At 46.0% G+C, this 52,622-nt stretch overlaps 1 protein-coding gene and 1 pseudogene across 1 annotated transcript; both read left to right on the top strand.

Annotated features, from left to right (window-relative positions):
* The first annotated feature begins 13,734 nt into the window (after positions 1 to 13,734).
* On the top strand, positions 13,735 to 37,251 carry LOC108385547 (uncharacterized). Its single transcript, XM_073222684.1, has 21 exons — positions 13,735 to 13,908; positions 17,669 to 17,736; positions 18,165 to 18,189; positions 22,628 to 22,698; positions 23,102 to 23,126; positions 23,683 to 23,781; positions 24,080 to 24,133; positions 25,044 to 25,120; positions 25,960 to 25,984; positions 27,224 to 27,277; positions 28,233 to 28,309; positions 29,135 to 29,159; positions 30,001 to 30,099; positions 30,397 to 30,450; positions 32,389 to 32,442; positions 33,843 to 33,901; positions 33,986 to 34,084; positions 34,373 to 34,425; positions 35,387 to 35,463; positions 36,288 to 36,312; positions 37,154 to 37,251. The coding sequence occupies exons 1-16, from the start codon at positions 13,884 to 13,886 to the stop codon at positions 33,881 to 33,883; spliced, it is 873 nt and encodes a 290-aa protein (XP_073078785.1). The 5' UTR covers positions 13,735 to 13,883; the 3' UTR covers positions 33,884 to 33,901; positions 33,986 to 34,084; positions 34,373 to 34,425; positions 35,387 to 35,463; positions 36,288 to 36,312; positions 37,154 to 37,251.
* A 2,293-nt stretch (positions 37,252 to 39,544) lies between these two features.
* LOC108384391 (dual specificity calcium/calmodulin-dependent 3',5'-cyclic nucleotide phosphodiesterase 1A-like) lies at positions 39,545 to 47,638 on the top strand (annotated as a pseudogene).
* Positions 47,639 to 52,622: the final 4,984 nt, after the last annotated feature.

Below are 52,622 nucleotides of genomic sequence, written 5' to 3'. Positions count from 1 at the left end.
CTTACCTCATTAAACTTGGGATTCAAGGTTTTCTTCTTAATTTGAGTCTTGTGTTTGTCTTTCTTTCCCATGTCTGGTTTCAGCCACCTGAGAGAAACAGGAAAGGCTATTACGGATGAAGTTAAATGAATAAGAGCAGCTCCTTGATGACCCCCATGTGAGCATGATGACTGGCACATAATAGGTGCTAATAAAACAATTCTGGCCAAATAAATAAAATGGGCTAAAAACTCTTAAGAGTTGGAACATTTGGGATCTGAGTCAAACTGCCTCTAGCTGTGTGACTTTGAACAACATGAGTGTAACTTTGGCGTGCCTCACTCTTCCAATCTGCAAAGAGGGCAAACATTTCTTCCTCATCCACAGAACTGCTTTTGAGGATAATTTTAAGGAAGGGGCCCAACAGGGGAATTGGAAGGTACCAAGTCCTGAGAAAAGAGAAAACGCAATTTTGACTTTCAAAATCTTTATTTGATCTTAAACTGATTAATGGTTTCCTGTTTCCTTCTCCACCACATCCGCCAGGGCAGCTCTTAGGTTGGCAACCACAATAACTCTTCTTCTGGAGATACTGGGTGGGTGGGAGAAGGCGTGGTGGGGAGAATTATTTAAGAAAAACCATTTGCACGTGGCTGGGATTTGATGCAGTGCAGGACAGCAGCCCATGAGCTGATTTCTCCAGTGGACCGTATGAGAAAACAAAACCAAATTGCTCCTAGAAATCACACTCATCCCTGACGTGTGTGTTCTTCTGTCCACTAACTCCTCATTCAAAGAAAATCTGAAGCAAAGCCCTGACTGGCCTGATTTTTAGCCATGATCTTAAGAGAAGCATTGCTTTCTCTTAGCAGTGGTAGTGGAGGGAGGGAGTATCTCACAGGCTGCAGAGAAGATTACTAACACTCTTTGCCATGAGTAAGCATAGTGATGGTAGTTATTTATAACCATAATGGCAGTATTTATTGAGCACTTACTGTGCATGAGACTCCATGACATAGCACCTCCCAGATCTCCAACTGCAGGGGTGAAATTGACTGACAGGCTGCCGGGCTCTGAATGCACCACTATGTTCTTACCTGGCCATGCTCCCCATGGGCCGCTCTCAGCCATCCTGAGCCAGCAGAGACAGTGTGCAGCACAATTTCTGGGACACGCATGGCTCCTTTGACGCTCTATTTCATCCTCAAGGATTCCCCAACGCCCCGCCTGCAACTTCCTCAGAACTGCACCACAACCTAAGACCCCTGCGCCCTAACCGCCCTCCCTCCCGCTCTCCTCCAGGGGGGTCAGACCTGCTCCAAGGCCTGCTGTCCCTGCGGTTCTCCTCAGGCTCCCTTCCGATTTTGCTTCACAGGCATTCTCCCCAACAAAGCTTTTGTATATCTCATCTAGTCATTGTGTGTGATTGGGACTAATGACCAATCTTACTCATCCCACTTTACAGATGAGGACACTGAGGCCCAGTGATGTTAAGGCACAAACCCAAGGTCACACAGCTAGAGAATACTGATGACAGTTGGATTTGGGATCCAAACCTAAGCACAATTCTAATTGTTTTTTATATGATGGCTCATGTGAGCCTTATGCCCATTTTTGGAAATGAGTGGAACTATGGTTGCAGTTTTACCAATGAGGAATCTAAGGCTCAGAGGGGTTAAATAACTTGCTTATAGTGATACAGCTGGAAGGTGGAAGAGATGGATGTTGGGCTCCGGGTCTGCTTCAGTGGCGGCCACAAAAATGTGCCTGGTGGGCCTCCAGCTACAGGAGCAGAGCCGACCAAGGCCCCAGCCGCTGTGGGTGGGAATCCATGCCATGCTGGTACCAAGGCCATGCTCCCAGCTGATGACTGGATGTGGCAGGCCTACTATGGCAGGCCCACTCCTAGGAGACATGGGACCTGTCTGATGGCCACTTTTGGCCAGAGGACTCCCTGATGGCTTTGCTGACCTTGTGTCCAGGGTGCTTCCACCCCCACCCCTCAGGGCCAGACTTGGGTTGTGGTCTCTCAGCTCCCCCACTTCCCCAGCTCTCTCCCTACTTTCCCTCACACAGGCATTTCCCCAATAAAACCCTTGTCTCTTTAAAATCTTCTCACAGGCTCCAGAATAATACAAAACAAAGTCTTTCTTATTCACCTTGATGAGATTACTGGAATAACCCCAAGGTCTAAGGCCTTTGCACATCTCCAGGCTGAATCTGGAAACAGCTGCCTGGGTGGTGGGGCTCTGGACTGTTGAATGGGGTGTACTGCTGATTTCATCACATACTCACCACAGATCCACACTATGATGATCGGCCTTCCTTGGGCAAGAAGAAGGGGTTAAGATCCACATACCTTCCTACGAGACTGTCAACACAGCTAATATTCCAGAACAATGTGATGCTATAAACTAGCATGAATTGACTGTTTCAGTACTAGAAAATTATATTGCACACTCCAGAATATTACATGACTTTTCACCTGCACGCACATCAGGAATAGGAAAGGGAGGCATCCTGTGGGTGCTGACGGGGGCTACACAGATGCCTCCTATGAGAAGCTTCTGCAAAGGACTGGGTGTGCCACATACACAGTGATCTCTGTAAATACCACAGATACGCCAAGCTTGTTACGTAGCACCAGCCTCTCAGGTTAGCTCAACACTAAGGCCAAGCGGGAGGGAAAGCCCCCCCCGCCCTGCCTTTCACCCTGACAAACCCACGTGGCTGCTGCCAGACTCCAGCAGGCTCTGCTGGACAGCAAACTGCATTATCTCCGATTCTCCATCTTGCAACTGCACGTTTCTGCCATTGTCTTGAAGGTGGTAAGATTCGGGAATTTCAAACACAGACTGACCTACCTCCAAGTCTGTGACGGGGGAAGCTGAGACCCAGACGGTGGCAGTTCAGTTACTCAAGTCAGTAAAGTAATTTCCACTTCAAATACAGCATTTAAAATTTATAAAAACATTTTAAGTTAAAAAAAATGATTAATGAATAGTCTAAATTCACAATTTAGACTGGAAAAAGAAGAACAAATGAAGCCCAAAGTCAGCAGAAGGAGGGACAAAATAAAGATTAGAGAAGAAATAACTAAAATTGAGAAGAATAAAACAATAGAAAAATTAATGAAACTAAGAGCTGGTTCTTTGAGAAAATAAACAAAATAGACAAATCCCTAGCCAAAGAAAAAAAGAGAATCTACACACACACATATACAGAATCAGAAATGAGAAAGGAAAAATCATGACGGACACCACAGAAATATAAGGAATAATTAGAGAATACTATGAAAACTATATGCTAACAAACTGGATAACCTAGAAGAAATGGACAACTTTCTAGAAAAATACAACCTTCCAAGACTGACCCAGGAAGAAGCAGAAAATCTAAACAGACTAATTACCAGCAATGAAATTGAATCGGTAATCAAAAAACTACCCAAGAAGAAAACTCCCAGACCAGACGGATTCGCCGGTGTATTTTATCAGACATTTAAAGACACAATGCCCATCCTCCTTAAAGTTTTCCAAAAAATAGGAGGGAATACTTCCAAATTCATTCTATGAAGCCAGCATCACTCTAATACCAAAACCAAGCAAAGACTCCACAAAAAAAGAAAACTACAGACCAATATACCTGATGAACATAGATGCAAAAATACTCAACAAAATATTAGCAAACTGAATTCAAAAATACGTCAAGAGGATCATACCCCATGATCAAGTGGGATTCATTCCAGGGATGCAAGGATGGTACAACATTCAAAAATCCATCAACATCATCCACCACATCAACAAAAAGAAGGACAAACACCACATGATCATCTCCATAGATACTGAAAAAGCATTCGACAAAATTCAACATCCATTCATGATAAAAACTCTCAACAAAATGGGTATAGAGGGCAAGTACCTCAACATAATAAAGGCCATATATGATAAACCCACAGCCAATGTCATACTTAACAGTGAGAAGCTGAAAGCTTTTCCTCTAAGATTGGGTATAATACAAGGATGCCCACTCCCCACTTTCATGCAGCATAGTTCTGGAGGTCCTAGCCACGGCAATCAGACAACACAAAGAAATACAAGGCATCCAAATGGCAAGGAAGAAGTTAAAACTGCCACTATTTGTAGATGACATGATATTGTACATAAAAAACCCTAAAGACTCCACTCCAAAACTACTACAACTAATATCAGAATTCAGCAAAGTTGCAGGATACAAAATTAATACACAGAAATCTGTTGCATTCCTATACATTAACGATGAACTAGCAGAAAGAGAAATCAGGAAAACAATTCTGTTCACAATTGCATCAAAAAGAATAAAATACCTAGGAATAAACCTAACCAAGGAAAAGACCTATACCCTGAAAGCTATAAGACACTCTGAAGAGAAATTAAAGAGGAAACTAACAAACGGAAATTCATCCCATGCTCTTGGGTAGGAAGAATTAATATTGTCAAAATGGCCATCCTGCCTCAAGCAATCTACAGATTCCATGCAATCCCTATCAAAATACCAACAGCATTCTTCAATGAACTGGAACAAATAGTTCTAAAACTCATATGGAACCACAGAAGACCCCAAATAGCCAAAGCAATCCAGAGAAGGAAAAAAAAGCAGGGGGGATCCTGCTTCCCAACTTCAAGCTCTACTACAAAGCCACACTGATCAAGCAATTTGGTACTGGCACAAGAACAGACCCATAGACCAGTGGAACAGAATAGAGAGTTCAGATATTAACTCAAGCATATATGGTCAATTAATAGATGATAAAGGAGCCATGGATATACAATGGGGAAATGACAGCCTCTTCAATAGCTGGTGCTGGCAAAGCTGGACAGCTACATGTAAGAGAATGAAACTGGATTACTGTCTAATTTCACACACAAAAGTAAACTCAAAATGGATCAAAGACCTGAATGTAAGTAATGAAACCATAAAACTCTTAGAAGAAAACATAGGCAAAACTCTATTGAATATAAACATAAGCAACTTCTTCATGAACATATCTCCCTGGGCAAGGGAAACAAAAGCAAAAATGAACAAATGGGACTATATCAAGCTGAAAAGCTTCTGTACAGCAAAGGACAGCATCAGTAGAACAAATAGACATCCTACAGTAAGGGAGAATATATTCATAAATAACATATCCAATAAGGGGTTGACATCCAAAATATACAAAGAGCTCACGTACCTCAACAAACAAAAAGCAAATGATCCAATTAAAAAATGGGCAGAGGATGTGAACAGAACAGACTCTTCTCCAAAGAAGAAATTCAGATGGTCAACAGGCACATGAAAAGATGCTCCACATTGCTTATCATCAGAGAAATACAAATTAAAACCACAATGAGATATAACCTCACACCAGTTAGGATGGCCAACATCCAAAAGACAACAACAAATGTTGACGAGGTTGTGGAGGAAGGGGAACCCTCCTACACTGCTGGTGGGGATGTAAATTAGTTCAACCATTGTGGAAAGCAGTATGGAGGTTCCTCAAAATGCTCAAAATAGAAATACCATTTGACCCAGGAATTCTACTTCTAGGAATTTACCCTAAGAATGCAGCAGTCCAGTTTGAAAAAGACAGATGCACCCCTATGTTTATCGCAGCACTATTTACAATAGCCAAGAAATGGAAGCAACCTAAGTGCCTATCAGTAGATGAATGGATAAAGAAGATGTACATATACACAATGGAACACTATTCAGCCATAAGAAGAAAAGAAAAACCCTACCGTTTGCAACATGAATGGTCCTAGAGGGTATTATGCTCAGGGAAATAAGCCAGGCAGAGAAAGGCAAGTATCCAATGATTTCACTCCTCTGTGGAGTATAAGATCAAAGCAAAAACTGAAGGAACAGCAGGGTGCCCTGGGCGGTGCTGCCGGGCCCTGGCGCCTCTGCCCGCGGGGCCCTGCCGGGTGCCGCCGCTGCGCCGCCTCGGGCGGGAGCTGCGCTGCCGCTGCGACCCCCGCGCCCGCGGCGGCCGCCGCCGCCCCGTCCGGCCGCGCGAGCTGGCGGCGCACGTGCCGCGCTGCGCCCTCCGCGCTGTCCGCCGCCGGGGCTGCAGGAGCGGCTCGCACGAGGCGCGACCCGCGCCCGCCGCGGCGCCCTGGACCCGGATGGAGAATACAAGCCACTCACCATTGTGTTAGGAAGAGAAAATGACACATTGGGATTCAATATTAGAGGAGGTCAACCAAATCAGAATAAGGAGGAAGAAACATTACCAAAAGGAATTTATGTGTCAAAAATTTTGGAAAATGGACCTGCTGACAGACCAGATGGCTTGGAGATTCACGACAAAATCATTGAGAACAAGAATAGAGATGCATCCATGTGGAAGAAATGATAGATTCCATGCAAAACTCATTCATTTGTTCAGTGAGTCAGAAAGATGAAAATATTGTGTGCATATCATAATTAGAGTATAAAAACTAAATAAATGCAGTGGGAGAGTAACATTTTGAGTGAGAAGGACTCTTTCCTAAAGTGTTCTCATATCTGTGTTTAGATTTAGTGACAATATTGTATTTAAAAACAGGAAAGTAAAGTAAAATTGACCATTAAAAGGTCAAAGCCTTTTTAGTTATTACAGGTTGAAATTATTATTTTAGAAATCTGAAATATAAAGTCTATATAGCATTACACGTAGTTTCCCAGTCATTCTCTTGACTTAATAGAATTTGTTTTTATATCATTTTCCTCCTGTATTCTATGTTACTTATTCCTCAAGGTGTAAGATATAATCTTACCTCTTCAGATTAAAATAATATAGCTATTTGCACTTGAATGACTATATTTAGTGATTTTTTTAAAAAAAGCTGATTTAAAAACCCACACCCCTCCAACAAGCAGTAAACAGAGAAAGGATACATTAAATATCTTCCAAGTTTATTGTTTTATGACTATCTGATCCTCATTATACTTAGCAGCTTTCCCTTGGGTACAGAAAATATGGGTAATGCTGTATTTTCATGGCCATATTAAATCACAACTACAGGTAACCTTTTTAAGTATCCATGGCATTGTTTTAAAGATACCTTTTACATAAATGTGGTTTTTGAAAACAAACAAACAGACAAAACTGAAGGAACAAACAGCAGCAGACTCACAGAACCCAAGAATGGACTAACAGTTACCAAAGGGAAAGAGACTGGGGAGGATGGGTGGGAAGGGAGGGATAAGGGGAAAAAGGGGCATTACGATTAGCACACATAATGTGAGGGGGTGGGGCACGGGGAAGACAGTGTAGCACAGAGAAGACAAGTAGTAATTCTACAGCATCTTACTACACTGACGGACAGTGACTGTAATGGGGTATGTGGTGGGGACTTGATAATGGGAGTTACCTGGTAAACATAATGTTGTTCATGTAAGTGTATATTCATGATACCAAAAAATAAATAAATTAAAAAATAAATAAATAAATATACCACTGTTAAAAAAAAGAGAGAATTCAGGGCTTCGGGTCAGACTGTCTGGGTTTCCATCTACATTTACAGGCTACATGACCTTACACAAAATTATATAATCTGCTTGTCTCCTCCTCTATACAAGTGCAGAAAAAAATACCTACTGGAGTGTTTCCTCCTCTTTAAAAATGAAGACAAAAATACCCACTGTAGTGTTTTTCAAACTGTGGTAAAGGGCTAGTTTTTGTAACTTTTAATCTGTCCCAGGCCACTAAATAGTCCTACTGTGCATGACTAATAAGCAGCTCTGTGTACCTGCAAAGCATTCCAGTTCAGGGACACCTGTAGCTATCTACTTGATTGGATGTTGCAACAATGTCAAACTGTTAAATTTCTAAACATTTCATCTCAGTTTCTGTGGTCACCTCTTTGCAGGTAACAAACCACTCTTTGAACAGTATTTCTACAGCAGCAGTGGTTCTCAACCAGAGGGATTTTGCCCCAGTGGACATCTGGAGATGTCGGGAAATATTTTAATCACCTGGAGTGGGAGTGTGGTGCGCTCCTGCCATCTAGTGGGTAAAGGCTGAAATGCTGCTAAATATCTTAAGAGCTCTTAAGATAGAACGTCTCCCCTCTCCCAAAAGAATCACCTGGTCCAGAACAACAGTATTACCCAGGTTGAGAAACCCATTTCTAAAGGATTAAACAGGATGTGTGGAAAAGACTTAGCAAAATAGTAGGTACAAAGTGGTCAATATATGGTGGACAATGAATTCACGTAGAGTCAAGATAACCCAAAAGTGACCCTGGATGACAAGCTGGTAGAGATACAGATGTACCCATGCGGTATAAGGGAAAGGAAGGGCTTCCATGGAAGGAACAAGAGGCAGTTACAGTGCAGTTGGGCAAGCTTTCATCTCCAGGGTTCCTCCCGAAGCTGTGCACACCCGTGTGTATGTATGTATGTGCATGTGTATATATGTGTGCTTTAGGGATCCTCCCAAAAGGTCGGTTTCAAGCCCCACAAAAACTAGGTTCTAGTTCCGGTTTCTCCCGATACCTGAAAGTAGAGTGTATGTATGAATCCTTCTGTAAGCCAAAATGATGTGAAGCAGAATTCAATTACCATTCATTCATATGGAAATTTTTTGAGCATTTGCAGACCCCCAAAAGAACCTAAGGCTTTTCTGATACCTTAGGGTGCATCTTCTTAACGGATGCACAAAATAAATGCAGGTGAAGCACAGATGCTCACAGACACATCTCAAAACTATGGCAGCCTGATGCTGATGCAGAGCCAAGGGAAGGGGCCTTGCGGTGCCACTCTCCCTGCTCTGGCTGTGGGCTCACTGTTTCCAGTTTGAGCCCCAGGGGTCACGTGACGATCTATGTGAAAATGTGTAAAGCGCAGCCGTCAAGGAGGCTGGGGGTGGCGGCGGTCGCACCGCACCTGAGGCGGCAGCCAGGCCATTGGCCCGGGCCCTCTCCTGTCCTCTCTGAAAGGCTGATGGAGGCCAGGGGCACATGGCCAGTGCACACATGTACATGCAAGCAACCAGACACACGCACATGCACATGCCATCGTGCAGAGAGTTGTAGGTAGATACTGTGTCTATATCTCTGGCCACGTTAGCGTCCACAGCACTGTCACACCTGCCCCCGTGAAACCCAGAGCCCTTCTGTGTATATAAGCTGTGCTCAGAAATAAAACTGTATCATTTGTCTGCCACCGGTGGTCAGTGAGCGATCATCCTAACTTTGGTTTCTGTGTCTTTCTTGTATCTCTCTCTGCGTTTTTCTTGAATCTCCTATCCACCCCTCTCAGGTTCAGCGGGATTATTGTCGAGATGGCCTCTGCAACAATGTACACATTTAATCTTGTGGTTTGGGGGCTATTCAAAATTTTTCATTTAGAAAAGCATTAAGTATAAGTTTTTCACTTAATCAGCCTCAAAGAAATGCAGTGGTGAAAAATACAGAGATTTCCCCCTTCATTATTTAGTGAAGGGTCACCTTTTCACAGACAAAATGACCAAGCAATTGCTCAGTAAATTCACAAGATTAAGAGATCTAAGTACATAGTCTTGGCTCACACAGAGAAAAAGTAGGTAGGATACAGATATGATGAGAGGAAAAACATATATTTTGATGAATATATGCTTTAGAGAAATAAAACTTTCTAAACTGAATTTCGATTAATGCTCTTTATTTCATCTGGAACTGACTTTAAATCATTCGAGAAATGTCTGGTGACTCAGGATGCTAGAAATAAGAAGGGATGGTATTTCACAGAAAAAATGGACTCCTATTTATTCTCAAAATGCTCTGTCTTTCCACTTACCCCTGAAATTTTGGTTATTGACTGTATCTGGGGGCTGGTCATTTCCCCTTTAGTAATGTGTTTGGGAAATGGAGAATAATGTGTGAGACTAGGGTTCAGTTCTCGAAACAGAACTTCCTTTTAAGTGCCACACTTGTCCACTGAATACACACTTGTCTTGACAGAGGTAGTGGGACCTGAGGTGGGCAGGGCTAAATCCACTCTCAGGCTTCTGTGATGCGCTGTGGCCACGGTAACGTGGTGATGCCCACCTTGGGTTCTGTTTCATCGGCCACACTGTGAGCTGAGTAGTTCACTCTGGTGAGAGGTGAGAAACTCTCAGCTTCATACCCAGAGCCTTTTGAGATGGGAAACCTCAATTGTTGTACAGGTATGTTCACAAAGATGTTCTCAGAATACTGTTGTTACTAATGGACTTGTCAGCTTTTTCTCAAAATATTTTTCTCTTCTTTAAAAAATTTCTTTCTCTAATTTTGTCTGTATACAGAGTTATAAATATGTTGTATAGTTTTGTTTATTCCTCAATTTCTATTTTTGGTTTTTCTATCAAGTTGGTTGCCTTACGTTTTCTCCATTTAGAAAAACATACCACTTCCTCTTACACTCTGCACCTCTCACTTCCCACCTCTGGGGGACACATGGCAGTTTTTTTTGCCTCATCAGTTAAAATCAACTTCAGAAATGTGGAACGGTTGAGACGAGTCCGGAGGCATTTCCCACAAGGAAGGGAATCTATCACCATCGCAAACCTTCCCTGCGCTCCTGACACTGAGTGTGTCCGCACACGGTCGGTCCTGTTACTCCTGTTCATACATAGTTGACCCCTGGACAATGCAGGGCTGGGGCCGCTGACCCCCACCCAGTGCAGCTGAAACTCAAATACCTTTTTTTAAAATTGAAGTATAGATGATGTACAATCTTATATTAGTTTCAAATGTACAACACAGTGGTTCACATTATCAAATTCTGACCCCAACTAGCGCAGTTACTGTCTGGCAACAGAAAGACGTGAGAGAATCATTGGCTATATTCTCCATGCTGTGTTACCAGTCCCACGAGCAACTAGTATTATGACTAAGAACTTTCGTGCCCCTTTATCCCCTTCCTGCTCACCACCCACTATCCCAACCCCTCTCCCAAGGTAACCACCAGTCACTGCTCAATGTCTTTGCATCTACTGCTATTTTGTACACTTTGTTTTGTCTTTAGATTCCACAAATAAGTGAAATCATATAGCACTTGTCTTTCTCTGCCTGGATTATTGGACTTAGCATGATACCCTCTAGGCCCATCCATGTTGTCACAAATGGCAGGCTTTCCTTCTTTCTATGGCTGAGTAATATTCCATTGTGTATATGTACCACCCCTTCTTTATCCATATATTTATTGATGGATACTTTGGTTGCTTCCATATCATGGCTATTGTAAATAATGCAGCAATAAACACAGGGATGCATATACCTTTACAAATCAGGGATTTTATTATCCTCAGGTAAATTTCTAGAAGTGGAATTACTGGGTTGTGTATTTCTATTTCAATTGTTTGAGGAACCTCCACCCTGCTTTCCATAGGGGCGGCACCGATTTATATTCCCACCGAGAGTGTCGGAGGGTTCCCATTTCTCCACATGCTTGGCAGCACTTGTTATTTCTTGCCCTTTGGATAATGGCCATTCGAATCTTCCCCCATCCAGCACACCACCCCAAGGTCAGCCACCTTCTGTTGTCCCGAGGGGCCCACATGCTCCCCTCCACACCCAGGGCCCAACCCTGTACCTTCTCTAGGGACTCTCATCCTCTGAGCTCATGGCTCTGCTGCCTTCAGCCTGAGATTCACCACATCCACCCCTGGGGGCCTCACCACCCCGGGCTGACAACCCCACAAGTCCAGGATTCACACAAATTTGGGGGCCTCCTTGGCCCTGCTGCACCCATGTTGGTGACAAAAAGACCTGAGCCCTCTTGTCCCCAATGAATCCTGTCCCCTGGATGCTCATGCCTGGGGTCATGCTAGACATGCAGCCCCTGAAGAGTGGGACATCTCTGGGTCCCCTCCCCCAGGTGGACTCAGCCCAGGGGAGCCTCCCCAGCTTTGGTTGGAAGCCTGGGGCAGCGTGTCCTCCTCAAAATGTGGGCTGGGATGGCCCACACCATGCGCTAGACTGACCTCATCCACGTGTTCACTCACCTGAGCCCTTACACATCCCAGATCACCCTAGTGTCCCAGGGAAAGGTGTGGCTCTGAATACCTGGTGGGCAGTAATGGGGGGCCTCTGCCTCGGTATTGGGGAAGGGTGCTGGCAGAAACAGAAGCGCGGTTGGGAGGACCTGCGGCTCCTGGAGCAAACCCCATCCGTGCCTGACAGTCGGTGCCTTCCAGAAGCAGCGGGAGCCTGGCAGGGGCACTGCTGCTGGGAGGGGGGCTCAGCTCTGCAGGGCCGCTGGCCACTGGTGCCCCCTCTTGGGGCCTCCCACGGGGCAGCTTGCCCCGTTAATGCACCACCACCCCTCGCTCTCGCACACAGCCCCCTCTTGGGATAGGCACATCCCTAAATCTAGGCAAGCCAGCACCCTGAAAATCAGCAATAGGTTACCCATCATGGATCACAAGCTGCCCATTCTCCAAGCAACAAATTGGTCCTCTGGCCCAATAGGTCTCCTTTCGTGGGGCCTGGCCTTCCTCCTCCAGGGGGCCAGGCTCGCACCTGGGCAGACACACAAGGACATAGGTTCAGGCCTTGGGGAGCTGTCCCATGGAAACATGCATGTCATGGAGGCGGTTTGGGGAGCTTGAGAAGCCAGTGGGGATGGCAGTGGCCTCGTGACCTGCTGGTGTTTCAGGTGTGACCTTGAGGCAGGTGAATTTTCAGGGGTTGCCATTCTGCTCTTAGCCTGAGGCCTGAGAATGATGGGGACCCAGCCTTCTGAGTGGGGGGCAGGGGGATATGTTGTCAGAGGAGGAGCCCAAGGGAGGGGAGGCAAGTGCGCATCCAGGTCCCAGGGTCCTCGGGCTGCAGGGAACTTGTGTCAAGAGCCTCTGGGAGACCCGTGCACTGCTGGCCAGCCGCCCCGAGGTCACCTGCCCTGCTCAGTGTGGCAGGAAGAGGTTGTGTGCACAAGCTGTGCTCAGAAACAAAACCGCGTCACTAGTCTGCCACCAGTGGTCAGTGAATATCCTGATCCCAGCCTTGGCTTCTGTGTCTTTCTTGTATCTCTCTCTGTGTTTTTCTTGAATCTCCCATCCACCCCTCTCAGGTTCAGCTGGATTATTGCAGAGAAGGCCTCTGCAACCAGGCACACATTTAATCCTATGGTTTGGGGGCTATTCAAAGTACTTCATTTAGGAAAGCATTCAGTATAAGTTTTTCACTTAACTCGGTGAGCCTCAAAGAAATGCAGTGGTGAAAGCACAGTGATTTTTTTCCCCATTCATTATTTAGTGAAGTTACCTTTTCACACACACAATGACCAAGAAATTGCTCAGCAAATTCACAAAGATTAAGAGATCTAAGTACATAGTCTTGGCTCACACAGAGAAAAAATAGGTAGGATACATATATGATGAGAGAAAGACATATATTTTGATGAATATGTGCTTAGAGAAATATGACTTTCTAAACTGAATTTTGATTAGTGCTCTTTATTTCATCTGGAACTGACTTTAAATCATTCTAGAAATGTCTGGTGACTCAGGATTCTAGAAATGGGTAGGGATGGTATTTCACACAAAAAATGAGACTCCTATTTATTTTCAAAATGCTCTGTCTTTCCCACTTACCCCTGAAATTTTGGTTATTGACTGTATCTGGGGGGCTGGTCATTTCCCCTTTAGTAATGTGTTTAAGAAATGGAGAATAATGTGTGAGACTAGGGTTCAGTTCTCGAAACAGAACTTCCTTTTAAGTGCCACACTTGTCCACTGAATACACACTTGTCTTGACAGAGGTAGTGGGACCTGAGGTGGGCGGGGCTAAATCCACTCTCAGGCTTCTATGATGCGCTGTGGCCATGGTAACATGGTGATGCCCACCTTGGGTTCTGTTTCATCGGCTACACTGTGAGCTGAGTAGTTCACTCTGGTGAGAGGTGAGGAACTCTCAGCTTCATACCCAGAGCCTTTTGAGATGGGAAACCTCAATTGTTGTACAGGTATGTTCACAAAGATGTTCTCAGAATACTGTTGCTACTAATGGACTTGTCAGCTTGTTCTCAAAATACTTTTCTCATCTTTTTAAATTTCCTTTCTCTAATTTGTCTTACCGAGTTCACTGGAAACCTCCATTGTTGTTGTGAAGGTATGTTCATAAAAATCGTCTCAGAATGCTGTTGTTACTAATGGACTTGTCAGTTTTTTCTCAAAATATTTTTCTCTTCTTTTAAAAATTTCCTTTCTCTAATTTCGTCTGTATACACAGTTATAAATATGTTGTATAGTTTTGTTTATTCCTCAATTTCTATTTTTGGTTATTCTATCAAGTTGGTTGCCTTATCTTTTCTCCATTTAGAAAAACATACCACTTCCTCTTACACTCTGCACCTCTCACTTCCCACCTCTGGGGAACACATGGCAGTTTTTTTTGCCTCATCAGTTAAAATTAACTTCAGAAATGTGGAACGGTTGAGACGAGTCCGGAGGCATTTCCCACAAGGAAGGGAATCTATCACCATCGCAAACCTTCCCTGCGCTCCTGACACTGAGTGTGTGTTGAGGTCCGCACACGGTCGGTCCTGTTACTCCTGTTCATACATAGTTGACCCCTGGACAACGCAGGGCTGGGGCCGCTGACCCCCACCCAGTGCAGCTGAAACTCAAATACCTTTTTCTTTAATTGAAGTATGGATGATATACAATCTTATATTAGTTTCAGATGTACAACACTGTGGTTCACATTATTAAATACTGACCTCAACTAGCGCAGTTACTGTCTGGCTACATAGAAAGATGTGAGAGAATCATTGGCTATATTCTCCATGCTGTGTTACCAGTCCCAGGAACAACTCATATTATGACTGAGAACTTTCGTGCCCCTTTATCCCCTTCCTGCTCACCACCCACTAATCCCAACCCCTCTCCCAAAGTAACCACCAGTCACTGCTCAATGTCTTTGCATCTACTGCTATTTTGTTCACTTTGTTTTGTCTTTAGATTCCACAAATAAGTGAAATCATATGGTACTTGTCTTTCTCTGCCTGGATTATTGGACTTAGCATGATACCCTCTAGGCCCATCCATGTTGTCACAAATGGCAGGCTTTCCTTCTTTCTATGGCTGAGTAATATTCCATTGTGTATATGTACCACCACCTCTTCTTTATCCATGTATTTATTGATGGACACTTTGGTTGCTTCCGTGTCTTGGCTATTGTAAATAATGCAGCAATAAACACAGGGATGCATATACCTTTACAAATCAGGGATTTTATTATCCTCAGGTAAATTTCTAGAAGTGGAATTACTGGGTTGTGTATTTCTATTTCAATTGTTTGAGGAACCTCCACCCTGCTTTCCATAGGGGCTGCACCGATTTATATTCCCACCAAGAGTGTCGGAGGGTTCCCATTTCTCCACATCCTTGTCAGCACTTGTTATTTCTTGTCCTTTGAACAATGGCCATTCTGAATGGTGTGAGGTGGTACCGCCTTGTGGTTTTGATTTGCATTTTCTTGGTGATGTGAAATATCTTTTCTTGTGCCTGTTGGCCATCTGTATTTCTTCTCTGGGGAAATGTCTGTTCAGTTCCCCTGCCCACTTTTTAATCAGGTTATTTTTTCTTTTCGGTGTGGAGTTATATGAGTTCTTTATATATTTCAGATGTTAACCCCTTATCAGATAAATCATTTATGAATATATCCTCCCACAATGTAGGCTGCCTTTTTGTTCTGTTGGTGTCCTTTGCTGTAGAGAAACTTTTTAGTTTGATGTTGTCCCACCTATTCATTTTTGCTTTTGTTTTTCTTGCATGACGTGTCCAGAAGAAATTTGCTTATACTTTTGTTCAAGAGATTTTTGCCTAAGTTGTCTTCTAAGAGATTTATGGTCTCATATCTTACTTTTAAATAGTTTATCCACTTCAAGTTTACTTTTGTGTATGGAATTAGACAGTAATCCAGTTTCATTCTCTTTCATTTAGCTGCCCAGTTTTCGCAACGCCAGTTACTGAAGAGACTGACTTGTCATCACTGTATATTCTTGGCTCCTTTGTCATATTGGACATACAGATGCATGGGTTTATATCTGGGTGATAACTGACTTCCCCCAAATTTAACTACTATTAGCCTATGGTTGATCTGAAGTCTTACTAATAACATTGTCTATTAGCATATATTTTGTATGTTAAATGTATTATATATTGTATTCTTTCAATAAAGTAAGCTAGAGAAAAGAAAATATTAAGAAAACGTTAAGAGAAAATCTGTTTCCTTTACTATAGTGTATTTGCTGAAAAACAATCCACTTATAAGTGGACCCCCACAGTTCACGCCCATGTTGTTCAAGGGTCAACTGGAAATAGTTTTCCAAAAGAGATCATTAGAATGTGAGAGCCCATTTGTGGAGTATAACAATGAAGCAAACTGAAGGAATAAAACAGCAGCAGACTCACAGACTCCAAGAAGGGTCTAGTGGTTACCAAAGGGGGGTAAGGGGAGAGGGTGTGAGGGGAGAGGGAGGGGTCGGGGAGGAGAAGTGGATTGAGGGGCACTATGACTGGCACACATGCCATAATGCCACTGGTGTCAAGGGGAAGACAGTATAGCACAGAGAAGACAGGTAGTGACTCTGTGGCATCTTACTATGCTTATGGACAGTGCCTGCAGTGGGATGTGAGGGGGGCTTGATAATATGGGTGAATGTAGTAAGCACAATGTTTTTCATGTGAAACCTTCCTAAGAATGTATTTCAATGATACCTTAATAATAAGAAAAGGAATGTGAGTGTCTAGGTTTCAATTTACTTTTATGTTGCAGGTATTATCCAAAATTACATCTTACAGAGAAATCAATTATATGCTACCACCCAACTCATTCAGCACCCCACATGTAAGCATGGTGAAATAGAGTGATTTTTTCCTCAAAGAATAGCCAGTCTTTCAACATACAATGAAAGAGACAATTGGTTAATGAATTAATTTAGTGACTGATAGATAACCAAGTACACTGATTGTTAGTAACACACAAAGAAAAATAGATAATGTACGTAGATGAGAGCAATGAAATTTTAGGTAACTAGACAATTGCATACATTTGCAGGGAGAATTATAGCTTTAAAAAAGAATGAGTATCTGTTAAAGTGGTTTCAGTGTAATGTGTTCCTCAGTTCCTTGACCTTTCGTCCAGATCTCTTTGTGAAAGCTAAGCTATGGTCTTTTCTATGACTTGCTTTTCTACGCCTTGGCAAGTATCTCAGGAATTTATGTTCTGTTTGGAAGCACTTGTATTTGTGAGGAATAAATAATGCGGGATGACATTGTTTCCCATATTTGAGAACACAGGACTTTCTACTAGCCGGCGACCTTCCCTTCCTGTGAGCTGGATGGAGTTCATCTCGCCTGAACACACTGTCTGCCCACCGGGAATCTGGCCCCTGGATTGTTCTGGAGAACAATGATGCATATGTTTAGTCTGGGGCCACAGGGTGTGGGTCCAGAGTCACCTGATATCACTGACTCGTGTAGACTGACTGTTTCACCAGGCCTCGGGGGGTCTTTACCTGGAAAGCCACAGGCTTTGATTCTCATGTCTCTCCTGCTCACTCTGCCATCCTTCTTCCAACAAGGGGACGGCCCAGCAACAGCTCGGTCCGTGCTTGTCAACCACCCACACCCGAGTCCCTCCTTTGTCCAATCACTCTCAGTTCCCTGAGGAATGCCCGAGCACCGCCACTGTACTGACTCAATTCCGCATCTCCCTAGTTGGCCCTGAGGACGTGGTGGAGCCCTGTGGAAGCAAGGCGGAGCAGCAGGTCCGGTCAGGAGCCACGGTAAGGCTGCCTTCCTCCAAGACAGAAACAGGGATTGCTTTCTCGGCTTCCTTTCCAATCAAGTTTAGATAGGAAAGCTGATCACATACAGACAGAAGATATCAGGTAGAGCTTATTTGGGAGAGAGGGATGGAGAAGAATCTTAGCCACTGATACTTGATTTAAAAGGACATCCAATTTTCCTCAGCAATTTTTCCTTTTTTTATTAAGGATTTTGTAATTGCCACACAAGCCAGACTGGAGAGCTACACTCTCCAGGAAAAGCTTTTGTCTTTTTCATATGTGCCCTGGATGCTTGTTTGAGGGACCTTTGCCTCCACCATGGCATCTCATCTGGTTTTCTACAGTCACCAAGAGAACAAAATTCCTGTGCAAACAGGACACAAAGTGGTCTCATTCTCACAGTGATTTCTCCTCTGTCATTGCAGGTGGCATCAGGAGCCAGAGAAAACCGTAAGTCTTTCAGAATTGCTCACTCGCAAAGGAAATAATCTAGATAAGTAATGCGGGGCTTGCTTGCTGACTTTAGTCTCTGGAGCCACCCTCCTTCCAGGTACCTGGTGGGGATGGGGGTTGGGGGTACAGTAAGAAATGAGTTTTCCAGGTAAGGAATTATGGCCAGTTCCACAATCCCTGGGTGCAGCTGCCTTCCTTTTATCTAAGCCTTATCCTGGGCTGCTCAGACTGGGCTCAGAGCAGGAGTGGGACATGGAGGGACCCAGACGTAATTCATGAAACCACTGAAGCACCAGCCCAAATGGCTGCTTCCCGGCTAATTCACTCTAGCTGTTCATGCAGGGCTGGTCAGCTGAAGGGAAGCTAATTCCTGGCAGACCCTTCATGGGGTGAGAAAGGGACAGAGCTGGGTAAGCAGACGAAGGCCTGAACTAGCTTGACTAGCCAGAGAGGGGGGCAACTGGAAGAGGGGTCCAAGACTGATAAACAAGATGTGGTGGAAACTGACTGGAACTAGATCTAGCCAGGATGATATCTGGTTTGATGGGGAACACATCTCTGACTTCATTAAAATCTTATTTACATAGTAAACATCATGCCCATCAGTGCCATGACAGTTTCTAATTGTCATGACAACCCCTGGAAGAGACTTAATAAGAAAACACCCCCTCTTTCTAAGGCTCTCCCCAGAGAAGTCACGACTGTTCCACCCTGTCCTTCAGCTGCTTGTTGTACTTCCAGTAACAGAGCTGACAGACCACCCGGGAGGGGCTCCTCTGCCTGGGGAGCACCCTCTCTGCTTTACTGCATGCCCTGCAACCCCTCTTAATAAATCTGCCTTCTGCTGCACCATTTGATTTCCATCCTGCACATGGCCCAGCACTCACCTCCCACATTCTCCTGTAATGGTCTCTTGGCACTTTGGAATGTCCCAGGTTCTGAGTCTGCTTGGGAGCCAAACAGAGCACTGGTGCCTCAGGATGGTCACCTGGCCATCAGGTGGCTCAGTGTGAGACAGCTGACAGTGTGCAGAGGCTGGGGCGGGTGCCCACAAGGACGTCCCCTGCCCCTTCAGAGGCGCTCCCTTTAAGGGAAACTGCTTTTGTTAGGATCGGAGATTGAAACAGAGAGAAAAGGCCTGGGTTAGGATCTGGGCTCTTCTCTGGGCCCAGTCACCTCCTCCAGGGCTTCCACTGTCTCCTGCAGGAGGATTTGAGAAATGGAGCAAGGGGAGACATTGGGCTCCAGGGCTGGATCTCAGGTGTCCTGGGCAGGTCTCAGGGCTTCAGGGATCTCTGTCCCCATGGGACCAACCCGTTCCTGTCCCAGATCCACCATATGTCAGTGTTGTGACTCTGGGCAAATCTTTTAAGATCTGATTTGCCATGCCATGAACCACATGCTATGGGTCCCAGACCCTGTTCTGCCCACCCCACAGGGCTAACATGGGGATCACAGGAGATGCTAACAGATATTCTCCATGAGCTGCAAAGCATCAGAGCTATGGAAAGAGATGAAAAGTAACCTCTCACCATCCCCCCTCCCGTAGCCATCCAAGTCCCCTGTCTGGATGCAGCCACTACCAAGCATCAACCTTATTTGTGCAGCCATTTAATGACAAAACACTTACAGTGTACTTCTGAATCACCAGTCTGTTTTCTGAAGACTTCTGCTACATTTAATCATTTTGAGCCTCATGCCATGATCCCAGGAAGTAGGCTCTAGTAACTTTTTCACAGGACAGTGCAGAGAGACCTGAGGCCCAGGTCAGCAGGCACTGGCCCCATTCTCTCAGCCCCTGTGCTCTGCCACTCTTCTATATTGTCCCACCAAAAATAAGATACTTTCTCACATAATTTGTCTCTTGGATTTTTTTTCTTTCATGATATTGGCACTCAACATAAAATCATATGATTCTTAGCAAATTTTTAAACACAAAATACAGTGTCTTTAATCATAGGCCCGATGTTGTACTTATTATACAAATGTATTATATACATTTACTTACAAGTAAAAAATGTATGCATTTGTAAAACAAACTCTGAGCCCTTGCGCAACATTTCCCTCCACACATACCCTGACAACCACCATTCAACTCTCTGCTTCTATGTGCTTGACTATTTTAGACTCCACACAGAGCTGATATCGTGAAGTATTGTCTTTCTATGTCTGGCTTATTTCACTTAGCATAACGTCCTCCAGGGCCATCTGTGTCATCAGAGATGCCAGGATCTCCTTTTTTAAGGCCAAACAATATCCCGGTGTAGATATATACCACATTTTCTGTCCCCATTTCACTGTCCACGGATACTTAGATTGTCCCCATATTTGGCGACTGTGACTAGTGCTGCAGTGTGCGAGGGAGGGCAGGGGTCATTGTGAGATCCAGATTCCAATGCTTTTGGGTATCTACCCTAAAGTGAAATTGAAGGATCAAATGGCAGTTTTATGAATATTTTGAGAAATTTCCCATATTGTTTTCCATAGTAGCTCTATTTGGTAATTAATAGGGCTGGACACCAGGGAGAGGTGAGCACTCTGGGAGGCTGAGACTCTTGTTGCTTCTGGGACACGCATGCTCCATTGGTCCCATGGGGACCCAACACAGAGGTGGCTGTTTGAAAGATGTCCCAGCAGCAGGAAGGGTGCCAGAGGGGCGGGGCTGGGGGGAGCTCTCTCCCAAGGAGAAAGGGCAGGTGGATGATGCTCCCCTAGCCCTGCTCAGCCCAAGTGTTTGGGGACCTACAGGAGCCAGCTCCAAATGTGCTCTGCCCTTCTGGGGGCACAGCCCTGCAGAGCACTCCCTTTCCTGCACGCAGTACCTGCCCCTCTGGCCCAGCAGTGGCTGCCATTTCCAACCGGTAGACATAGCATGGCTCCAACCACAACAAACCCCAGCAGAAGTGCCTCCAGGCACACAGAGGTGTGTAGAGGGTCGCTGACAGTCTCTGCCACTGCACACATATAGGCAGGAAGGCAGTTCCACCCACAGCCCACTAACAGCAACCGTGACCCCACCACAGAGGAGAACCAGGCACTGGTGAGCAGAGTCTTATGCTTCTGGACACCACAGGACACCTTATTCATAAAGGCATTACTTTCTAGGCCAGGTGGCAAAGCAGATCTCTCTGATACAAAGGAAGAAACACAGAAACCCACACAAAACGAGGAGAGAGAGAAATATGTTCCAAACGAAAGAACAAGATAAGACACCAGAAAAGGGGTTAAATAAAGCAGACCACCAATCTTCTTCATAAAGATTTCAAAGTAACAGTCATAACAGTACTCAGTGACCTGAGGGAAAGAATCAATCATCTCAGTAAGAACTTCAGCATAGAGATAGATTTGAAAAAGAGCCACTCCGAGCTGAAGAATATAGTAACTGAAATGAAAAATATAATGGAGAGAATGAATAGCAGACTGCTGGGAGTAGAAGGAAGAATCAGTGAGATGAAAGATAGAGACCAGGAAAGCAACAAGCTCAGGACCAGAGAGAAAGAAGAATTTCTAAAAACGAGAGGATACTTAGAGAGCTGGGTGACAACAAACAAAACAACATTCTCATCATAGGGGCCCCAGAAGGAGAAGAGAGAGACAAAGCAGTAGAATTCTCTTTGAAGAAATAATAACTGAAAACATCTGCAGTCTGGGGAAGGAAACAGATACCAGGTCCTGGAAGCACAGAGAGCCCCTAACAAGATGAACCCCAGGAAGACAACACCAAGACATACAGTAATTAAAATGGCAAAGATGAAAGATAAAGAGGGAATCTTATAGGCAGATAGTTACCTAGACGGGAACCTCCAGAAGGCTATAAGCAGACTTCTAAGCAGAAACTCTACAGGCCAGAAAGGAGCGGCATGACAATTCAATGAAATAAAAGGGAAGAACCTACAACCAAGAATCCACTACCCAGCAAGGATATCGTTCATAAATCCAGGTTCACCTACTCATCCTCTTCCCTTTCTCTATAAAATCCTAGCAACCACTGATCTTTTCCATCATCTCTATAGTTTTTCTTTCTCCAGAATGTCAAATACTTGGAATCATAAACTATGGACTTTTTCACACTGACTTTCTCACTTATCTCTATTTAACATTCATCCTTGTCTTTGTGTGTGTGTGTGTGTGTGTGTGTGTGTGTGTGTGTGTGTGTGGCTTGGTAGCTGAGTTATATTAATTACAGAATAATGTGTCATCGTGTGGATGTATCACTTTGTTTATCCAGTCACCTGTTGAAGGACAGCTTGGTTGCTTCTAGTTTTGGTGGTTACAAATAGAGTTGTTATAGGCTGACTTCCTGTTGTCCACCAAGGAAGGTGGCCCAGCAGCAGATGACTGCCATACACTCTCTCCCCATGTCTGTATCACTAAAGATCCCCAAGTAATTCCTGAGCAACACCACCAAGGGGCTGACATTTTCTCTGGGTCCTAGATCTCCCTGAGAGCCTGGATGAGGAGCTTCCTGCAGACGGGGCAGAGGGAAAGTCTCCATTTACTTCCAAGGTAAGCTTGCCTGTCTTTGCCTAAGATAGAAATGCTGCTTTCTTGGTTCCTCTCTGTTTGAGTTGAGTTCAGATATGAAAAAATGACAGCGTACATTCTAGATGTTAGATACTATTTTCTTGGTGTGGTGGAAGGGGAGGATGTGAACTGTGTGGTAGGGACCCTTTTACTCAAAAAACAATTTTTTTCTCCATGGATTAAGAGTTTTTCAATTGCTCCCTTGATGGACTGGACAGATACATTCCCCAGGAAAAGCTCATGCCCTTTCCCATTGGAGGACTCTATGCTTGTTTTGGGGGCCTTTGACTTACTACTGTTTCTCATTTCATTTGCAATAGTTGCCAAACCACCAAGGACACAGTACACACATAATGTGATGCAACAGTGTTTCCTCTCATTGCAGGTGGCCTCCAGACGGGGCAGAAACAGTAAGTATTTGGGGATTGCTCACGTGCTAATACAGGTGGTACACTCTTGCTATCTCCAATATGAAGATTTATACTGATTCCAATTTCCTGCAGAGAATAAGAATATGAAGTGTGGGGTGGGGAAATGGATTTCCCAAGGGAAAAACCATGTCCTTCTTTCTAAGTCACATGGGAACAATGGTGTTCCTATCCCCACCGAGGAAAGTGTTCACAAGACTGTCAAAGGAAAACAAATTGTGTTTTGGAGTCACCATGACTCAGCCAATAACAACTGCTGTTAATAATAAACCTCACCTCTGAGTAGGCTGTGGAATTCTCCTCAAGCTGTTTGTGCGATGGCGGTTAAAGACTAGCAGCCATAATGGTATATAACTGGCCTGTGAGAAAAGATGAAATAGAGTCTTGGTTTCTTCTGAAGGCCTTTGCCAGGAAATAAGCTGAGAAGAGTGCTGTAAGACAGAAATGAAAACAAGGTCATTTAAGATTTCGCTTCCTTTTGAATCATGACTCCTCTGTGGAGTACACTGTAGTTTAGTAGAATCTCATTGTTCCATAGATGTTGGCCACACAGACAGAACATCTCCATCGTTCCTCAGTGGTCATTGGGCATTTCTTGTGAAGGAGCCTTGGGGTCTGATCACTGCACCCATGGAAGGTAACCCTCCCCCAAAAGTTGGAACTTCAGGGTGATGGTTCTGCAGGTGAGAGCGAGAATGGCCCGGTGGAAACGGGCCGAGTGACAAGGTGAAGGGGGTTCCTCACTCTCATCTGTAGCTTTCCATCTGTGATCAATGTCTTGTTGAAGGGCTCTGATCCCACGGAGCCCAGGGAAGGTCTGAGGACCCAGGGAGAGAGCAGAGCGATGCTGTGAGCCGGCATGGCAGGAACAGGAGGAGGAACAGTGGGAGCCCCTTTCTCTCATAACCTTCCTGTTCGCGTTTGTGTCTTTAAAGACTGCGATTGGGAGAGCTTCCTCAGCAGCAGCAGTGGTGAGGAGGACTGTCCAGGTAGGGAGCTACCTCGGGCCAGAGCCAAGGGGAGTGGGGTTACACCTGCTGTTCTGCAGACTGGGGATGGGAAGCGTGGTATCAGAAAGGCAGCAGCAGAGGTACTTTGCCTTTGTGTTTTGAGAGTGCTGTGCGTATAATCAGCTTTTCTTGCTTTCTTACTTAAAGATGGTCTTTCCTAGGCCAGGGCTTGTTGGCTTCCCCTCTGCAGAGCACCAAAGCCTTTGGTCCTAGGGTAGCATGTGGTGGGAGCAGAGCAGGAGGCTGCTGGGTTGGGTGTTCTTCTGTGATGGGGGCTCTCTGGTGGGACACAGCTCTGTCACCTGCCCTTGAGCCTGCAGGCAAGTTCTCCCATGGGCACGAGGAAGGTGGGGAGCAGATCCTCCCCTATGCTGGCAGCATCCAGTGGGCAGCTTCCTGTCCTGTTCTCAAGTTCCTGATCAAAAGGTTGCTCCCAGGGCAGGCGGCAGAGACATTTCCCCTCAGCCCCTGCACGCACTCCGGGATTGGGTTCCTTTTACGTGGTGTCGGGTTTTGTGCACAAGGCTTGAGGGTGTTTGGGGTGACTTTACAGAGTGTGATTGTGAATGAGTGGGGGTGTGTGTGAGAGAGAGAAAGAGAGACAGACAGTGGGATGAGGTTGTATGTTTCCCCAGGGGATGTGTCCCACTTACACTAAACTTGCCAGGATCAACTTTCTTAAAAAAAAAAGTGCCTTCGTGCTGCACATTTTTCAGCCATATTGTCAAGGATGGCCCACAGCAGTGGTTCAGTCATGCTTGGTAACCACCTGCTTCTGTACTTTCTGGCCCCATGTCCATATCAAGCATCCCTCCCTGAGTCATTCTTGAGCACCACCACCAATGGACTGACAGCTACTCTGTGTCTTTCTTCTTATCCCTTAACGCAGTAACTGAGGTGCTTCTTGTGGACCAGGCAGAGGAGACCGTGCCTGTTGCCGAGGAAGAGACTGCTGCTCTCTCTGAGGTAGAAATGTTACTTTTTTGATATCTTTCCTTTTGTTAAAAACAAAATTCACCCAAGTAAATTTGGAGATCTAATTGGCTTCATTAAGCGATCCATGAATTGGGCAGCATCCCTTGTAGCAACTGCAGAGATGCTCCCAAGGGCTATGGATAGGGAGAGGTTTTCACAGGCCAGAAAAGGAAGTCATAAAAAGTAAAAACGGACTATTTCAGGTGAGGACATCTTCATTTGGAGACAAAAGTGTTCTATTGGGTGGATTCCTTTGGGGGATGGAGAGGGCACATGGGACATTGTCTTATCAGTGCTGACCAGAAAATTCCTGAGTGATTACATTTTGGGGGAGGTTCAAATTGCCATTGAGTTAGGTGAAGAGCTCTGGTTTGGTGACTTGACCTGGCAGAAGTCTCACCACACTTGGCCTGTGTCTTTTTAACATTTTCCAATCAAATTCACTGGAAAATTTGACAATGTACATTACAGTTGATACATATAATTTCTCTGGCAGGGAGAGTGTTGGGGCATCGTCTCTGGCCAAGTGACCCCTGATTCAAGAGGGCACTTGCCGCAGGCCACACCAAACCTGCATAGAAATAGTGTGGTTGGGGAGCCTCTTCCTCAGCAGCAATTTCTCCTCCTTGGATTGAGAGTTTTGTCATTGCCAATCTCAGTGGACTTGACAGACAGCCTTCAGGAAAATCAGCTTTCCACCTACTTCGGGGGACATTGATGCAGCCTCAGTGTCCTATCTGGTTTGCTAAAGTCACCTAGAGAATTAAAGACCTGTGCATACTCTGTGTAGGGTGAAGTGATTCTCATGGTTTTCTTTTCTGTAATTGCAGATGGCTTCAGGAACAAGTGAAAGTGGTACGTATTCTGAAGTCACTCACTTGTTGGGGAAAACGCTTGCTGTCCTTAGTTAGAGGAGCCATTTAACTCTGGGCTCCCACTGGAATGAGGATTAGAGGTGAAGTGAAACAAAAAATAGGATTTTCCAGGCAGAGAACTATGGTCACATTTCTAGAAGCAGTCACATAGTCTCCAGGTGGTGGTTCGGGTGCCGGGAGATGAGCTGTGTCTGTATGTCAGTCGATAAGGTGGGATTCTGAGTGTGCATGTGTGTGTGCTTCTGCTTCCCTAGATTTATATCCCCCTGAGCAGCACAGCTGCCAGTATGAAATTTCCCAGTAAGAAAAAATCCCATCACCTTGCTTCCTCAGTAGTTATGTATGTCAACATGTATAAAATTGTACAATTTCAATATGTGTAATTCATTATATGCCAGATACACCTCAAGTAATCTGAAAAAGAAACAGAACACAAATAAACAGAAAACCCCATCCCCACCCAGGAAAGTGTTCTCAGGGCTCTCAAAGAAAACAAATATGGAGTCACCATGGCTCAGCCAATAACAACTTCATTTCATAATGAACCTCACCTCTGAGTAGGCTGTTGAATTGTCCTCAAGGGTGTTTGTGCGAAGGCAGTTAAACACAAGCAGCCATCATGGTATTTAACTGGCCTGTGGGAAAAGGCAAAATAGGGCCTTGGTTTCCTCTGAAGGCCTTTGCCAGGAAGGAAGCCGAGAGGAGGTCTCTAAGTGAGTAGAAATGTAAAACAAGGTCACTTACGGTTTTGGCTTCCCTTTGAATCGCGACTCCGCTGTGGAGAACATTGTAGTTTAGTAGAATCTCATCGTCCCACAGATGTAGGCCACACGGAGAGAACATCTCCATCGTTCCCGAGTGGTTATTGCCCATTTCATTGAAAGCGGCCTAGGGTTCTGACATGTCAAAATGTCAAAGATACCCCCCACCCCGCCGCAGTTGGAACTTCAGGGTGATGTTTCTGCAGGTGAGAGCGAGAACGGCCCAGTGGAAACGGGCCGAGTGACAAGGTGAAGTGGGATCCTTGCTCTCATCTGAAGGTTTGCATCTGTGATCAATGTCTTGTTGAAGGTTTCTGACCCCACAGAGCCCAGGGAAGGTCTGAGGACCCAGGGAGAGAGCAGGGCGATGCTGTGAGCCGGCGTGGCCCCAACAGGAGGAGGAAGAGTGGGAGCCCCTTTCTCTCATACTCTTACTGTTTGTGTTTGTGTCTTTAAAGACTGCGTTGTGGAGAGCTTCCTCAGCAGCGGCAGTGATGAGGAGGACTGTCCAGGTAGGGAGCTACCTCGGGCCAGAGCCAACGGCAGCGGGGTTCCACCTGCAGCTCTGGAGACTGGGGTTGGGAAGCGTGGTGTCAGAAAGGCAAAGGAAACGTGTGGAGGAGCATTTTCTTCTCATATTTTAAATGCCCAATAGCAGAGGTACTGTGCCTTTGTGTTTAGAGAGTGCTGTGCATATAATAAGCTTTTCTTGCTTTCTTACTTAAAGACGATCTTTCCTAGGCCAGGGCTTGTTGGCTTTACCTCTGCGGAGCACCAAAGCCTCTGTTTCTGGGGTATCAGGTGGTGGGAAGAGAGCAGGAGGCTGCTGGGTTGGGTGTTCTTCTGTGATGGGGGCACCCTGGCGGGACACAGCTCTGTCACCTGTCCTTGAGCCTGCAGGCAAGTTGTCCTATGAGCACGAGGTGGGTGGGGAGCAGATCCTCCTCTGCACTGGCTGCCCCGAGTGGGCAGCTACCTGTCCTGTCCTCATGTTCCTGATCAAAAGGGTGCTCCCAGGGTGGGCGGCAGAGACAACATTTCCCCTCAGCCCCTGCACGCGCTCCGGGATTGGGTTCCCTTTATGTGGTGTTGGGTTTTGTGCACAAGGCTTGGGGGTGTTTGGGGTGACTTTACAGAGTGTGATTGTGAATAAGTGGGGGTGTGTGTGAGAGAGAGAGAGACAGACAGTGGGATGAGGTTGTATGTTTCCCCAGAGGATGTGTCCCACTTACACTAAACGTGCCAGGATCAACTTTCTTAAAAAAAAAGTGCCTTCGTGCTGCACATTTTTCAGCCATATTGTCAAGGGTGGCCCACAGCAGTGGTTCAGTCATGCTTGGTAACCACCTGCTTCTGTACTTTCTGGCCCCATGTCCATATCAAGCATCCCTCCCTGAGTCATTCTTGAGCATCACCACCAATGGACTGACAGCTACTCTGTGTCTTTCTTCTTATCCCTTAACGCAGTAACTGAGGTCCTTCTTGTGGACCAGGCAGAGGAGACCGTGCCTGTTGCCGAGGAAGAGACTGCTGCTCTCTCCGAGGTAGAAATGTTACTTTCTTGATATCTTTCCTTTTGTTAAAAACAAAATTCACCCAAGTAAATTTGGAGATCTAATTGGCTTCATTAAGCGATTCATGAATTGGGCAGCATCCCTTGTAGCAACTACAGAGATGCTCCCAAGGGCTATGGATAGGGAGAGGTTTTTACAGGCCAGAAAAGGAAGTCATAAAAAGTAAAAACGGACTATTTCAGGTGAGGACATCTTCATCTGGAGACAAAAGTGTTCTATTGTGTGGATTCCTTTGGGGGATGGAGAGGGCACATGGGACATTGTCTTATCAGTGCTGACCAGAAAATTCCTGAGTGACTGCATTTTGGGGGAGGTTCAAACTGCCATCGAGTTTGGTGAAGAGCTCTGGTTTGGTGACTTGACCTGGCAGAAGTCTCACCACACTTGGCCTGTGTCTTTTTAACATTTTCCAATCAAATTCACTGGAAAATTTGACAGAGTACATTCTGGATTATACATATAATTTCTCTGGTGGGGAGAGTGTTGGGTCATCGTCTCTGGTCACGTGACCCCTGATTCAGGAGGGTCACACCAAAGCTGTGTAGAAATAGTGTGGTTGGGGAGCCTCTTCCTCAGCAGCAATTTCTCCTCCTTGGATTGACAGTTTTGTCATTGCCAATCTCAGTGGACTTGAGAGACAGCCTCCAGGAAAATCAGCTTTCCACCTACTGCAGGGGCATTGACGCAGCCTCAGTGTCCTATCTGGTTTGCTGAAGTCACCTAGAGAACTAAAGTCCTGTGCAAACTCTGTGTAGGGTGAAGTGATTCTCATGGTTTTCTTTTCTGTAATTGCAGATGGCTTCAGGAACAAGTGAAAGTGGTACGTATTCTGAAGTCACTCACTTGTTGGGGAAAACGCTTCCTGTGCTTAGTTAGAGGAGCCATTTAACTCTGGGCTCCCACTGGAATGAGGATTAGAGGTGAAGTGAAACAAAAAATAGGATTTTCCAGGCAGAGAACTATGGTCACATTTCAAGAAGCAGTCGCATAGTCTCCAGGTGGTGGTTCGGGTGCCGGGAGATGAGCTGTGTCTGTATGTCAGTCGATAAGGTGGGATTCTGAGTGTGTATGTGTGTGCGCTTCTGCTTCCCTAGATTTCTATCCCCCTGAGCAACACCGCTGCCAGTATGAATTTTCCCAGTAAGAAAAAATCCCATCACCTTGCTTCCTTAGTAGTTATGTATGTCAACATGTATAAAATTGTACAATTTCAATATGTGTAATTCATTATATGCCAGATACACCTCAAGTGATCTGAAAAAACAAAAAGACACACAAGTAAACAGAAATCCCCATCTCCACTCAGAAAAGTGTTCACAGGGCTCTCAAAGAAAGCAAATATGGAGTCACCATGGCTCAGCCAATAACAACTTCATTTCATAATAAACCTCACCTCTGAGTAGGCTGGTTAATTCTCCTCAAGGCTGTTTGTGCGATGGCGGTAAAACACAAGCAGCCATAATGGTATTTAACTGGCCTGTGGGAAAAGGCAAAATAGGGCCTTGGTTTCCTCTGAAGGCCTTTCCCAGGAAATAAGGTAAGAGGAGGTCTCTAAGTGAGTAGAAATATAAAACAAGGTCACTTACGGTTTTGGCTTCCTTTTGAATCACGTCTCCTCTCTGGAGAACATTGTAGTTTAGTAGAATCTCATCCTCCCCTAGATGTTGGCCACACGGAAAGATCATCTCCATCACCATTGAGTGGTCATTGGGCATTTCACCTGAAGCGATCTAGGCTTCGCAGGAGTGAACACGCCGAAGGTAACGTCCCCCCAACAGTTGGAACTCCAGGGTGAAGGTTAGGCAGGTGAGAGCGAGAACGGCCCCGCAGAAACTGACAAAGTGATAAGGTGAAGGGGGATCCTCGCTCTCATCTGAAGCTTTGCATCTGGGATCAATGACTTGTTGAAGGGATCTGACACTATGGAGCCCAGGAAGGTCTGAGGACCCAGGGAGAGAGCAGGGCGATGCTGTGGGCCAGCATGGCCCCAACAGGAGGAGGAACAGCGGGAGCCCCTTTCTCTTATAACCTTCCTGTTCGCATTTGTGTCTCCAAAGACTGCGACGTAGAGAGCTTCCGCAGCGGCATGACTGAAGAGAAGGACTGTACAGGTAGGGAGCTACCTCGGGCCACAGCCAGTGGGAGCAGGGTTACACCTAAAGCTCTGGAGACTGGGGATGGGAATTGTGGTAGCAGAAAGGCACAGGAAACACATGTGGAGGAGCATTTTGTTCTTGTATTTTAAATACCCAATAGCAGAGGTACTATGACTTTGCGTTTTGAGAGTGCTGTGCGTATAATCAGCTTTTCTTGCTTTCTTAGTTAAAGATGCTCTTTCCTAGGCCAGGGCTTGTTGGCTGTGCCTCTGCAGAGCACCAAAGCCTCTGTTCCTGGGGTAGCATGTTTTGGGAACAGAGCAGGAGGCTGCTGGGCTGGGTGTTCCTCTGGGACGGGGGGTCTCTGGCGGGACACAGCTCTGTCACTTGCACTTGAGCCTGGAGACAAGTTCTTCCATGGGTGCCAGTAGGGTGGGGAGCAGACCCTCTGCTGCACTTGCAGCATCCAGCTGGGACCTTCCTGTCCTGTCCTCATGTTCCTGATCAAAAGTTGCTCCCTGGGCTGGTGGCAGAGACAACATTTCCTCTCAGTCCCCTGCCCGTGCCCCAGGATTGGGTTCCTTTTATGTGGTGTCGGGTTGTGTGCACAAGGCTTGGGGATGTTTTGTGTGACTCTACAGAGTGTGACTGTGAATGATAGGGGTGTCTCTGCGAGAGAGAAAGAGAGACAGCCAGTGGGATTTAGGTGGTGTGTTTCCCCAGGGGATGTGTCCCACTTACACTGAACTTGCCAGGATCAACTTTCTTAAAAAAAAAGTCCCTTCACGCTGCACATTTTATAGTGGTATTGTCAAGGATTAGAGGTGAACTGAAATAAAAAATAGGATTTTCCAGGCAGAGAACTATGGTCATGTTTCTAAAAGCTGTCGTATAGTCTCCAGGTGGCGGGTAGGGTGCAGGGTGTTGAGCTGTGTTTGTACGTCTGTCGATAAGGTGGGATTCTGAGTGTGTACGTGTGTGTGCTTCTGCTTCCCCAGATTTATATCCCCCCGAGCAGCATAGCTGCCAGTATGAACTTTCCCAGTAAGAAAAAATCCCATCACCTTGCTTCCTCAATAGTTATGTATGTCCACATGTATAAAATTGTACAATTTCAATATGTGCAATTCATTATATGCCAGATACACCTCAAGTAATCTGAAAAAACAAACAGACACACAAATAAATACAAAACCCTATCCCCAGCCAGGAAAGTGTTCACAGGGCTCTCAGAGCAAAACAAATTTGAAGTCACCGTGACTCAGCCAATAACAACTTCATTTCATAATAAACCTCACCTCTGAGTAGGCTGTTGAATTCTCCTCAAGGGTGTTTGTGTGATGGCAGTTAAACACAAGCAGCCATAATGGTATTTAACTGGCCTGTGGGAAAAGGCAAAATAGGCTCTTGGTTTCCTCTGCAGGCCTTTGCCTGGAAGTAAGCCGAGAGGAGGTCTCTAAGTGAGTGGAAATGTAAAACGAGGTGACTTATGGTTTTGGCTTCCCTTTGAATCATGACTCCTCTGTGGAGAACATTGTAGTTTAGTAGAATCTCATCGTCCCGGAAATGTTGGCCACATGGAGAGAATGTCTCCATCGTCCCCAAGTGCTTCTTGCCTATTTCATTTGTAGCGGCCTAGGCTTCTGATATGTGAACACGTCGAAAGTAATCTCCCCCCCACAGTTGGAACTTCAGGGTGATGGTGCTGCAGGTAAGAGCGAGTGGAAACAGGCCGAGTGACAAGTTGAAGGAGGATCCTCGCTCTCATCTGAAGCTTTTCATCTGTGATCAATGTCTTGTTGAAGGGCTCTGTTCCCACGGAAACCAGTGAAGGTCTGAGGACCCAGGGAGAGAGCAGGGCGATGCTGTGGGCCAGCATGGCCCCAACAGGAGGAAGAACAGTGGGAGCCCCTTTCTCTCATAACCTCCCTGTTTGTGTTCGTGTCTTTAAAGACAGCGATACGGAGAGCTACTTCAGCAGCACCAGTTACGAGGAGGACTGTCCAGGTAGGGAACTACCTCGAGCCAGAACCAGTGGGAGGAAGGTCACACCTACAGCTCTGGAGACGGGGGATGCGAATTGTGGTAGCAGAAAGGCACAGGAAACACATGTGGAGGAGCATTTTGTTCTTGTATTTTAAATACCCAATAGCAGAGGTACTATGACTCTGCGTTTTGACAGTGCTGTGTGTATAATCAGCTTTTCTTGCTTTCTTAGTTAAATCTTTCCTAGGTCAGGGCTTGTTGGCTGTGCCTCTGCAGACCACCAAAGCCTCTGTTCCTGGGGTAGCATGTGGTGGGAGCAGAGCAGGAGGCTGCTGGGCTGGGTGTTCCTCTGGGACGGGGGGTCTCTGGCGGGACACAGCTCTGTCACCTGCACTTGAGCCTGGAGACAAGTTCTTCCATGGGTGCCAGTAGGGTGGGGAGCAGACCCTCTGCTGCACTTGCAGCATCCAGCTGGGACCTTCCTGTCCTGTCCTCATGTTCCTGATCAAAAGTTGCTCCCAGGGCTGGTGGCAGAGACAACATTTCCTCTCAGTCCCCTGCCCGTGCCCCAGGATTGGGTTCCTTTTATGTGGTGTCGGGTTGTGTGCACAAGGCTTGGGGATGTTTTGTGTGACTCTACAGAGTGTGACTGTGAATGATGGGGGTGTCTCTGAGAGAGAAAGAGAGACAGCCAGTGGGATTTGCGTGGTGTGTTTCCCCAGGGGTTGTGTCCCACTTACCCTGTACTTGCCAGGATCAACTTACTTAAAAAAAAGTCCCTTCACACTGCACATTTTACAGCTGTATTGTCAAGGATTAGAGGTGAATTTAAACAAAAAATTGGATTTTCCAGACAGAGTACTATGGTCACATTTCTAGAAGCAGTCGCACAGTCTCCAGGTGGCGGGTAGGGTGCAGGGAGATGAGCTGTGTCTGTATGTCAGTCTATAAGGTGGGATTCTGAGTGTGTATGTGTCTGTGTTTCTGCTTCCCCAGATTTATATCCCCCCGAGCAGCACAGCAGCCAGTATGAACTTTCCCAGTAAGAAAAAATCCCATCACCTTGCTTCCTCAGTAGTTATGTATGTGAACATGTATAAAATTGTACAATTTCACTATGTGCAATTCATTATATGCAGATACACCTCAAGTAATCTGAAAAAACAAACAGACACACAAATAAACAGAAAACCCCATCCCCAACCAAGGAAAGTATTCACAGGGCTCTCAAAGCAAAACAAATTTGAAGTCACTGTGACTCAGCCAATAACAACTTCATTTCATAATAAACCTCACCTCTGAGTAGGCTGTTGAATTCTCCTCAAGGCTGTTTGTGCGATGGCGGTTAAACACAAGCAGCCGTAATGGTATTTAACTGGCCTGTGGGAAAAGGCAAAATAGGCTCTTGGTTTCCTCTGCAGGCCTTTGCCAGGAAGTAAGCCGAGAGGAGGTCTCTAACTGAGTGGAAATGCAAAACGAGGTGACTTATGGTTTTGGCTTCCCTTTGAATCACGACTCCTCTGTGGAGAACATTGTACTTTAGTAGAATCTCATCATCCCGTAGATGTTGGCCACACGGAGAGGACGTCTCCATCGTCCCAGAGTGGTCATTGCCCATTTCATTGGAAGTGGCCTAGGCTTCTGACCTGTCAACACGTCGAAGGTAACCTCCCCTCCACAGTTGGAACTTCAGGGTGATGGTTCTGCAGGTGAGAGCGAGAACGGCCCAGTGGAAACGGCCGAGTGACAAGGTGAAGAGGGATTCTCGCTCTCATGTGTAGCTTTGCATCTGTGATCAATGTCCTGTTGAAGGGCTCTGACCCCACGGAGCCCAGGGAAGAGAGGACCCAGGGAGGGAGCAGGGCGATGGTGGGAGCCGGCGTGTCCCCAACAGGAGGAGGAAGAGCAGGAGCCCCTTTCTCTCATAACCTTCCTGTTTGTGTCTTTAAAGACTGCGATGGGAGAGCTTCAGCGGCGGCAGCAGTGGCTAGGAGGGCTGTCCAGGTAGGGAGCTACCTCGGGCCAGAACCAATGGGACCGGGGTCCCACCTGCAGCTCTGGAGACTGGGGATGGGAAGCGTGGTATCAGAAAGGAAAAGGAAATACTTGTGGAGGAGCACTTTATTCTCGTATTTTAAATACCCAATAGCAGAGGTACTGTGCCTTTGCGTTTTGAGAGTGCTGTGCGTATAATCAGCTTTTCTTGCTTCTTAGTTAAAGACGATCTTTCCTAGGCCAGGGCTTGTTGGCTGTGCCTCTGCAGAGCACCAAAGCCTCTGTTCCTGGGGTAGCATGTGGTGGGAGCAGAGCAGGAGGCTGCTGGGTTGGGTGCTCTTCCGTGATGGGGGCACCCTGGCGGGACACAGCTCTGTCACCTGCCCTTGAGCCTGCAGGCAAGTTCTCCCATGGGCACAAGGTGGGTGGGGAGCAGATCCTCCTCTGCACTGGCAGCCCCGAGTGGGCAGCTTCCTGTCCTGTCCTTATGTTCCTGATCAAAAGGGTGCTCCCAGGGCGGCGGCAGAGACAATATTTTCCCTCAGCCCCTGCATGCGCTCTGTGTTTGGGTTCCCTTTATTTGGTGTTGGGTTTTGTGCACAAGGCTTGGGGGTGTTTGGGGTGACTTTACAGAGTGTGATTGTGAATGAGTGAGGGTGTGTGTGAGAGAGAGAAAGAGAGACAGACAGTGGGATGAGGTTGTATGTTTCCCCAGGGGATGTGTCCCATTTACACTAAACTTGCCAGCATCAACTTTCTTAAAAAAAAAAAGTGCCTTCGTGCTGCACATTTTTCAGCCATATTGGCAAGGGTGGCCCATAGCAGTGGTTCAGTCATGCTTGGTAACCACCTGCTTCTGTACTTTCTGGCCCCATGTCCATATCAAGCATCCCTCCCTGAGTCATTCTTGAGCAGCACCACCAATGGACTGACAGCTACTCTGTGTCTTTCTTCTTATCCCTTAACGCAGTAACCGAGGTCCTTCCTGTGGACCAGGCAGAGGAGACCGTGCCTGTTGCCGAGGAAGAGACTGCTGCTCTCTCCGAGGTAGAAATGTTACTTTCTTGATATCTTTCCTTTTGTTAAAAACAAAATTCACCCAAGTAAATTTGGAGATCTAATTGGCTTCATTAAGCGATCCATGAATTGGGCAGCATCCCTTGTAGCAACTACAGAGATGCTCCCAAGGGCTATGGATAGGGAGAGGTTTTTACAGGCCAGAAAAGGAAGTCATAAAAAGTAAAAACGGACTATTTCAGGTGAGGACATCTTCATCTGGAGACAAAAGTGTTCTATTGGGTGAATTCCTTTGGGGGATGGAGAGGGCACATGGGACATTGTCTTATCAGTGCTGACCAGAAAATTCCTGAGTGACTGCATTTTGGGGAGGTTCAAATTGCCATCGAGTTAGGTGAAGAGCTCTGGTTTGGTGACTTGACCTGGCAGAAGTCTCACCACACTTGGCCTGTGTCTTTTTAACATTTTCCAATCAAATTCACTGGAATATTTGACAGAGTACATTCTGGATTATACATATAATTTCTCTGGTGGGGAGAGTGTTGGGTCATCGTCTCTGGTCACGTGACCCCTGATTCAGGAGGGTCACACCAAAGCTGTGTAGAAATAGTGTGGTTGGGGAGCCTCTTCCTCAGCAGCAATTTCTCCTCCTTGGATTGACAGTTTTGTCATTGCCAATCTCAGTGGACTTGAGAGACAGCCTCCAGGAAAATCAGCTTTCCACCTACTGCGGGGGCATTGACGCAGCCTCAGTGTCCTATCTGGTTTGCTGAAGTCACCTAGAGAACTAAAGTCCTGTGCAAACTCTGTGTAGGGTGAAGTGATTCTCATGGTTTTCTTTTCTGTAATTGCAGATGGCTTCAGGAACAAGTGAAAGTGGTACGTATTCTGAAGTCACTCACTTGTTGGGGAAAACACTTGCTGTCCTTAGTTAGAGGAGCCATTTAACTCTGGGCTCCCACTGGAATGAGGATTAGAGGTGAAGTGAAACAAAAAATAGGATTTTCCAGGCAGAGAACTATGGTCACATTTCAAGAAGCAGTCGCATAGTCTCCAGGTGGTGGTTCGGGTGCCAGGAGATGAGCTGTGTCTGTATGTCAGTCGATTAGGTGGGATTCTGAGTGTGCATGTGTGTGCGCTTCTGCTTCCCTAGATTTCTATCCCCCTGAGCAACACCGCTGCCAGTATGAATTTTCCCAATAAGAAAAAATCCCATCACCTTGCTTCCTCAGTAGTTATATTTGTCAACATGTATAAAATTGTACAATTTCAATATGTGTAATTCGTTATATGCCAGATACACCTCAAGTGATCTGAAAAAACAAAAAGACACACAAGTAAACAGGAAACCCCATCTCCACTCAGAAAAGTGTTCACAGGGCTCTCAAAGAAAGCAAATATGGAGTCACCATGGCTCAGCCAATAACAACTTCATTTCATAATAAACCTCACCTCTGAGTAGGCTGGTTAATTCTCCTCAAGGCTGTTTGTGCGATGGCGGTTAAACACAAGCCGCCATAATTGTATTTAACTGGCCTGTGGGAAAAGGCAACATAGGGCCTTGGTTTCCTCTGAAGGCCTTTCCCAGGAAATAAGGTGAGAGGAGGTCTCTAAGTGAGTAGAAATATAAAACAAGGTCACTTACGGTTTTGGCTTCCTTTTGAATCACGTCTCCTCTCTGGAGAACATTGTAGTTTAGTAGAATCTCATCCTCCCCTAGATGTTGGCCACACCGAGAGATCATCTCCATCACCATTGAGTGGTCATTGGGCATTTCACCTGAAGCGATCTAGGCTTCGCAGGAGTGAACACACCGAAGGTAACGTCCCACCAACAGTTGGAACTTCAGGGTGAAGGTTAGGCAGGTGAGAGCGAGAACGGCCCCACAGAAACTGACAAAGTGATAAGGTGAAGGGGGATCCACGCTCTCATCTGAAGCTTTGCATCTGGGATCAATGACTTGTTGAAGGGCTCTGACACTATGGAGCCCAGGAAGGTCTGAGGACCCAGGGAGAGAGCAGGGCGATGCTGTGGGCCAGTATGGCCCCAACAGGAGGAGGAACAGCGGGAGCCCCTTTCTCTCATAACCTTCCTGTTCGCATTTGTGTCTCTAAAGACTGCGATGTGGAGAGCTTCCGCAGCGGCATGACTGAAGAGAAGGACTGTACAGGTAGGGAGCTACCTCGGGCCACAGCCAATGGGAGCAGGGTTACACCTACAGCTCTGGAGACTGGGGATGGGAATTGTGGTAGCAGAAAGGCACAGGAAACACATGTGGAGGAGCATTTTGTTCTTGTATTTTAAATACCCAATAGCAGAGGTACTATGACTTTGCGTTTTGAGAGTGCTGTGCGTATAATCAGCTTTTCTTGCTTTCTTAGTTAAAGACGATCTTTCCTAGGTCAGGGCTTGTTGGCTGTGCCTCTGCAGAGCACCAAAGCCTCTGTTCCTGGGGTAGCATGTGGTGGGAACAGAGCAGGAGGCTGCTGGGCTGGGTGTTCCTCTGGGATGGGGGCTCTCTGGCGGGACACAGCTCTGTCACCTGCACTTGAGCCTGGAGACAAGTTCTTCCATGGGTGCCAGTAGGGTGGGGAGCAGACCCTCTGCTGCACTTGCAGCATCCAGCTGGGACCTTCCTGTCCTGTCCTCATGTTCCTGATCAAAAGTTGCTCCCACGGCTGGTGGCAGAGACAACATTTCCTCTCAGTCCCCTGCCCGTGCCCTAGGATTGGGTTCCTTTTATGTGGTGTCGGGTTGTGTGCACAAGGCTTGGGGATGTTTTGTGTGACTCTACAGAGTGTGATTGTGAATGATGGGGGTGTCTGAGAGAGAGAAAGAGAGACAGCCAGTGGGATTTGGGTGGTGTGTTTCCCCAGGGGTTGTGTCCCACTTACCCTGTACTTGCCAGGATCAACTTACTTAAAAAAAAAAGTTCCTTCACACTGCACATTTTACAGCTGTATTGTCAAGGATTAGAGGTGAATTTAAACAAAAAATTGGATTTTCCAGACAGAGTACTATGGTCACATTTCTAGAAGCAGTCGCACAGTCTCCAGGTGGTGGGTAGGGTGCAGGGAGATGAGCTGTGTCTGTATGTCAGTCTATAAGGTGGGATTCTGAGTACATATGTGTGTGTGTTTCTGCTTCCCCAGATTTATATCCTCCTGAGCATCACAGCTGACAGTATGAACTTTCCCTATAAGAAAAAATCCCATCACCTTGCTTCCTCAGTAGTTATGTATGTGAACATGTATAAAATTGTACAATTTCACTATGTGTAATTCATTACATGCCAGCTACACCTCAGGTAATCCGAAAAAGCAAACAGACACAAAAATAAACAGAAAACCCATCCCCACCCAGGAAAGTATTCACAGGGCTCTCAAAGAAAACAAATTTGAAGTCACTGCGACTCAGTCAATAACAATTTCATTTCATAATAATCCTCACCTCTGAGTAGGCTGTTGAATTCTCCTCAAGGCTGTTTGTGCGATGGCGGTTAAACACAAGCAGCCATAATGGTATTTAACTGGCCTGTGGGAAAAGGCAAAATAGGCTCTTGGTTTCCTCTGCAGGCCTTTGCCTGGAAGTAAGCCGAGAGGAGGTCTCTAACTGAGTGGAAATGCAAAACGAGGTGACTTATGGTTTTGGCTTCCCTTTGAATCACGACTCCTCTGTGGAGAACATTGTACTTTAGTAGAATCTCATCATCCCGTAGATGTTTGCCACACGGAGAGGACGTCTCCATCGTCCCAGAGTGGTCATTGCCCATTTCATTGGAAGTGGCCTAGGCTTCTGACCTGTCAACACGTCGAAGGTAACCTCCCCTCCACAGTTGGAACTTCAGGGTGATGGTTCTGCAGGTGAGAGCGAGAACGGCCCAGTGGAAACGGCCGAGTGACAAGGTGAAGAGGGATTCTCGCTCTCATGTGTAGCTTTGCATCTGTGATCAATGTCCTGTTGAAGGGCTCTGACCCCACGGAGCCCAGGGAAGAGAGGACCCAGGGAGGGAGCAGGGCGATGGTGGGAGCCGGCGTGTCCCCAACAGGAGGAGGAAGAGCAGGAGCCCCTTTCTCTCATAACCTTCCTGTTTGTGTCTTTAAAGACTGCGATGGGAGAGCTTCGGCGGCGGCAGCAGTGGCTAGGAGGGCTGTCCAGGTAGGGAGCTACCTCGGGCCAGAACCAATGGGACCGGGGTCCCACCTGCAGCTCTGGAGACTGGGGATGGGAAGCGTGGTATCAGAAAGGAAAAGGAAATACTTGTGGAGGAGCACTTTATTCTCGTATTTTAAATACCCAATAGCAGAGGTACTGTGCCTTTGCGTTTTGAGAGTGCTGTGCGTATAATAAGCTTTTCTTGCTTTCTTACTTAAAGATGGTCTTTCCTAGGCCAGGGCTTGTTGGCTTCCCCTCTGCAGAGCACCAAAGCTTTTAGTCCTGGGGTAGCATGTGGTGGGAACAGAGCAAGAGACTGCTGGGTTAGGTGTTCCTCCATGGTGGGGGCACACTGGTGGCACACAGGTCTGTCAGCAGCCCTAGAGCCTGCAGACAAATTCTCCCATGGGTGTGAGGAGGTGGGGAGGAAACCCTCCCCTGCACTTGCACCACCCAGTGGGCAGTTTCCTTACCTGTCCTCATGTTCCTTATCAAAAGGGTGCTCCCAGTTCTGGTGGTAGAGGCAACATTTCCATTCTGCACCTGCACGTGCTCTCGGATCCTTGTGTAGAAGTCACGTGGTAGCACATCCAGGGGGCATGTTTCTCTATCCCTGCCCACATGCCACCTCGCACCTGCTTTCCTGGGACACTCGCACTTGTCCAGGGGCCTCCATGGCTTCAAGGATGCTAGAAGGCTGTGGGAAGGGCTGCTAGGCTGCAGCACACCTGCTCTCATGGCTCGCTGACCTGGCTTCAGGTGCCCAAGCCCAGGACAGAGCCTAGGGCAGCAGGGCAGGGGGCTACTGGTCCTCTCAGATCCCAGTGTTCTGGCTGCACAGTACCGCCCTGCCCGAGACCCCGGCCATACCCCCCATCCCATAACCTTCTCTCAGGCCTCCAGAGGCCCCTCCCTGCGGGTCTTTTTGGGGTACAGCGCCAATCCTGGTGGGTTCCCTCTGCCTGCACCACCACGTTGTTCTTCTCACACAGACTAGGGGTATGTTGACAAGTTCCTTTACCTCTAATCTTGTGTTTCATTTTCAGAAAGTGTTTGGAGTTGTGACGTTTAAATGTCCATCAAGAACCTAGGGTCATTCCAGACACAAGACAGTCACTAGATATGTGGGGTCTCCCACAGGCCCAGCATACCCCGCAGGCACTCCCCATGTAGGATGAACTGGAGAAGGTGGGGTGCATCGCCAGCTTCCTCCAGTGTGACCTCATTCTACGGCAATATGGCCTGTGGAGGCTGACAAGGAGCAAGGAAATGGGCGGTAATCAGCAGAGGTGGGGAAGGAAGGCAGCAGGGGAGGGAAGAAGGGTGGGAGGCCACTTCAGGCCCAGAGACTCAGGGCCACAGTGATGGCCTCTTGGGGGACAGGGGGACATGGGCCTTCCTTCATGGTCCCTTATGGAATCTGAGGGCTGGGACTGGCCTGAAGATCAGAGACCTACTCCACATGGCAGGGGCGAGGCGACTGAAGCCCGGCAGGGATGCAGAGCTGGGGACGGAGTTCAGCCTGGGGTCGGGCCTCACCCTCTCGTGAGCTGTGAGGCCCGGTTTCTCTCCTCTGGCCTGACTCTGCCTTTTCCTTCCCAAGGCCTTCCTGTCATTACCGTGCGACATTATTTTGAGTATGTGGAGGACTCTGATGAATAGATCGACAATCTGCTTGTAATTTCTCTCTTCTTTTGTGATGCTCTTCCTGAAGGACCTGGTCTCATCAAGGCAGATGAGGTCCTTGGGTCATCAATGTCTATAAAATCTCTCCAGCCCTGATCACGCATTTTCTTAGCATTGACCCTCAATCAATGCTAGATAGGTCCCTCGATCAGCAGCAATCGACCGAAGAACCAACCCAGTATCAACAGTTTTCAGCCCAGAAGGTAGGCCTACCCCTTGTACGTTAGGCTTGTAGGAAGTCTGACCATAGTATCTAGGAACCAGCTCAGGACTTTAAATAACCCTTGTAACAGTTGTCCCAAAATGGCTGTATTTATAACAGAGCTTCCATGTCGGTCTCCTTTCCCAACTTACGACCAATAAGAGAAACCCAAATATATACCGCCTGACAACAACAGAGGATGCCCTACACCTGGACTGCTCACTACAGCTTCCCCCCGCCGATGGCCTCTAATCAGAGCAGAGGTGAGGCCTTCCCATTCCCCACAATGACAGTTTCCCACTCCTCTGCCTGATTCTGAGTCTCTGCCGCAATCCAAGTAATGGCAGTTGACTTCCTTGCTCCAACAAGGTCTGAATAAATATCCTTTGCTTATTCTCACTTGGTTGGCCTTTATTTACTGACAGTTCATCATGGAGTCCTCCCAAGACCCAGCGTGAGCTGCCCATTGCTGCAGACCCCAGCCCTCAGGCGAATGTGTCCCCACCAAGGCCCCCCGTGCCTTGCAGCTGGCAGCTTTCCGAGGCTGGGTTGATGTGGTAAGTTACCACTGGACAGTCAACTGTGCTCTGTGTGTGAGTTTTCAGGCTGTTTTTTCTCAGTTTGGTGTCTGGGCTTTGTTTTTGGTCTCCAGGTGTTTGACCTCCTTGGTGTGATCCGGACATTCTTTCAGCTGTCTTTGGTGTTACAGCTTTGTGTTGTGCTGGGCAAAGGTGTGTCATGATGAGAATCAGAGGGTAGAATGAGGAATGGGCCTTATGAGTCTTGTTTGAGCTGGCCTCTGGGACCAGTGAGTTTGACTGACATCTACCTGGATGAACTTGGCTGAAGGCCACCAATCAAACCATCTGTCCAGGTCTTCTCCCATCTAGATCCTGTATCCTGAGAGAGAATTCTATCTGGTTTTCACTGACTGAGGAGATTGTAGAGTCTGTGTTCAGAGGCAGCCAACTGTCATTTTGGGGCCCCAAGACATGAGGTGCATAAATGTTACATTTCTACCAACCATCCCCAGCTCTCTTGGGGTTATCTAAACCTAAGTCCTCTCCTCTGGCAGGAAAAATCCCTACTTCTTCTATGTATGCACTGCACTCCTAATTCATGTGCCCTTTGTAAATGGCACCTTCACCAAGGATGATTTGGATCTTCAGTGCCAACTCTGGAGAATGCTTGATTTCGTCAAAATGTTCGTTTGAGAGGTACCTTGGAAAAGTAGAGAAATAAGATTGCATGTGTCCAATGAGCAGCACATTTTTTATTGATATGCTGGGGTCTCCAAAAGAAATTGTTTTTCTTTTTCTCCATCGGTTTATTTTATTTATTTAAAAAATTTGACTTGATTCTCTTTTGTGCAAAAAAGAATATGACTCAAAAATTGTTTCCTTAACAGATTGGCCACAGCAAATGAACAATTTGACAAACTTAAGCATGGATAAACTAGACTCATTTCCCCAGTGAACCCACCTCTCTTGTCCTTCACTTGTGTCCCTCTACCGACTTCTCCTTATTACCTTTATCCTTCTCATGCCCCTCCTTCTGCACCTCCTCCCTCCTCTTCCCCTTGTCCAAGTCCCTTACTTTTTCCCAAAAATTCTCCTATAACATCAAAGTGTCATTTGCATCCAAGCATCCCTCCCTTGCATCACTAGCAATGCAGGCAAATGTAGAATTTAATGCTTGAAACTGAGCTTAATTAAGGGTTATAAATAATTAAAGGTTTCTTTCATTTTAGGAGACTTCAACACACCACTAACTCCAAAGGACAGATCACCCAGGCAGAAAATAAGTAAGGAGACGGAGGCACTGAACAACACAGTAGAACAGATGGACCTAACGGACATCTACAGAACACTCCACCCAAAAGCAGCAGGATACACATTCTTCTCAAGTGCACATGGAACACTTCCCAGAATAGATCACATACTAGGCCACTAAAAGAGCCTCAGCAAATTCAGATTGATTCAAATTGTACCAACCAACTTCTCAGATCACAAAGGTATGAAATTAGAACTAAATTGTATGAAGAAAACAAAATGGCTCACAAACACATGGAAGCTTAACAAACATGCTTCTAAATAATCAATGGATCAATGACCAAATTAAGACAGAGATCCAGCAATATATGGAAACAAATGAAAACAGCTCAATGCCCCAACTACTCTGTGACGCAGGGAAGGCAGTTCTAAGAGGAAAGTATATAGCAATTCCAGCCTGTTTAAAGAAGGAAGAACAATCCCAAATAAACTGTCTAAATTCACAATTATTGAAACTGGAAAAAGAAGAACAAATGAGGCCCGAACGCAGTAGAAGGAGGGACATAATAAAGATCAGAGAAGAAATAAATAAAATTGAGAACAATAAAACAATAGAAAGATTTAATGAAAGCAAGAGCTGGTTCTTTGAGAAGATAAACAAAATAGATAAACCCCTAGCCAGACTTATCAAGAAAAAAAGAGAATCTACACACATAAACAGAATCAGAAATGAGAAAGGAAAAATCACTATGGATGCCACTGAAATACAAAGAATTACTACAGAATACTATGAAAATCTATATGCTAACAAGTTGGATAACCTAGAAGAAATGGACAACTTTCTAGAAAAATACAACCTTCCAAGACTGACCCAGGAAGAAACAGAAAAACTGAACAGACCAATTACCACCAATGAAATTGAATTGAAATCAAAAAACTACCTAAGAACAAAAGCCCAAGAACAGATGGCTTCACTACTGAATTTTACCAGAAGACAGCATACCCATTCTCCTTAAAGTTTTCCAAAAAATGGAGGAGAAGGGGATACTTCCAAACTCATTCTACAAAGCCAGCATCACTCCACTACCAAAACCAGGCAAAGACAACACAAAAACAGAAAACTACAGACCAATATCCCTGATCAACATAGATGCAAATATACTCAACGAAATATGAGCAAACCGTATTGAAAAATAGGTCAGGAGGATCATACACCATGATCAAGTGGGATTCATCTCAGGGATGCAAGGAGAAACCTGGACTGGATCACTGACGGAAGAACCAAGCGGCACTCGGAGGTCTTGGAGTGTTGAGGTTTATTTTACACCGGCGGGCTCAGAGGGAAGTAATCTCCCAAGGTCTGAGCCCTGAGCACAAGCAAGGGGAACAATTTATATTATTTTGATATGTGCAATTTTGGCATGTGCAGGGCAAAAGAGGAGCCTGGGGAGGGGAGTAGGGAGCTGGGAGTGCTTTGCCAACTGGAGGAAAAAAGTGGTTTCCTGACCTTCTTGGCTGTGTTGAATATTTTCCTTATCAAATGTAGTAACCACCTTGTTTTTCATGTGAAACCTTCGTAAGAGTGTATATCAATACCTTAATTAAAAATTGTAATAAAGAAAGTAAATGCAAGTTGTTATGCCAGCAGTCATTACAGCACTGGGAATTTGGTACCTGCTGGGTAACTGAATGAATCTATGAGTCACCTACACTGAGGCATTCAGGTGATAGCTGAAATCAGAAAGAAATGAGCTCTTCCAGGGGGAGAAGGCAGAGAACAGCTTCAGACTGAAATCTGGAGGAGACAACCATGTGTCCTAATGCACAGGTACCTACATGGTGTTCAACCGGGAAGTGACTGTTCTCATCACCTGCAGCTGAAACAAATGTTTCCTCCAGGACTTGAGTGACTCTCAGATTTTGGTTCTAACTCTTTAAAACTGTTTCTTCCACTTGATATCAAAGCCCATTGAAGTTGGGTTACAAACATTAACTGCTTTTGTCTGCTAAAGTTTAATGATGTTTCTGATAGGCACAGTTCTGATTAATTGCTGTCGAAACTCCTGAGCTGAATGTCAAACCTGGGAAATTAACTCTTAAATGGACTTAAGAGACAAAAGGCCATATATCCTTGAACATAATCCATATCTAAGAGACTGCAAAAGAAAACACAAGAGCCAGTATTAAATGCATGATGACATGACTGATCCTTGTTCCGTTTGGAAAAAACTACAAAAGCTCATCATTCTCTAGGAGACTTTCCTTTCATGTTAATCTGCCTGAACTATGAAAAATAGTCTGAAACATAACTTTTGACTGCACTCATTGAACATTTGTCATCCTCCAAAATTTTTCATTTGTAAATATTGATGTTAAGTCATATTAAAAGAACGAAATAAAAAGAAAATCCAGTACATTAAAAAAAAAACTAAAGTAAACATTAAAAGCCAGATAGCCAAATTCTTCCATCAGGAACTGTGCCGCAGTCCAGCTGATCAAATGGCTAAAAAAAAAATCGCGTCATTTGTAATCCAATAATAGTGAAGAAAATGGAGTTCTGGTTGCTGGAATTGACTGAAAAGGTCATGCTGTTGGTGACCTTCCTGGACCTCGTTTTAAGGTTGCCATAGTAGCCAGTGTCTCTCTTTTGGCCTTATACAGGAGAGACCAATATCATAAGTTTTCATGGTGAAAACAAGAGTAGTAATAAATTTTCATATTCTGAAAAAAAAATTGCTAAACAATATGTTTTTTTCATGTGTGGATAAATTGACCAGCTCAATCACTAAAGCCACCCCTCATCCTGTCCTTGTGCCTACCAAGGATGATTTTGCAGACAGGGAGACAGATGCATAAATAAAAAATGTGGCACGCCCCCTTCTGGCCACAACATACTGTGCGGGTGTGGCGTGGAGCAAATAGCACCTGCCAACACCCTCCAAGTGGGATTTCTTGAAAAGAATTCTAGGGAAATAAATTTGGAAAACACGGCATATTATAACTTTACCTTCCCCCACCGTGTACCAATCACAGTTAATGTTAAAAACTTAAGCTTGGTTTACCAGATATGATCTTATCAACTGTTTCAAGATTCCTGTTTCTTGCCTAATTTCCTTTGCAGAAGCTAATTTAGAACTTGGTTATAGAAGTACAAAAATCCCTATCACATTTTCATTCATGCAACTGATGTCACTCAAACTGTGCTTTATATGCTTCATACAGCACTGGCTCACTGAACTGGAAATTTTAACAATGGTCTTTGCTGCTGCCACCCATGACTGAACGTACAGGAACCACAAACAACTTTCATATTCAAACAAGGAACAAGGACAGAGATTGCTATTTTGTATAATGATCGCTCTGACCTTGAGAATCACCATGTAAGTGTAACTTATTGACTTATGCAAGAAAAACTGAATGTCTTGATAAATTTATCCAAAGATGACTTGGAGGGTCATTTCCAGCAAATTAAAAATATAAGAAATAGTTTGCAGCAGCCTGAAGGGATTGACAAAGCCAAAACCATGTCCCAGATTCTCCATACAGCAGACATCAGCAACCTAGCCAAATCCTGGAGGCTGCACCACGGGTGGACCATGGCCCTGATGAAGGAGTTTTTCCTACAGGGAGATGAAGCTTCCATTTTCCCCACTTTGTGATCAGAAGTCAACATATCGGTGGCCTACTCACAAATAGATTTCATTGATTTTGTAGTAGAGCCAACATTTTCTCTTCTGACAGAATCAACAGAGAAAATTATTATTGCTCTTCTAGAGGACGCCTTAAAAGCAGAAACTTCTTCCTATGGGGCATGCAGACTATCCAGTAAGATAGGCCCCATGAACAATGGAACCTATCTCCAGGACTCCTCCCTTCAAAGTGTGGACCTGAAGAGCTTCAAAACAACCTGGTGGACATCAATCAGCAGAACAGAGGTGGAAAGAGTTAGCTGCCCAAGGTGAACCTGACCTTCCTAAGAACTCAGATGTGAATGCTGAAGAAAAACACGCTGATACACGGTCACAGGTTTGAAATACCTTAAAGGCTTCTATCCTTTTTAATATGAGAGGCCATTTTATTTTTCCAGATGCAAAATCTAATTGGTGAAGTGAATGTTTTGTAGAATATCATTAGGGAGAAAGTTTTATCTCAATGCCCCTCTGATCCTTTTAAAAAAAATCTCTGTCTTCTATTTTGAAGCAAAGTCTTAAATATTTACCTTTTCAAAGAGTTCTTAATTTTTTCCTCAATAAGAATGATACTTCATGAGACATTTTAGTCCTTTAAAAATAAAGCTGCAGTCCATAGGGAGGTTTAATACTGACTTATTTTTCCATTTCATGTAAAAAATATGAATGTTTACACTGGGTGATAATAATAAAGCAAGTATATAGCATGAAAAATGTGCATGTAATTTCTCTATTTTTGTGTGAAGCTCGTCCTGAAGAACCCAGACTCACCAGGGCAGATGGAGTCCTGGGATCATCAGTGTCTGTGATCCTGATTCTATCAGCTGAGGCGAGGTGACTGCAGCCCCTGGGGGCGATGAGGGGCTGGAAACAGAGCTGAGTCTGGGGACTCCATCCCGGGAGCAGTGAGGCCCAGGTTCCCACCTACACCCCGACTCTGCCTGCCAGGTCACTTCCCTCATCGCTAAGCACTGACCGTTCGCCAGGGCTGGTTGCTGAGGGCCCAGCTCATTCATGACAGAGGACCATGGGTTGAGGGGGCAGGGAGACGGCTTGGAAAGGCTAGATGCCCATTTCTTGATCACAGGTTATTTTTTTGTGAATCCTGATTGCACCCCTTTTGGTCTTCTTTTTCATTTTGCAACCTCAGGTTTCACATGAGCAACACTGTGGTTAGTACATTCCCCCCTATTATCAAATAGTGACTCTATAGCATCTTACTATGCTATAGAATCAAATGCCATGGGGGCAGGTGATGGGGGGAGGGACATCTGTTTTGGACCCCCCACCCCAGTCCATTCGGAGGTGTTCATTTGGAGGAAGGGCATTGCATTCTGGGGTCAGGAATTGAAACCTGGAGCTGGGTGTTGGGTCAGAATTAGAGCCATTCTCAGGCCAGGCCCCTCCTCAGGGCACCACCTGTCCCCCTTCAGCAGCCTTGGGACAGAAAGATGTGAGGAAGGGCACGAGGAGAGGGCTTGGTTTGGGTGCCCGGGGTGTGATCTCATGTCTAGGTGTGCAGGGGTCTCTGTCCCAGGTCTCGGCTGCCACACATAACAGTGACTCAGTTTTGGCTGACCTGGCCCGGGACTTTTATGGGTACACCTTAGTCAAGGCTGACCAAAGTCTCCGCGAGGAGCGCGAATGGACGGGCATCTGGTTGGTCTCCTCTCTGAAGGGGGCACCCCCTCCCTTGTCTGTTGTTGCAGCATGTTCACAGACACGTTATGGGCTTAGGGCACAGTTCTCGACACCATGATCAAACATTTCAGGAATGAATGAATTTTCAGAAAACTACAGAGTAAAATGAACTCCTATCAGGTTGAAAACCCTGTGTGAATCTGTATAGCCCACTTTTAGCGTAGGGTGGCCTCCAGAGAAGGGCCCTAGATGTCCCAATGATCCGCCGAGTCTAACAGGTCATCACTAGAGATCCAGGTCATCCTAGTCACTTCCCATACATGAACTCCCAGTTAGGAGTTGCCCAGACCCTTCCCTCTTGGGTGTGATTCACTTGCAACAGGCAGAGACAGAGTAGGGTCTTTGTCGCCTAAACAAAGCAGCCCCCAAAGAATCAAGAGAAGCCTGAGCCTCCTCAAATTCTTGCTGGTGATCCAGAGGAAGAGCCAATATTGCCCCCACGTTATGCAATCCCAAGGCCATCAGCACCCAGCCCCTGGTCTCAGACACCCTGCCGCCGTCAGCCTCCCCGCCAACTCCAGAACCAGTGGACCCACTCTCCCCTGGACCAGCAGCCAGACTGCACCCTCGGCCAGGAGAAGGCGCCCTTCAGATGCTGGTGCAAGAGACGCGGGAGCCTGAAATGTGTAATAAAGACGGGACCATCCAGCCTGGCTGGTCCATGCTTTTCCTATCAACCCTTCTCCACGACTAACCTGCTCAATTAAAAGCACAACTCCCCATTGGAAAAGCCACAAGCCCTGGCTGATCTCATGAAATCCCTCTTCCAAACCCATCGGTCAACCTGGAAAGACTGCCAACAGTTTCTCTGCCCCTGTTCAAAACAGAAAAGAGGAGGCAGCCGGGGTCGTTGATTGGGGTGCATGGGCATGCACAGCCACCCATGTTCTAGGGGAAGGGTCTCTTCTACCATCTATGCTGGCTACCAGTGTCACTGACAAATAGATGAGGCCAGAGGAGGCAGGAGGGAGGAATCTCCATCCCTGGGACCTACAGGATACCAGGATAAAGGAGGTGGGTAAGTACAACCCATTGACAGGCTATGCTCACGAGTTTTTAATCAATATCTGAGGTTCACAAGCCCTCCTAACATCAGGCTTCGAGGGAGGTGGGAAAAAGAGAACTATTCCTACTGGTTCCATGGGAAAATCAATCTGTCTTGTCATATTCCAACTCTACTCTGTCCTTTGACTTGGGCATGGAGCACAAAGCCAAAGGGGAAGGGTCTGCTTTCTTCCTGCCCAGTGACTCGAAGCCCTCCGGATCATGCACACTCTCTCTCTCACTCATAATTCATGCATAACTCAGATTTTTTTCAAAGACAAAACTGTGAATTTACAAAATCTGCACTTTACCACTTATATACCTACCTACATTTGTTGTTTGTAAAGATCCTTAAAAGGAGGACATAAACTGAGGTATCTCACGGTCAGTCAATGCCTGAAGCTGACCGTCTCCCACCCATCCTGATACACAATAATAGAATGCGGCAGAAATGCATCACGTTCTTGCCAACCCTCTATGGTGGCTGAAGGGAAACCGAAAACACATGTTGGTAAACTGCCACTGGGAACAAACTGGTGGCTGCTATTTTTGACAACTTCTGGGGTCATTTTTCAATGCTGCCCCTTTCAGGAGAATTTCGCCATCTGTCTTTAGTCTGCTCCAGGATTTCTTAACACTACTGAAATCTTGTGCTAGATAATCCTTCATGGCAGGGGTGGGGGTGTTACCTTCCTAGGTATGGTGAGATGTTGAGCAGCGTTCCTGGTCTGACCCCACTACTCTCAATGCCCACAGCACCTGCATCCCAGTGGGGACCACCACAGGTGTCTTCCGGTCATTGCCCAGTGTGTCCTGGGGGACATCTCCGGTGGAGAACCGCTGCTGTAGAGTCAGGCCACCCAGCCCCCACAGGACACCGACCTTGCATGCAGGCCCTCAGCCCGTTCACAAGTGCCTGCCTAGATTCCTGGAAGATATATTGAGAGAACCATCTGTTTGGAGGAAAACTAACCAATTTGGAAAACAAGATTCTGGAAACATTTCATCATTCTGATTCTGCTTTAACCCCTGGCCCAGAAAAACTGCCCTCAGGAGCTGAGGACCAAATTAAGGATCCATCCCTTTCATTCTGCTGGAGAGAATCAAGTATTGGTTTCTCCTGGTATCTTAGGCATTTAATAAAATTCTAAACACACGCACATAGTAACACGAATTGGAAGCTCCCATTATGGCAAGTTGTAGGCACTCTCAACGTGCATGACTCCTGTCCTCTCACCTACTGGTGAAAGCCATCAGTGAATACCCAGAATTCCTGGTGATCCCTGCTTCTAGGCTCATCCAGAATAATCTGCTCTGAGACAGCAGTTTGCTCTGGAACAGTGAGAGCTATCATGACTCTTCTCAACAGACCAAGTGAAATTACAGCTCTGTCTCAAGTTTCTATGCTCTTGTTACATTTTTGTCAACTTCAGCATATGAGGAAACATGTTGCCATGTATCTGTGCAGCTGCCTCCTCACCAGCATTTACCCTCCCCAGCAAGAGACCAGGCACCTTGGCTCTGCATATGCCTGTGGCACTACCAGCTTTCACACACAGCAAATGCTCAAAAAGATCTGTTGAATAAATGAAAGCTTCAATCCCCGCCATTCTTGCAACATTCTCTAATCCCCCACACAAAAAATGCAGAGCATAAGAATGTCACATATTGAAATAGGGTATGATGTCATCTGTAAAAATAAAGATGCATCTTCTTTAAAGAACACTCTGGAATTGTACCTAGAAACATCATTAAACATAGAGGTGATTTGTGATGGTCACACAAACTACAAACTGATAAGTGTGCAAACCCACATGAAGATGGTTTCTATTCTAAGCACAGAAAATAAAAGAGAATGTGGAGAAAAAGAGAAGCGTGGGATATAGAATGTCTCCTTGTGCAGAAACATCACATATGAATGTATGAGGACAAGATCCTCTACCTATAGGCCACTGTCCATCTGCACCCACACCCGAAGTGCTTTCCCACGTGTTAATGGTCCCCACGTACAGACTCACTAATGAGAGCTGTGGCAGGCAGAATTCTACCTCCCCCTTACCCCTGGAACCTGTGAGAACAGAGAGATACTGCCCTTGTGGGTATGTTTACATGGTATGGTTGACTTTACCAGATGGGCCTTATTTATTCTAATGAGCCCCTTCAAAAGCTTAGAGTTTTCTCTGGCTCATGGCAGAAGAAGAAGTTGGAAGGATTCAAAGCCCTGACTGGTTGGGAGGTGCAGGCATAATCATAAGAGAAGAAAATGTAGATGATATTCTAGGAGCTGAGACTGGCCCATAGGTGACAGCCAGCAAGAAATGGGGACCTTCATCCTACAACCACAGAAAATGGATCCTGACACGGCTACATGCACTTAAGATCCCAAGCACCCAGAAAAGAAGGTAGCTCAGCAGACACTTTAATCTCTGCCTTGGAAGGCCCCCAAGAGCTATGTGGTGCCAGATGTCTGACCCACAGAACAGTGTTGTTTTTGGTGCCACATTTGCCATAACTTGTTAAGCAGCGACAGAAAAAGGATACAAGAGCCTTCCATGGAAAGTATTTGGGGAGCAAACTTTACCAGAAGATCAGGAGAGCACCTGGCAAAGAGCAACTTGTCCTCAGAGCTGGTCAACAAACATTAGTTAGGCCCACCTCTCCTACTTGGTCTGCAGGTAGCTACCAGCTCAACAATGTCTGCCAAAGCCGACTCACTGTGTTAAGTCTTCATTGGTGCTCGACACAAATGCTGCAATAACAGCAAGAGGCTGAAAGCTTTTCCCCTAAGATCGGGAACAAGACAAGGATGCCCACTCTCCCCACTTTTATTGAACATACTTCTGGAGGTCCTAGCCACGGCAATCAGACAACACAAATAAATAAAAGTCACCCAGATTGGTAAGGAAGAAACCAAACTGTCATTGTTTTGCATATGTCATG

This window comes from Manis javanica, chromosome 15 (assembly GCF_040802235.1).
Source record: "Manis javanica isolate MJ-LG chromosome 15, MJ_LKY, whole genome shotgun sequence".
Taxonomy (NCBI): domain Eukaryota; kingdom Metazoa; phylum Chordata; class Mammalia; order Pholidota; family Manidae; genus Manis; species Manis javanica.
The sequence above is the reverse complement of the archived record's forward strand: the minus strand, read 5'-3'. Positions and strand labels throughout refer to the sequence as shown.

What these genes read in the sequence shown, in the direction of transcription:
- LOC108385547 (XM_073222684.1), top strand. Translation starts at nt 13,884, where the DNA reads ATGGGAAACCTCAATTGTTGTACAG. An exon ending in GATCACTGCACCCATGGAAG is followed by an intron (nt 23,782 to 24,079) that starts GTAACCCTCCCC and finishes GTGTCTTTAAAG; the next exon opens with ACTGCGATTGGGAGAGCTTC. An exon ending in AGACTGCTGCTCTCTCCGAG is followed by an intron (nt 28,310 to 29,134) that starts GTAGAAATGTTA and finishes CTGTAATTGCAG; the next exon opens with ATGGCTTCAGGAACAAGTGA.